The 72,089-nt window shown below is 37.7% G+C and overlaps 1 protein-coding gene across 9 annotated transcripts; it reads right to left on the minus strand.

Moving 5' to 3' along the window:
- Positions 1 to 4,725: 4,725 nt before the first annotated feature.
- On the minus strand, positions 4,726 to 41,693 carry LOC145997219 (uncharacterized). 9 transcript variants are annotated; one of them, XM_083133985.1, is made up of 3 exons: positions 41,620 to 41,693; positions 27,459 to 27,704; positions 4,726 to 11,024 (listed from the first exon to the last, which is right to left on the minus strand). In XM_083133985.1, the coding sequence occupies exons 2-3, from the start codon at positions 27,671 to 27,673 to the stop codon at positions 10,307 to 10,309; spliced, it is 933 nt and encodes a 310-aa protein (XP_082990111.1). In that variant the 5' UTR covers positions 27,674 to 27,704; positions 41,620 to 41,693; the 3' UTR covers positions 4,726 to 10,306. The 9 variants fall into 7 exon arrangements, with proteins under 9 accessions (XP_082990111.1, XP_082990114.1, XP_082990113.1 ...); XM_083133981.1 differs by lacking the exon at positions 4,726 to 11,024 and adding an exon at positions 21,262 to 23,117; XM_083133987.1 differs by lacking the exon at positions 41,620 to 41,693 and adding an exon at positions 41,324 to 41,373.
- Between the last annotated feature and the right edge of the window lie 30,396 nt (positions 41,694 to 72,089).

Below are 72,089 nucleotides of genomic sequence, written 5' to 3' on the forward strand. Positions count from 1 at the left end.
CACATAAATGTGAGACATTCCATTCCAGGATGAAACCTTTAACACAAATAACAAGATAGAAATGTTATACAAAAATTATACAATTGTTCTACAGTTACAGTTCTACAAATTAAAATAAAACATTACAATATATGCAGTGTTAAATAATTACAAAGTGTAAGACTAACAAGGGAGGTTATCTAAGTGTCCCCCTCCGATTTCCATGATACTTGGCAGGTGTATAGTGGGGCCCAATGGAAGAAATACGTGTTTTTTTTGTTTCAGCTAAAAATCAGTTTTAGGGGGCAAAACCCCCTCAAATGTCAAGATGAGGACAAATTGAAGTGAGGATCTGACCCCTGTCCCCCCCTCCGATTTCCATGACACTTGGCAGGTGTGTGCATAAATGGGCCCAAATGAAGAAATACGTGTTTTTTTGTTTCAGCTAAAAAACTGTTTTAGGGGGCAAAACCCCCTCAAATGTCAAGATGAGGACAAATTGAAGTAAGGATCTGACCCCTGTGTCCCTCCGATTTCCATAAAACTTGGCAGGTGTATAGTGGGGTCCAATGGAAGAAATACGTGTTTTTATGTTTCACCTAAAAAACGGTTTTAGGAAGCAAAACCCACTCAAATGTCAAGATGAGGACAAATTGAAGTGAGGATCGGACCCCTGTGTCCCACTCCGATTTCCATGATACTTGGCAGGTGTGTGTATAAACGGGCCCAAATGAAGAAATGCGTGTTTTTTTTTGTTTCGGCTAAAAACTGTTTTAGGGGGCAACCCTCCCCCTCAAATGTCAATATGAGGACAAATTTAAGTGGGCATTTGACTTATGTGTCCCCCTCCGATTTCCATGAAACTTGGCAGGTGTATAGTGGGGTCCAAAGGAAGAAATGCGTGTTTTTTTTTTGTTTCAGCTAAAAAACTGTTTTACAGGGCGAAACCCACTCAATTGTCAAGATGAGGACAAATTGAAGTGGGGATCTGACCCCTGTGTCCCCCTCCGATTTCCATGAAACTTGGAAGGTGTGTGTATAAACGGGCTCAAATGAAGAAATACGTGTTTTTTTTGTTTCGGCAAAAAGTTGTTCTAGGGGGCAACCTCCTCTCAAATGTCAATATGAGGACAAATTGAAGTGGGGATCTGACCCCTGTGTTCCCCTCCGATTTCCATGAAACGTGGCAGGTGTATAGTAGGGATGGCCAGATCTGGTTCCTAGCGGATCCGAAATCCAGATCCAGAAATTTTTTATTTTAATTTGTAGAACTGTAACTGTAGAACAATTGTATAATTTTTGTATAACATTTCTATCTTGTTATATGTGTTAAAGGTTTCATCCTGGAATGGAATGTCTCACATTTATGTGTTTTCATTCCCCCCCCTCAAATGTCAAGATGAGAAGAAATTGAAGTGGGGATCTGACCCCGAAACCACGTAAATATGGCATAGGAAGAAACAAGGGGCATACGGCCTCTCTATACACCTATCAAATTTCATGAGAATCGGAGGGGGACACAGGGGTCAGATGATCCTCACGTCAATTTGTCCTCATCGTGACATTTGAGGCGGGTTTTGCCCCCTAAAACAGTTTTTTAGCCGAAACAAAAAAAACACGTATTTCTTCCTTTGGGCCCCTCTATACACCTGCCAAGTTTCATGAAAATCGGAGGGGGACACAGGGGTCAGATCCTTACTTCAATTTGTCTTCATCTTGACATTTAAGGGGATTTTGCCCCCTAAAACAGTTTTTAGCTGAAACAAAAAAACACGTAATTCTTCCTTTGGGCCCTTCTATACACATTTGAGAGGAGGTTGCCCTCTAGAACAAATTTTTTGCCGAAACAAGAAAATACGTATTTCTTCATTTGGGCCCTGCAAGTTTCATGGAAATCGGAGGGGAACACAGGGGTCAGATCCCCACTTCAATTTGTCCTCATTTTGACATTTGAGAGGAGGTTGCCCCCTAGAACATTTTTTTTGCCAAAACAAGAAAACACGTATTCTTCATTTGGGCCCTGCAAGTTTCATGGAAATCGGAGGGGAACACAGGGGTCAGATCCCCACTTCAATTTGTCCTCATCTTGACATTTGAGAGGTGGTTGCCCCCTAGAACAAATTTTTTGCCGAAACAAGAAAACACGTATTTCTTCATTTGGGCCCTGCAAGTTTCATGGAAATCGGAGGGGGAGACTTAGACCTCCCTTGTAAGTGTATTAATTAATTACAAATCGCGCACGCGCGCACACACACTATATATATATGTGTGTATGTATATTACATATATATGTATATTAGCAGATAACAATATGTTATAAGCACATTCTTACTTTCCAAAGAAGCGCATGTGGGATGGCAAAACGGATCAGGATCCGAAAATTCCGGATCAGGATCCAAAAGTTCTGGATCCGGATCCGAAATTTCTGGATCTGGATCCAGATCCGGATCTGAAAATTCCGGATCCACGGATCCGGATCTGAAAATTCCGGATCCACGGATCTGGATCCGAAAAATTTTAGGATCCGGAACCAACCGGATCCAGATTTCGGATCCACCAGGATCTGGATCTGGCCATCCCAAGTGTACACTTGAGCTAAAAAAACAAAGGTTTCCTTCAGCGCACTTCGAAATTTCATATTCACAACGCAGATTCAACAACCAGTCAAGGTCCTCACGGAAAACTTTTATTTTGACATCGGATACTGATAAACAAGCTTCCTTAGAATGCAGTTAACAGGATGGAGTGAAAAGCATTGCTTTAGAACAACAAAGCCGGTCTTCCTTTGTCGGCAAAAATTTGACCTTGAAAAGAGACGCAAATGAGAATTCTCTTTTCCCGCATATTCCCCTCCATTTTCATGAAGACAAAAAAAATGCAAAAAAACATTTCTGTAAAATACATGTGTTAGGAACAATATAAAAAAAATCAAAATTCTAGCCAAAAATAGAAAAGTTATAACGTAAAAACTACGACCTTGACACAGCGTCTCGATCGAGATACTTGGTACTGGGAGGGTTACATTTGGGTATCTCGATCAAGATGCTTGGGTCCCAAAAGGTTGAAGTAGTTCTTCCATCTATTTAGAATATCGCTTGGGTCAGCTAGAAAATCACCGTCTTTATCTTTTATCAAGTTTACTTTAGGTTGCCACCCCTTTCTAAATTCATTTACATTTATTTTTGCTGTTTGTTTCAATTTCGTTAATTTTGATTTTCAAGTAATCTCTTTTTTTACTTCTAAACATGCGGTTAACTTCTCGCTTTATTCTATTATAATTGTTTAGATTTGTATCATCAGAGTTATTTAACCACCTAAGTCTAGCCTCATTCCTTATTTCTATTAGGTTATGACATTCATTATCAAACCATGGCTTACTTTTTCTTGGTTTATGGTATCCTATACTTTCTTTAGCTGCTGATTGTGCTCCCAATTCTTATTTACGTCTGTCTCCTTTATATTTTCATCATCATTTAAATCCTGCAAAACATCAAATCTATTTGACAGTTTAATTTGGTAATCTTTCTTAATTCTTTCATCAGTAAACTTTCCTGTATCAAATTTTATAACTTTTAGATTTTGTTGCTTATGATTTATCACTGAGAGTCTTTCTCTTAATTTAGCAATTACTAAATAATGGTCACTTGCACAGTCAGCACCTCTATGTGTACGAACGTCAATTATACTAGTGTGCCTTCTCTTATCAATGAGAATATGATCTATCTGATTATGAGTTTTACCATCTGGAGAAGACCAGGTATATTTATGGATATCTTTATGTTTAAAAGTGGTACTTTTCACAATTAAATTCTTTGAGGTTGCAAAAGTAATCAATCTTATACCATTATCATTACTTAATTCATGAAGACTTTCTTTACCAATCGTGGGTTTAAATGTCTTTTGTTTGCCAATCTGTATATTACAGTGACCTAACAGAATATTCATATCATACTGAGAAAATTTATCAAAGACCTGTTCTAACTCTGTATAAAAATCATCTTTAGTATTATCATCTTTATCTTCAGTTGGTGCATGTATGTTTATTAAAATAATTTTACACCACCTACCCTGTAAAACTGCATATGATATCCTATCATTAATAAATTCTACTGTTTTAAGAGCCGAGATAATTCTATTATTTATGAAAAAGCCTGTTCCAAAATTATGATTTTCAGTACCTCCATAGAAAAAAGTATAAATTTTTAGTTTTACAATTCCCTTCTCCTGGCCACCTAACTTCCTGGACAGCTACATCTAATTTATACTTAACTATCTCATTAATTGTACACTGAAATGCCCCAGGCCGGTAAAGGCTCAGAACATTCCAGGTGCCTAATTTAATATCCTTATTCCTAATATAGATTTTATCCTTAGTCCAGGGACCTCCCAAAGTAGTCCCCACCCGGAGATCCGAACGGGGGACTATTTTACCTCCGGAATATTTTACCTTGGGAACATCCATGGCCTTATATTTGCAACGTCCCCCCGGTTGTACACCAGTCGTCACAAAGTTAGTCCGCTGCTACTTTTGTCGGGAACATGAGACGCTTTTATCACTCATCAGGGCTTGCTGGGTACAAAAGAAAACACAACATTATTTTCAAAGTAAAACACAGTTTTATAATCACTTATATTTCCTAATCACTTACCAAAAAAACACTAGAACATTCAATACTAACATTGGGCAATTCACTCACATATAACAAAAGTCAAATTACATAATTAATTGTTTACTTTCAACTTATCGGCAAGAAGAAAACTCGAAAAACCCAAAATCTATACTTCAATTCTCTCCGTTTCCAAGTTCTTATTATTCTTCACCTTCACCTGTTTTTCAAACTCAGTCTGTCGTCAGGTGAGGAACATTCAGGTGGGTTCACTTCCTCGGCTGAGATGAAAAAGTGACGTCAACACGAACAGATTTTGACATATTTATAAACATACATAAAAGTTCCAACTACAACTGTATCAGTCTAACTATAATTGTATGTGACAACTTGCACATTATTTGAAGTAACAAACATTTTTAAAATCTTAACTTCTTAGAAATATAAAATCTTAAACTCTCAGGTTCGTTACAATTGCCCCTCGTCTGGGGAAAATTTTTGAAAAAATTGTAATTTACAAGTTCGGAAAAAATTTTGAGTATACAGTGAAACTTTAAATACAGAAATTATCTTGACACTAAGTCAACTTCTCCAACCAATGCTTCTCTTCATTCGACAACAACTCAGAAGGAACGTAGTTTGTGGTATCCAAAACAGAATACAATCCAGGATAGTTATCAGCCAATAAACAATGATTTATTCCATGATGGTTTAATAGAACAGCAGGCTTCCATATATCTAGTTTCTTCTCCAGAAAGACTTTGTAGAAAACGGTATAGGGTTCGATAAGTGGTGAACTGAATCAGTACTTTCCTATAGCACCTCAAACTCAACACTCTTCATGCTTCTGTGCTTGTAGAATAATGCCTTTAAATTCCACACCAGCAATATAATAACTCCTGCTTATAGGAATCAATCCAAATATTCACTATATGGACCTTCTCTGAGAGGTCTACGGATTTATACATCCCGATTCTATCCTCATTCTGGACCTTTCGGATGTACCGCACTAAATATATATATGGAAAATCCTCCTTCATTTGATCAGGAGTGGTAACAAACAACACATCAAACTGCATTCTTCTTAATACTTATTTCTGTCTGGTGCAGTTTTTAGAAAAAGCATACGCCAGAGGAAGTCAGAACCAAAACCTTCTTAAATGAATACTTCGGTGCTAAAATTCAGACCACCGATTTCCAGTTCTACTTGTCTACCATCTAACACTCTCTTCTTGAGTCTTCCGGAAAATACACCAGTTTTACATTTGGAATTTGTTTGCACTTGACTGCCTGAAGATACATTTTAGGTCACCAAAAATAATTTACATATTATCCTTGTATTTTACGTCCCGTTGAGTTCACTTGCCTAAACAAAGAGGAAGCACTTAGAATAGGCCGAGGTGTGTTTGACATGATTGGGATTGCTGGTTGTGCAGAAACACTCTAGTAGTCTCCACTGCTTCTTCCCGCTCTGAGGCAACGTCATGTCTTGGTGAGAAGGAACCACAATTGTCACCTCTACGTGGTGGAGAGTACCGTCTGGGCGATGTAGGATTACGTCGTTCTTGGTAACGCCATCTGTCTGGAGAATTCCGCTCTTGTTCTGAACGAAGCCTATAGAAATTTCTCTGTCTTTGGTTTTGATCTTGGTTGAAACCTCTCCTGCCTAATCCTCTGTTGAATCTTCGAGGTCGTGAGAAATTTCTTCCTCGACTCTCTGAATCCGTCTGGATATTCCGGAACTTAAAACTTTTATTGCCTGCAGCCTCTTTATTCTTAGGGTCTTCTTTATTCTTCCAGGCATCAGGGTCATCATAAATATCGAAGTCCTTTAAGAAATGTGTCAATTCATCCACACTTCGTGGAGCATGCGCCAGACAAAGATTTCGAATGCGATACGGCCACTGTCCAATGATCAAATTAAGTACTTCACTCTCATTAAAATTGTCAGCTAGGTTTCTATACGCTGCGTAGACACTCCAGGCAAAACTTTCTAAGTTGTCGTGGACCAGGCGAGAATACCTTCGGTTCCTCACAGCCGCTAGTTGTCTTTGTTTTGCCTTTTCTGATGCAAATTCATCCTTAAAGCGTGCGCAGAAATCAGCATAATTCACAAAGTTGTCCATATTACCAGCTAACCAAGTCAAAACTGACATTTAATTCACGCAGATATCGTTCGGCAGATTGAGCTTCGATATCACCTTTAAACTTCAGAATATTCGCGATATCAGCCATTCTGGGCATCTTAAACTCTCTTCTGCGTCGAGGAGAAAAACCGTCATTACTATCATTTTCTCTAGGCCTCTTGCATCTATCAGAAGTTGTGGTATTACTGGGGAAGAATGGGTTTGGAAGTACAACAGGAGGTTCATAGGCAGTAGCTTCTGGGTTCAGTCCTCGGATTGGATCAGGCACTATATCGGAAGAGGTTTCTGGTCGAATTTGTAAATTATGGATCTTTTCCTGCAGTTCACCAACCCTACTTATAATTGTAACTGTCTGTTCCTGAATTTCTTGGCGAAGAGATACTTCCATCTTTTTAGCCTTTCTCATGGAGAAAATTAACCTTTTCTCCAGCTTCCTTTATTTCAACTTTCTGTTCTTGCACTATACTTTCTATGAGTTCTGTTCGTTCACCAAAGGTTTTTAGTGCTACATTAATAGACTCTACAGAACTCTTTAATTCTTGAACTCTCTGTGGAGGGTCACATTTAATTTCTCTTCCAGACTGGACAATTTCAAGACAGGTTTCCATATTCTTCTTCAATTGCTCATGTTCCTTCTCTATCCATCCTTGCCGAACTGTTAAGAACTCTAGCTGTTCTTCCACAATTTCCTTTACCCTTTCGTCCACCTTTTCAGTGACTTTAATACTAAGCTTTTCTATCTCTCCTCTGATGCCCTCTACCTGTTCCAGTTTATGTTGAGAGAATAGAGCCTGTAACTCTGACCTTAGTTTTATATATTCCTGTATCCTCCTTTCTTCCTGGTATTCAATCAATACATGGAAAATATCTAAGTCTTCTTTTCTCTTTCTCTCTTCCTCCTCTTTCTCTTTCCTTCTCTTTTCTTCTTCCTCTTCTTTTTCCTTATTTCTCCTTTCCTCTTCCTCCTCTTTCTCTTTCCTTCGCTTTTCTTCTATAGACTCAACTATGAGTTTAAACTCCATCATCTCCTTCTTTCGAACTTTCTCTATCTAAGCCATTTCTTTCTTACGCTGTTTCTCCTCCTCTATCCTTTCCTTCTGTTCTTTTACACTTGCATATTATTTGAAGTAACAAACATTTTAAAAATCTTAACTTCTTAGAAATAGAAAATCTTAAACTCTCAGGTTCGTTACATATTGCTGTTTCTTGACATGTCTTTTTACAGTGCAGAGTTGTCAGCTCTACGCCTAACCCCCAATATGAATGGAGGAGGAACTACTACACAAGACAAACACAAACACATTAGACAGCACAATTACTACACAAGACAAACACAAACACATTAGACAGCACAATTACTACACAAGACGAACACAAACACATTAGACAGCACAACTACTACACAAGACACACACAAACATAACGGAGAGTTCTAAATCTCTTTTCTTGAAAAATTCCAATATTCTTTTAAATATATGACTATTTGCCAGAGAAAATATGATAATAACAGTAAACCTTTTCCAATGCTATTAATGCTGAGAGTGCTTTTAACTATAGTATAATTTGAATAGTATAATTCAAACACTATGTAATGCAACTTAAATATCAGCAGTATAATTGACAATACCTAAATTTCAACTATCACAAGGGAACGAGTACAGGTTGTAAGTTTGTACAGCTCTGGAGAAAGCCAAATCTGTAAAACCAAAATGTAGGCAAACCAGAAACAGTAGTACTTAGAGCACTGAGGAAGGACCAGTCTTTAAAGATTCTCTCAGCTGATAAAGAAAATTGAACAGTATCAATGGACTGAAACACAAACTAGAAATACCCTTTCATCAGAATTGCTCCCAAACAGATGAGCTTACCAAACATGTACTGTACTACAATACTCTCTCAGGCAACAGTAGCTCTTACATCAAAAACTCTAAACACTTCATATCACTAACTCAACAAATGGAAATAGATGAAAATGACATGCTACTCAGTTTTGATGTATAAAGCCTGTTCACAAACGTCCCTGCAGATGAAGCATTAATAGTGTCGAAATAGACTCCAGAAAGGTAACACACTACAGAACCAAAAAACTCTCATAGGTGAAACCATCATAGAGTTACCATCCCTCTTCAACATACAGGGAGGGCCAAAAAGATGTTACCACTTACATGGCAATTTGGAGAGGATGAGTCATATGTTTATATGCTTTGCAAGTGATTATTGGAGATATTTTATATGGAAACTATAGTTGATATGTAACTGACATGTGTTATTTGTCCATTCCTGTCTCTATGTGTCACCAAGTTCTGGAGAGACACATTCAATGGATGCATGTGTACATCGAGAATTGTGGTGTCCAGGTGGAAGGTGTTTACTGAATGAACTGAACTGCATCTTTGAGATACACTTTGTACCATTCACATACCTACATACATACACATATGTAAATTACAGTAAAAATAAATAAATAAAAATATACTAACCGTAACCTCGACATATACATTTCAGTTGTAACATCTTTTTGGTCCCCCCCTGTACTTCCAAATAGACACCAGCTTTATGTTGTTATGCCTTTGTTTAACACTTCATTTCTCCCCAATTATCTGTGTACCAATAGTGTACATCATAATTATTTGAAGCCTAAGACTAGGGTAGTTTTCCAAAAGGGTCATAAACATGAACTTCTTTAAAAAATATTCAGGGTTCATCTCTCTTGTAAGCAGATGTTTAAAAATCTAAAATTTATACACAGTAGAGTACTCTATGATAGGTAACTTGAGTTAAAATTTAGAGTGTGAGATTCAAATGGTTTAAGAGAAACAGTCATGCAAAACTCATGAGAAACTTTGACCTTAAAATTTATTATGAATTTTTAGGATATTGTACACAAATATAATTGTAGCATATAATGTGCTTAACATCACAGATTTCATCTCATTGTCCAAAGTTGAGATACGGAAGTTACAGCTGGCATTTCAAATGGAAAAAAAATTGTGTGTGTCATGATAATTAAAATGTCTGCCACCATGAAATCAGTGAAAATGAAAATAAAATAACAGTTGTTCTGAACTCTCAACATATAAGGTTCACACCATACACAATATAAATGTATATAATTTAATGGTAAAGCAACTGTTTTTGCCACTTGATATGGATTGACTCGGATACAATGAAACTCAATGCACATCTGCCAGTCATAACTAAGAGAGGCATCAACAGCCAAGTAGACAAACATCAAGATAAAAAGACTAACTCAAAAAGTTAAAGGCACTACATAGTGGATAATGTCTCATTAATGACATCGTATGCCTCAACATCCATGCCTTTATCATTGTATTCTGAATAATTGATGAAATGGTGGAACAGATGGAAAGGCAACATTAAAAAGAAACTTGTTAGTCATCTGTTCAGTGGCAATGATGTTCTTGTAATCAAGGGATCTCTGGTTCAATTGCTGGTGGGTGAACATTTCAGAAGAATCCAATCCCAATTAGCCTAACTCAACACAAATTGATCTGCACTAAATTTCCCTTGTTGGCTATCCAGTCTCACAAATTATCTTGATTTAATTTACAATCAACTAATTTTGTGATTGTGTCTAAAATGTTTAATTAAATATCTTTTCTGGACAAAGGTTTGATGGCAATGACTGCATGTAAAAGAATGTATCTCCTCATGAAGAGGAATATGCCTAATCAAATTATGTCTAAGCTTAAATGCTTTGTTACAGTAGTTACATTTGAATGGACGTAATCCATCATGAATTCTAAGATGGCGTTCCAAACTTCCTTTTTCGAAGAATGTCCTTTCACAATGGCTACACTTAAATGGCCGTATTCCTTCATGAAAATTAACATGTCTATCTAAGTGCATTTTCTGTATAAATTTCTTGTTACAATATTTGCATTTGAATTCTCGAATATTCTGATGAATTTTAAGATGTCTCCGCAAAGATGTTGCATCGGCAAAAGATTTTTTGCAAGTCTTACATACGAAAGGACGGATGCCCTCATGAGATATTGAATGGGCTAGCAAATGTGATTTCCTTGTAAATGCTTTGTTGCATTTGTCACATTTGAAAGGACGAATTCCTTTGTGGCTTTTTAGATGTCTTTCCAAGCTTGTATTCAATGTATATACTTTCTCACATTGGATACATTTGTGTGTACCACATAATTCACTATCCTTCTCACATGCGGTCCTAGGCATCTTCTTGGAATGGCTTTTCAGGTCAAAGTTCCAACTTTGTTTATGTTGCGTAACTTTATCTAGGAATGGATCTATTCTGCACTTCCTGAAAAAAAGAAAAGAAAAACTTTATCTTGTGTGTAATACATCACCTAGCCTTCAAAGAGGGTGCAACAATGTTCAATTTCTATTGTAAAAAGTCATAAAAATGGGAAAAGTTAAAAATATGTAAAAGAAATGTGAAATCCGAAACTCAAATAATAAAGAAACATCATTTTATTAACCTTTAACCCTTAACCAGGCAACTAGTGTATATTGGGCACTGTAGCTGATATTGTTTTCACATACTCCAAACAATACTTCCTGCATACATATTTGTTTTTCCTTTTTGGCTCTCTCTTTATTTGTCTTTCACAATACTTGAGTTGATTTCAGTAAGAAGGTTGGGTGTTAAACATTATTTCCCATTGCACTGTCTGTCTGGACACAATGTACAATTTATATGTATAAATGTGTTTCTGACATTTTGTTTATTGTTTTCTTTTTTGTATATTAAAATTTGCTTTATTGTTTCAAAGCAGACACCAAGCTCCCCTGCTTCTAATTCTACTGGTTCATATGAAAAAAGATGTCACTTGTGCCCTTATGGGAAACGTACACAGAAACAGTTTTGCAGCAAATGCAATCTTCCCGTGTGCAATGAACATAGTGAAGTGTAAAAGTGTAAAACAGTATAACGTACCATATGTAAACACACCAAGTGTTATTTTTAATACTCGTAATAATTTGAATATTTATTAACAAATAACAATAAAAAATAAAGCATTTAACAGTGGTTCCCAAACTTTTTTTGTTTCGTGGTGCTGTTAGTGTTTCAAGATTTTTCCTCGGCACACAAGTCAGAATGTTGGCCTATCTATTACTTGCAAGGTTCAGTTAGTGTTGCTTGCATTAAGTTAAAAAATAAACACATATTTCATATTCAATAACATTTTATATATAAAAAGTACTAAAACCATGCATAGACTAACAGACAAGTGTTATTTCAGTGAAAATATTGGAACATTTTTCAGCACTCCTGTAAGCCAGGAATCACTGATTTAACAAGACACTGCTAAAAAAATACTAAAATACGAAGAACTTTGAAAGAATATATCTTCCATTACAGTACAGAAAACAAAGGCAAAAAATGGGGGCTTGTTGAAAATAATTAGGGGAAAGCTGAATTTTGGTGTATTGTTAGACCATCATAAGAGATGTATTTTCCCCAGTCCCCACCACTCCCCCACAGCTTCCTCCCAAAAACCCCACTGAACATTTAATATGCACGGTTTTAGGAATATATCTGAAACTATTGGACATATCAGGACAATATTTTTTTTAATTACAGTGCCAACATTACTCTCTCTAAATTTGGTCCTCTTCATGTTTTAAATATTTCCAATGGTTTTAGAGTAATTTTAAGACAAAATGAAAAAAAAAGAAGAAAAACAACCCTGTAAATTTTCATACTTGCCTCTTTTCATTTTGGCACTCTATTTTCGTTACGAATGATAATATTGGAAAATTTTCCAAACAAAAGTTGTAGAGTATAAAATTATCTTTAATTTGATACCAATAATGACAAGCTTGCTACTAAAATGTAGCCTGTAGTGAGTAAAGTTTGAACGCATGCACATGCTTTCACTCGTTGTGTCTGCTCCTCTACTCTCACTGCGTACACACATTTTGATGTTTTTTGTTCATATGTGCTACATTTGAACAATATTTTTAATATTTTGTAACAATTTATACCAGCCCATGAGCTGTACATGGATAGAATATACAATTTTAATTGTCTTATTTTGAAAATAATAAAATGACGTGCATGCAAATATTTGCATTAGTTACTACAGAAAAATATCATTCTTGTCTGTAATTCTCATATTGTTGAACTCTTACACATCATTGTTTCAAGTACTTTTTTGTAGCCTAGTTACACTCTGTACTGGGAATCTGTGGAGCAGTACCACACACAATGGCAGAGAAGGGGAGAAAGCGAGTGGACGGAACTTAGCAGTGAACGCTGCTGCAGCTTTGTTTCCTATCCACACACTCATTGGTCAAACCCTCTAGAGTCCTATTTGCATAAAAAAACTTGTTTTTGTTTCCTTGCTCCAGAGTTTCCTAGGACAGAGTGTAACATATCTAGTACTCTTTGAAAATATTCTTCATTTTATGTACACATATGTATACTATTTAGATGGGTCTATGATATTCTACAACTAATGTTGAAAATGTAGTTAATTTTCTTGAGCAAACACTAGAGAATTGTGGCAAGAAAGTCTGTTGCAGTGCTCGCACAAAGTAGTGTAGCCATATCCTGATCTCCGCCAACCACGGAATTCTCGACAAACTGTCCTTCTCACAGATGAAATTAGACAAAGAACGTCATCAGCAGAACAGATTGGGTGGTTGTCATTGGTTTCAAACCTTTGGCTATGTTTTATCCATCCCCAGTTAGTATGTTGAATACGTTTTTAAAGCATGTCTTGATTTGTAAGTGAGCCCTGAAAATATGTTGACATGCTGCTGAGGCACTGGGAGGGAGCTCATCCAAATCAGAATGAGCTTTTAACATGATTTGCCTGTTTGAATTATGAAGCTGTAGTTACAAACTTCATCTAGACGTTTGTATTTATTCAATCCAAACAAGACAAGAATAAACTTTTTTCCCCCCTTTTGTAATCAATTGTCCTTGGCTGAAGATGGCAGCCTGATTTTTTGCATCAGATGATAACAAGTTCTAGTGCTTTTGTCTTCCCGCCCCACTCTCCTAAAAAAAGCCCTTTAATGGGCATGAGGAAACATATCTATGATCATCTCGGTGAATGCATTTTTGGATACTGTAAAAGACGGGACTTCGGGGTCAATGCAACTGTAGGACCAGCAAATCTACATCTGATCCAACTATTATAACTATTGACTAATCATCAACTTTTGTATACCCACCTTAATTATGTCAACATCAGCAATTGCTTCTTCAAGAACTACCCCTAAAAGAAATTTCTGAGCAACTGCATTAGCTAGTCTCTTGTTGGATCCATTAGTGTGGTTGTTCTTTCAAACCTCTTAGTCATTTAAAAAAAAAAAAGTGATGACACAATTGATGTTGTTTCTGAATGATCCCTGAGGCAGTGTTCGAAGTGAGGGCAGATAAGGATGAGATATTATTCCACAGCTAGCAACATTTTAGCAAATAATCCTCCCCGCTGTCTAATTGTTACCATGTTAAATCATTGGAGCACCCCCACCCACCAGCTAACCCGATGGTGCCTCCAAACATCCCCTCCCCAGATAACATTTTTTACTTTAAGCACTGCCCTGAAGATCTCTATAGTCCTTGATTCATTCACTTTTAAGTCCTGCTTTCTTTGATTCTGTTTAACAACTGGAATATGACAGAACATCAATAAGGTACTTACTTTGTATGTGTTTGGTTTTAAGGCCATTTTTATACACAAAAAGGCTACTCGGGACTGAACTTACAGTTTCAAGTAGGATCTGATCCACTATGTGCCTCCACTAGGTATCATACCCTAGACCTCTCAGTAATAATTCGACAACGTTACCACTATGCCCAGAAGTGCAACCACGAATTTTTGTCTGGGGGTGGGGAAAGTACTAGAACGTACCAATGATAATAATAATAATGCTAATAATAATAATATTATTATTGGTATTATTGATTTGCTTTATTTTACTTCGCTTCTTGTGCCACTTTTGGCTAATTTGCGAAGATGGGGATATTAGGATCTAATTTTACAAGCAATAGTTGTTTGTCTCAAACAATTAGAAACTGGCTCGTTCTCACGATGTAGTCTTATCTAATTTGCTCCTCTAATTGGAGTTTTTCTACCGACCCAGTGAATTCCTCGTGAAGTTTAGTCTTTAAAATGTCACAAGTCCTATTTTGATTTTCCTGTACTTGAGACCAAACTTCACGCCATCTTAAAGCTGGTCCACTCAACAAAGCTGGTAACATTTCTAATTTCTTTGCGTTGTCCCAGCCACTTAAAATGGCTAGGCTCTCAAATTTATCAAAAAATTTAGAAATATCTTCAACTGCTACACCCTGAAATTGCATACTTTCTAGCTTCATAGGGTGAACAAAGTGTGAAAGAGCCACTTTCCTAATTGGGTTTGGGGATAAATTACGATCTAATTGTGTCAGGGCTGATCCCGGGAGATGCAATTGGGGGTCAGTTATCTTTGTTATTGTAAAATTGCTGTTCTAAGAGCTTGGTGCGTTGTCTGGTATTTATTGGGCTGTGTTTACTTATGGGCGTGGAGCTTGCACTAGGACGGCTTTGATCTAAATTAAAATTTACAGTTCTTTCAGCCAATCTAATTATTTGTAGAGAGTTTCATTCAGTTCATCCTCTGAGCTAGTACTCGACATTTATCATAGCAAGAATAATTTTCCCTGACCTTTACCATTACAAATAAAAAAAGCGCCTTATGAATTCTCTATTTTAAATGCGTATGTAAACAGTTAATGATTTAAGATTTTCATCATGAGTTTCATCCGTTCTTGTCCTGATTAAGCGTAACTGAGCAAGCGTAAATAAATAAAAAAAAAAATATATGGCTGAAATCCTGGTTCTAGATTCTTAATTTTCATTTATTTCAAATTGAAATGAATGAAAATTCCAGCACATCCATCCATGTAATGAACTGTGAGGTTCGTGGGATCTTACCAAGAACCTTAACCATTATGCTTGGGTGATATAGCTTTGTCATTCATTCATTCATCCTCAGCTGGTGAGCACTCGCCCTTGGCAGGTAACTTGATGGTTATGGGCAAACGGTTACTTTTCACACATGAAATGGCACAACAATAAGATTTGGGTTTATGTCCTCTAGTTTAGATCAACATGGTTAGAGAAGGATATTACCTGTCTATTCGATGATGATTAGTTCCTCGGAGAAGACTTTTAGAATTGCGGTATGCAGGCTCGCTCAAGCTCCCCGATGTTTCTCGTTCCTCGATCCAAAGCAAAATACCCCACATCACCCGTTACACTCTCACTTATCCTTTTTTCCACCACCTGGTTATTGCTCCCTAATACCAGTTGATCAGCAACTTAATTCAAATCAATCAGGAGGATTGATTTAATACTGACCTAGCATTCTTTGAATGCTTGAGAGAGTAACGGCCGACGAAGGAGGTTATTGCTTCTGGCTTGCTACTTTTCTCTAATCAGGGGAACCTGTTACGATATGCTATTCAGAGTGCTCATGGTTTGGAGAAAACCGTTGAACTACTCAACCGATTGCTATTTTTGCATTACAAAAAATTCTGGAATATCTGCGAAGACTAGACATATCATGAAACCCTCACAGTACAGCACTTCCCATTTTTGAATGAAGCTGAGATGGCAGCAAGGGGATCACTCCAAGGAGTTGTAAAGAATTTCCTTGGAAATCACAAGGCAGATAACTACAAAGTACTTCTTAGGCAGCTTCTTCATAACTACAGAAACTGAGATGTAATATGTTTTAGACAGCTTCTTCATAACTACAGAAACTGAGATGTAATATGTTCTTCATAACTACAGAAACTGAGATATAATATGTTCCTAAAAATCCATTTGTTGGTCTAACATTTGGACTTATCCCCCTCCAACAAGGGTAGTGTAAGTGACGAACATGCAGAATGCATTCATCAGGAAATATACACTATGGTAAATCATTCCCAAAGTAAATGGAACAAACAAATTTGGTCGACTACTCCTGGACTATCAAGAGAAATGTCCCTGAAGCTAAATACAGGAAAACCTCGTTAATACAAAGTTCACGGGACCAAAAAATGTCAACTTCGAATTAAATGACTTTGAGTTATCCAAACTTTTCAAGATGGCAACTGTTTTTCAGGTGTAAATAAAGTAGAGTATAAATTACCACAGAATGGCTGATTTATACTTGGTGGTAGCTGCTCAGAAAATAAGCTATATATGTACTACATACTAATATTGTACATCTTAAAGAAAGTGTAAAAAATGTTACACAAAATGACAACACGGAGCTTACGCGGACACAAAGATTCCAAGGAGATGTAACACCATTTATCCTGCCTAGTTATACAACCGGTTGTGCATGGGATGCATGTTGTGGCAAAAAGTCTTTTAAAAAATGGTATTTTCTTTCAATTCTGCAAAGTCGTTGCTCTTCCACAAAAGTTTTACAATTTTAGTTCATAAGAAACCCGTTTGTACAGAGACCTACGGAAAAGAAAACAATCTCATTTATTGCAAGAAGTGAAACTCGGAAGAATCTTGACAGTAGTCACACTGGGGCGAGCAAGAGATGGAAGATAATCTGACAGAATAAATATTGGATTTTATGTGCGTTCACTAGTACATTGTCCGTTACAGGATTAACTGGTAAGAAAAGAAAAAAACACTGGGGCTGTAAATTTCGTATCTGGTTCGGCTGTCTAAAACACATCGTAAAAAAGTCATGTTTTCTTTGCTTCAGTTACCTTCATATTCACCCCCTCCCCCTTTGCAGCGATCAGTCCAAACTTTTCCTCAACTTGCATTGTAATTCACCCTGAAAAAGCAAATACACAACTTGTGATCTGTTTGCACCGAATGTGTATCCTAGGACACATTAAACAGTGCAGCACTCAATAATCACTCGGGTTTGGATCCCACTTTTAAACTGTATATTTAGTCCTGCTCAGCTCATCAGCATAAAATGAACTCATAACAAGCTTTACGAAACTTGCGTATTTTCAGATTAATCGAGAATTTATTGTTGGATTCAGGAGCATTCTGGAGGTCAAACACTCTCTCTGCCAAAACTATTCCTCTCGTATTCCTACATTAAGCTGCTTCTTTTTTCTTTTTATATATATATATATATATATATATATATATATATATATATACATACAGCAGCACGCTAATGTTTCTGAAGAAAAGCGGTGATTATACGAACTTTATGTGCATCGTGAAGTTGTTTTAACTCTTGTTTTTCTTTCTGGAGATCAAATTTCATTATTGTCAAATCAAAACAGCTTTGCAAGATTCAAAATAATGACCCTTTTTCCTTCGCCCTGGATGAGCCCTTGTGTCAAAGATTATTTGAAAAACATTATTGTGGTTATACATTTGAAAAACCACAATAATTACTCTTTTTTTGTTTGATCCTCAAGTGCCAGGAGGTTCACAAAATATATTTAACTTGTAGGTTTTAATTAATCTATAAATTTTGGATAGGGAAAATGATTCCCTTTGCCCCCACCAGGTTACGCCTATGCTTACCTTCACACATAGTGAACAGACATTTTGAATATTATACCTCAAAACATATTGCACTTCAGACTTTGTGCTAATACATAAGCATTTTTAATAAGATTAACTTTTAATGCAAATGATTTTTTTATCACCCTGTCTCTGAACTGCCCATCCCAATTTTTCCATCAAGCATTAGTACCCACTCTCAGCTACCTGTATATAAAATTTGGGTGAAATTGAACGGGGGGGATTGCACGAAATTCGCTCTTGAAGTTAGTCATTTATTCTTCTAAAAAAAATACAGGAAACTATACATAAAATACATGATTATTAATACACTGATCAGAAACCTTATTTAAATGAAAGCTTACACTATCCTGAGCACAAGAAATCAAACTTGAAGTTTCTACGGTGAACCTGAGAGAAGATACTATAATTTATAACCTAATGCGTGTCATTCAAAGTAATCATTCATTCATGTAATTGTGCTTGTATCTAGATGTGAAGATGGAATGTTGGTCATATTTTACTTCCTGTGAAACCCTTAGCCATTATATATATATATATAATGGATAAAAGCAAGGAGGGCCAAAAGGGCTAAGTAAAAATCAAAGAAGGTAAAAGGAAACACTCAGCGGACAGTAGAAAAATTCAAAATTTTCGCTAATTTCATAGCATCATCGGTGTGAGGAGAAATAGGAGAAGTTCCGGTTCCATCTATTTCTCCTCACACCGATGATGCTATGAAATTAGCGAAAATTTTGAATTTTTCTACTGTCCGCTGAGTGTTTCCTTTTACCTTCTTTGATTTATATATATATATATATATATATATATATATATATATATATATATATATATATATATACAGGGTGTCATTTTAATGGTGCCCACGGACCACAGAAACATATAGAGGACATCAAAACAAACAACTTTTCTCAGTAATATTTTTCCCGTTGGTGCGTCGATTCGACGCTACAGCCGTTCAAAAAAGACCGTTTTGCCGCCTGAATGCTGGCAACCACACACAACATTAGATTGCATTTGTGATGTCATATCCCGTGGTGAAGCGATGCGTTCCAGGATTGCCAGGAACACACATATTCTGTGAAAAATGACATAGCTACAATCAGCCACATTATGTACCGTAAAACAAAACTAGAAAACACGTTCTGTAACCTAACAGGAAGTAAACAAATGATACGAAAAATGGTAGAAAGAAAATAGAATTGAAGTGGAAGTGGTCATATCAAATTTTGTCTCAGCTAACATGTCAAATATTTGCAAATCTAGTTACCAAGTTGGCATCTACAATTTAGTCTATCCACTACGTTCTTCTGATACTAGTTGTCTGTGACACACTGAACAGATGACAAAATAGAATGAAAGAACTCAAAATTCCAAAGGTAAGCAACACATAATTAGTATATTCAGGGCATTACGAGGCAAGGGACAAAAATGGTTGAAAATACAGGGATATAGGTAGTAGTAAAACAAACTCTCCGATGACTGTGTTTATCTACTCACCGAATACACATGTAATAGTTTGCAAATGTGAGGAGGGCAGTCAGTATATTCGCTACTGATTCATTATTAGATTGTTACTGTGGTTGTACGTGTTTTAGCCACAATGTAACAACGTGAACCTCGAATACTTCCGTTATCAGCACAAAAGTACCACAAGCCATCTGGACTCAAACCTGTAGATATCAACCTTGCAACGAGATTTGCGAATATAATTGGCATGTAGCTGGGCGTAAACAGCCATATGTAAGATGTAAGTCCAATAAAATTTATTGTTGTTGATATTTGACATGTAGGCTGGGACAAAATCTGATATTGACACTTCATTTTGAATACGTTTTTTACCATTCTCCTATCGTTGGTTCAGTTCCCCTTCCCCTGAGATGACTGCTGATCTTCTGGCTGGTAGGCTATGATGTTCGGTCTACTGGACGCATTTCTCGCTTCGTCTTACAGCTAATTATGTGATTGGTAGTTTGTCATTTTTCTCAAAATTTGTGTGTTCCTTGCAACACTGCCGTGCGCTGTTTCGCTGCAGGAAATGACGTCACAGATACGATCAAATGTTGTGTTGGGTTGCCAGCATCCAGGCGGCAAAACGATCTTTTTTGAACGGCTGTAGCGTCGAATCGACGCACCAACGGGAAAAATGTTACTGAGAAAAGTTGTTTGTTTTAATGTCCCCTATACGAATCTGTGGTCCGTGGGCGCCATTAAAATGACACCCTGTATATATATATGAGAGAGAGAGGGGGGGGGGGAGGAGAAACTTCAACTCTCTATGGCAAATAGTTCTCATTCTACAATTTAAAAAACTAAAAAAACGTCCAAGCATTTGAAACGTCTGTGCTATAATCTTTAGCTGATGGCTGGTTTCAGCACCACATGGCAGTAAATAACATGTCTCATTTCTTGACAACTATAGATGATAATTCAGTTATGTCTTTCTTGTGCATTTATATACATATGGAAGTATCACATGCTTGAATGACAAAACAATATCTCTTATTTCATACTACTCATAAGTCGTCATAATTAGTAAAAACTAGCACAAAAGCAACATAAAATAAACTAATTCATCAATCAAAACACTATTTTTCAGAAATGCATTTTGAAAATGTTCATCGCCTCCCCGCCCAAAAAAAAATAAGTGATGTCACATGAATAGGGTATATTTTCAGCCACTGTTTTTTGTTAATATGTTTTACTTTCACATGTAAGGTAAAGTTCACCGTGCCATGAAGGCACACTTAGGGGACGTGCTCCAGACATTCTCGATCTCAATCACTTTTGAGGTGATGTGATCAGCATCATCACGCTCTGGCTGTTTTTACCACACTGGGTTGCCCCAGGTAACCATTGATTTGAGGCTGGGTGAGCCCCGGAGCCACTTTATGTGGGGACAAGGCCAGAAAAATTCCAACATTAGATCACTCGCCCCCGTAAACAAACCTGGGTCTTCCACATGACAGTCAGATGACCTACTGACTGGACCACGTAATAATAAAAAATGGATACATGTACTGGGTGGTCCATTTATAATGATAGTATGGAATATCACATGCAGAATGCATCCAATCGAAAAATTGCACAGAAAAAAGTTGGATACTATTGAGGGGGTAAGTCAATGCCCTTAGGGGGGTGGGGGGTAAATGTGAAATTTCAAATGGAACACCCCCATTTGTTTTACATATTTGAATTATGTGTTGAAAAAGAAGTATTTTTTGTTCGAAAAATTTTGTAAAAATATTGCAACCTTCGAACATTTATAAACATTTGGTAGTTTCAGTTTCATTCCATTCCCCTTATGTAATAACAGTTTTGGATTCCATTGAGAACATTGCAAAAACGAATTTTATTAAAAAAATGTGTGCAAAGAATTCAGCAAAAGAAAATTGTTTGCAATTTATGTTTTTGTGTAACAATAAATAATATTAATTTGTTCCAACTCTTTGGTTTCAAGGAACAATTTCATATGAACAACAAAATTAAGTATGTTACTACAAATTAGTTATCATTTGAGGTACATAAATGTTTAAAGGAGCAAATGTTCAAAATGATGACCGTTCTCTTTAATGCCTTTCAAAACACGGTGTCTGAAGCTCCACACTGTTTGTCCCAAAATGTCAGGAGTGATAGAAGCACAAGTATCAATAATTCGATGCCGCATGTTTTCTGGCATTGTTGGAACTTCGTGGTAGCACTTTTCTTCAAGTAATCAGGCGACGTGAGATCGGTTGAACGAGCTGGCCAAGAAACGGGTCCTCCACATCCTATCCATTGACCAGGAAACTTTGTGTCCAACATGGCTCGAGCCTGAATGGAGTAGTGAGCTGGACAACCATCATGTTGATACATGTTGCAGAGCTGGTGCATTGACAATTCTTCTAATAGCCCTGGCAGAATAATTACCAAAACCACTGTGTAATTTTGTCCATTTAATGCGCCTTCAATGAAATATGGTCCAATCAATCGGCTTCCAATTATTCCGCACCAAACATTTACACTCCAAGGTCTTTGGTGTTCAACTTCTCGAATCCAATGCGGATTTTCAACAGACCAATAATGCATAATGTGGCTGTTGATATGACCATGGTTGGTGAATGACAATTTGTCAGAGAATAACACCAACGAAAATAATCGTTCATTCATTTGCATCTGTTGCAGTGCCCAATTGCACAAATATAAACGATTTTGAAAGTCTTCGCCATGAAGTTCCTGGTGCAAAGACTTACGGTACGGATGGAACTTGAAACTTCTCAGAATTCGCAGAGTACTGGTTTTAGAAATTCCAGAACCTAGGGATATTTGCATTATGCTGATGTGGGGATTGTAAGCAACAGCACCTAAAAAATTAATTGCAGCCTCTTCATTTGTAACAGTTTTCCTCCTGGTCTTAGATTTTGGATGAATAGTGGCAGTTTCCGTGAATTGTTTTACTATGCGGTAGAAGGTTGCAATGCCTGGAGTATCTCGGTCCTCGAATCTATTGCTGTACAAAGTTCTTGTAGCTTCCACATTTTGATGTGCTTCACCGTAAAGCAGAATGATATCAACTTTTGCTTGTATTGACAGATGCACCATTTTACAAACGTACTTCTCAATTCGACAAACGTGATACTACTAAATCATTGGTACCCTGCCAAGATACAGGAGAGACATTTACATTATTTCAGTCCAACACAAATATGGTACGGGTAATCACAACTCAAATCCTTCGTAGATTTAATAAAACACAAAGTCACATTTTCACTAACATAACGGAAGCATGGTGTTGAACGTCTTTGAAATGTTCAAAGCCTTATCCCTTCAAATCCATAGGTAATTCGAAATAAATAACCGCACATGACAATTCACGATCCCCACTATTTCAATCTTCATGCCCGAACCTCCTGAAAAGAAAAAAACACCATCGTAATTTCCCTGGTAACCGAACATACAAGAAATGTACATAAAGGTTAGTCTCTATCTTGACATTATTGGTGATTGGACTGAACATTAAAGAAATCTACGTACATCGCAGAGACCAAGATTAATAACAATAAGAATTGAAACAAATGGAAAGGTCATTAAGAAAAGAAAACAGTCGAATTTGTTCAAAGGGGAACGACGTGTCATACACATCATTACTTACTTCACAATTGGCAGTTTTTTCGACTTTCTGGTTCACCTTGACAGCCCACAGAACCATGCACACAGCCACAACCTCAATGCAACTTGCACGAAAGCTTACGCACAAATTATGTATGCCAAGCAAACTGGAATGCTGCCTGCATATCTTTCCGCAGCAGAACAGAATGAACTTGGGTGTGTCTACAAAACCCTGTCTTCAAACAATTGTTCCAACAATGCCAGAAAACATGCTGCAACGAATTATTGATGCTTGTGCTTCTATCACTCCTGACATTTTGGGATGAACAGCGTCGAGCTTCAGACACCATGTTTTGAAATGCATTGAAGAGAATGGTCATCATTTTGAACATTTGCTCCTTTAAACATTTATGTACCTCAAATGATAACTAATTTGTAGTAACATACTTAATTTTGTTGTTCATATGAAATTGTTCCTTGAAACCAAAGAGTTGGAACAAATTAATATTATTTATTGTTACACAAAAACATAAATTGCAAACAATTTTCTTTTGCTGAATTCTTTGCACACATTTTTTTAAAATAAAATTCATTTTTGCAATGTTCTCAACGGAAACCAAAACTGTTATTACATAAGGGGAACAAAATGAAACTGAAACTACCAAATGTTTATAAATGTTCGAAAGTTGCAATTTTTTTACAAAAGTTTTCGAACAAAAAATACTTCTTTTTCAACATGGAATCCAAATATGTAAAACAAATGGGGGTGTTCCATTTGAAATTTCACATTTATCCCCTGGTGGGGGCGATGAAATTTTTGTGGCATTGACTTACCCCCCTGAATAGTATCAAACTTTTCTTCTGTGCAATTTTTCGATTGGATGCATTCTGCATGTGATGTTCCATACTATCATTATAAATGGACCACCCGGTATATTGTTCACAACATGCAACAATTTGGGACTAAGCAGGAGACCTCCAATTTTCAAAATTGGCCAAAAATTAATATTTCTGAAATTAGATTTTTTCTTTTCAGGATTGTGAAATATCCTTGAACATCATGTTTCCCTGCAAACTTGATCCCTCCAGTATCCATATGGCTGATACTAGAACTGATTTACCAGAAAATTTATTCTGTAAGATGGCAACACTGTTTTTCCAGTATCTACCTATTTCCAATGCAACTCTGAAAGGTTGTGAAATATGCCACTGTTACACACTACATTTTTGTTCATGTTGGTCTACTGTGATGGCCAAAAGGGGATGTGAAATGCAGATTGTTGCATGAAATTCCATTTTTCTTCATCTTCCTATTTTGATTATTCAGAGGTAAAATGCATAAATTTAAACTCCGCTAAGAATCCTGCAGTAAGTTTGAAAATCGAGTGCCTGAAAAGTTCCTGTCCAGGGAGACCAACAGGTAGGAAATGCTCCAGTCTGCTGGAAGGTAAAGTTTCTATTGATGATGAAAAAAAAAAAAAAACCTTTTGGCAATAATTAAATGCATGCATTGTATTGCAATTTCAGTGTGTCAACCTTCATATGCATATAAATGAACAGAAAAGACACAATGAAAATATCATCTGCTTTGCAGAAAGGACAAGTTAATTGCTGCCTTCAATTGATTGATTGATTGATTTGCTTTATTTCGCTTTTTGTGCCACTTTTGTCTAATTTGGGAAGATGGGGATGAGTGATGATATGATGAAATTGATGAATGAACACTCACAAACATTCATGACCAGGCCAGGATTCGAACCCGGGACCCCTAGTGTTTGCTGCCTTGAAGCACATGCACATACGTAGATATATGTGTAGCAGCCATATGCCAAAGGCTGATGCACCAAAAAGAATTTACCTGGGGTTGAAATTGGAAATTCAAAATATTTAAGCAGCTCTGAAAAGTCAACCTACTGCAATACAGATGCTGGCAGCAAGGAAGAGTGGAATAAATATTTTATCATTTGGGGAAGTTATAAACCACATTGGATGGTGAAATTATCTTAAAATTATTACATTAGCACACTAGCTAACTATTGATAAATCTAATTACATTTTAATGGAATTTGGTTTTCATATACCTTCTCCAATTCTAAATTAGTTCCTACAGGAGGCAATAGGGTGGACAGATAATTGTAACCCTCTGCAGCCCAGATGAAGGTAAAATATGAGGTTGACTTTAAAAAGAAGCCATTGAAAGACCTTTATCTTCATATCTCTCCTTCATAAAATTCGTGGACAAACCACTGAAAATTAACTTGTGATGATATCATAGTATTGAGAGAACCTTCACATTCTTTGCCTGCCACCTGAGACAAGTCTCCTGCAACAAGAAAATATTAGTACTAAAAGTAACACTTGCAATCTTCTGGAATCCTATAACTTTAGTAAAAACTACAAATTTTATGAATATGTGACCAGCATGGTACTTTTTTTTTTAAGAAATCAAATAGAGGGTAACTTCATTTGAAGCATAACATCCCACATGGGATAAAGATGAAAAACCAAAGAAGGGTATGCAGTAAATAGGCAGTGCAACACCTTGTGTGCAACTGATTTCTATTTATATTTTGAATATATTTTTTAATTATGTTCAGCAAATATTATCTTGCTGGAAGAGAAAAACATTGCATTATGGAAGAGTTGTACACAGGAATGTAAAGTTTCTTGACATAATTGTGTACAATGACGCACAGTGTTTTCCAGTGAAAAGGTGACTCATTGTTCGCCAGCTTCCTAAAGTACCAGCTCTGTATCAACATATGAGTTACGTAAACACATAGTTTACCTATCCACCATAGACATTTCATGGTGCTGGCATGTTCAGGTCATGAGTTATGACATGAAATTTAACAGTGTGTTTCGTACCTGTGTAAAAATATCATACTGGAAATTTTTTTCATTAAATTAGGTACACACAGGTGATGTATTACGTAGATATTTCAGTGGAAAATGCAGGCTCGACCAGGACTCAAACCCGGGTCTCTGGGATACTGTGCCATTGCTCTACCATTGAGCTACCTAGCCAGCCTGGCTTCGCCTGATTTTTCACTGAAATATGTACGTAGTACATCTGTGTGTGCCTAATTTAATGGACTGACATCTCTACGCTGGAACAAGCAAGGTCGGCCTCTACAGTGTTTGAAAGGCAACAGATCCAGTTGCAGTTGTTTTAGCACTAGCAGAGACGATTCCATGCAGGTAAAACAATGACAGTGAAAAACCTGGCAAAGCCGGGCTGGCTCAGTGGCAGTGCAATAGCATGGTATACCAGAGAACCAGGTTCGGGTTCCGGGCGAGCCTGCATTTTTCCCTGAAATATCGACGTGGAATAAATTGGGTTTTAAATCTGAAAGACCGAAACGTTTGACATGAATCAAACTGGTAGTGAAGCTATGAGTTTCAAGAACATTTGCAAGTGGTATGCAAGATTTTGTGATGGCAGGGAGAGCACTGAGGATGATCCAGTACCGGGATCGTCAAGAACAACTGGAAATGAAGACAACGTGTGAAAGGTTGCTGAAATTCACCTAACCAAATTCTGTGTCTGTTAGACTCGTTGACATACCCAAAACTACTCTCCCTCGGAATTTAATGGTAGATTTCAAAATGCGGAAAGTGTGCGCATACTGTCCTCCCTCACTTGTTATCTGAACAAAAAGATGCCAGCATGTCGAGAATTTTGGGCCAAAAAGGGTTGTTGTGCTTGACCATTATTTGGCTCCTGCAAACTTCTGACTGATTCCAAAATATAAGCTGGTCATGAAAAGAGAATGAATGTCATGGTTCAATTGTGGACATCCAAAAGCTTGCGACACAGCTTCTGAAGAGGATTCCAGGACTAATTAAAAAATTTAAAATTGTTTCTTGCGATATATTGATTCAAATGGCGACTACTTTGAACAAACAATAATAAAAACACAACATAACTCCTTGTTTTATATCATGTCAGTCATATTTTCACTGGAACACACTGAGTCTCTTAGAATATGTGAAATATAACCATGGGAATGAGAAGTGTTTTGGAATTACATCAATAGATCAAAGGGTATCAAATTGTTTGAAAACACACTCATGTATTTCATTTCACCCTTCTTGACTATTCTCATGTTTCACATTCCTCGTTTATTGATGATGCGTACCTAGTACATGATATTTCATCATTTTCATGATTACTGATTACAGCAGGATCCAAGTTCTCTTCTTTGATGTCAATTTCTTCCATCTTTATCATGGAAGGGCAAACTTCTATGAGTATTTCTCCCTCTGGTAAAATTAATGGCTTGCCATCTTCAATTTTGTATGGGTAGTCATGATTCTCAATCATGTATTTGGCTTCAATGTCTAATTCCGACATTTTCAGGAATCAATTGAACCAATTATAAAGTCTGCAAGGAAACAGGAAGAAGTATAAATGACTGTATTGCTGTATTGCTAGTGCTGGTGTCAAGAATTTGGTGCTCACCAAAAATTGTATTACTTATTTCAAGAGGGGGAGATTTTAGTTCCTTTTGTAACACATATGTTGAGAGAAACACATAATCATTCATTATTTGGGGAGATTTTAGTTCCTTTTGTAACACATATGTTGAGAGAAACACATAATCATTCATTATTTCAGTATATTAACCAGTAGTAGCTACTAGCTCAATAGTGTTACTGTAGGGCAACCACTGACTTGAGATTATTTTTCATTCTTGAAGAATATTATTCCAACCTAAAATTAGAATAACTAATATTTAATTCAAAGTCAGTGTGATAAAGAGAGATGAAACATATTTCTAATATCATATATTTAAAATAATGAAGAATTTAAAATAAAATAAATGCCTATTTACATGGTAACACTTTTCAAATCTTAATACTCAATATATCATGATTTAACTTGGTTTCATATGAAGATTACAAAATTGAGAAGTTGTTCCTGTAATGACTTTTTTATTTTACTTACTAAGTCACAATATTCCATCTACATGGTGAAAATTTTGCTATTACGCAATACGACATGGTTTCTAGTATACCATGCACTCTGAATCTGGACTTAATTGAGTGTGTTATTTTATGTCACCTTGATAAGCATACCATAGAGCCACAGTGGCTCAGTCGTTAGGGCATCTGACTACCATGTGAGGGACCCGGGTTAGATTCCCAGCGGAACCAGGCTTTTATCCACCTGTTCAAGTGGCTCCGGCATCCACCTAGCATCATAAAAAAGGGGTACCTGGAGGAAACTCTGAGGGATAAAAACAGCCAGGGGCGTGGTGCTGATCACATCACCCCTACCTTCGGCCATGATCAAGGAAGTGTGGGGCCATAACTCGACACCCCTTTATACACCTTCATGGCATGGTGTAAAGCACAGTGGAGCACTCTTCTTTTTTTCTTCTTTTAATCATACCAAACTGTTCGTTTCCATGTCATGTGACTTGGGAAAATGTGTAGTGGATCATCTCCAGATCTCATACTTTTTTTCAGGATCCCATCAGAGGCAATAACAACTTGTAATTTAGCTAACTACCAGTAACAATGGCCTTATTCCTCCATCAGTTCCTGAATCTCTTGAGGTACATGTGACTAACAATTGTTTATTTTATCAGAAACGATTAGGCATGTGTTTTAAGCTTCTTCCCTCTTTGTCTGAATACAGATGACCACAGTCTCTTCCTTGCCCCTTCGTGTCTGGGCTTAGTAGGCTGTTTGTATATCTGAGATACAGAGCGACCGATTTGTTTGGGTTAATAGTAGCACAGTCTGCTGAAGAATGGACTGTTAGGATCCGAAAGAACACGGAATTCATACGTTCCATGCTCTGCAGCAATAATAGTGAGTGCAATGAATAAGGCATCATCAGTGATAAGGGTCTCTCAGCGATTGTGATGATGCAGAGGAAAGAGAAGGTAATTCAGGGCACCCAGTAGCCATGGTGCTTGAAAATTTTCACAGGCACCTGAATTTAAATGTTATTTTTATAGTATATGTTTTTTTTCTGCCATTATAAATTTTTGCACTGTTCCTAGCTGACTTTCAAAATCTGCAGTGGCATTTTTAATTCACACAAATATTAGAATGCATTGCATGGTTATTTGTACCAGCATGATAGTAATTCACAAAATGTACCTGGTGCATAGAACAGTTAATTAATGAATAAATGTTTATAAAATTTCATCGTGGCCTCCCAAATTTTTTTTTAATACAATAATATAATTTCCATTTGCACTGTTATTGCTCAGCCTATTTTAGTATTAACCTAGCACTAAATGTATGGTAAAGCTCCCTGTTCATATAATACAGTGCCATAAAGGCACATAAGGAATAATGAGTGCCATGAGGGATGTGAAAGTAGGGCCCCACACATTCTCGATCTCGGCCATTTTGGAGGTGATGTGATCAGCAAAGTGCTCCAGCAAACTTTACCTACCCATTGATTTGAGTCTGGGTGAGCAACGGAGTCACTTTATGCAGGGACCAAGTAAGAAAATTTTTGACCTTAATCACCCACTCTGGGAATCAAACCCAGGTCTCAAACATGGCAGTCAGATGCCCTACCAACTAGACCACAGTGCCTCCATAACCTTCCACTAAAGCTATATATTATTAGTTGCATAAGATTGTTAATACTGAATAATCCAATGTTCGCTATTTGGTGAAGGAGCAGGTTGTAAAAAAGTAAAGTGCTCCCCTGTGCTTAGCACCATGCCATGAAGGCGTATAGGGGGTGTGGGGGTAACGCCCCACACTTTCTTGATCCGGTCGTGAGTGGGGGTGATGTGATCAGCATCCCGCCTTTACCCCCCAGGTACCCATGTCATTCGACTGAATTTTAACTAACCTAACCTTACATGAATGGTTCGTGGGGCAAGTATGTTTTCCACATTTGCTGAAGATGCCATATTGTCACATGTAAAGCAATGCTCCATGGAACGGATAGCGAACTTCACTTGTTCACATCATCAAACATGGCGACCATATTAATGTATCGACAATCATAGCAGTAATGTATGCATGGTATTTCGCATTTTCTAAATGTGACCGCCAATTTTTAACTGCAGATTCGTGATTTCGAGGTCAAAATTAGTGAGTATACCAAATTTGAGAGCAATCTGAGAAACTTCCGGTATTCTGTAATTAGACCGAAATTTTAATATGGTTTCATTTTGATTTACGTCTGTTAGCACATACTACGGACTTTTAGCGATGACTTATAAGGTAACACTTCCGTATGCTCCCAACGGATTTCTTCATTTTTACAGAAGAAACTACTTATGTGAATGAGATTCTGTAGCATTTTGAAAGTTCGTGTAGGTATTTTCTTTCGTCGTGCAATGTATTTGACCGGGAATTCATGTGTTTTTCAAGAACCAAAATATCTCTCCGACGCACAATTGCTGTTGCTTTTATTTGCTTCCGTGAACTGGATGTTGCGATGACGTAACCCCCTGTCAGTGTTTCGAAGCACACCGTTGTTTTGCAAAAAGATCAAGAAATTAAATATACATTCCTGATATGGTAAAAGTTTACTATCCACAAACACATTTCTTCATTACGGAAATTAGTTCCTCTAGCATTGTTGAACATCTGGAAGGTGTTTTCTGTCATGTGGGAATGTGTCATAGTGGAAATTCATTATTTTTGTTGAAAATTAATTCTCCGACGCACAATAGTCTTTGCCGCGCACACCTTCGTAGGTCATGACGAGTTGTGATTGTGTTTTGTCGATGTTCATTGGGTATGCAGTTTTTCCAACCTTCTGTGTTTCAAACCAAAAATACAAAAAATAATTAAAATCCGTTGAACCATTCACGATAGCCCCAAGAAACATTACGTAAGGTTAGGTTAGGCAAACAAAATTAAACGAATTTTAACTAAGTGTGCCTATCCTAACTAGTTACATGAATTTTAACTATGTTTGCCTAACCTAACCTTATGTAATGTGTCTTGGAGCTATCGTCAATGGTTCAACGCATTTTAACTAAGTTTGTATTATTTCGGTTAAGAAAATTGAAAGCACTGCATATCCAATGAAAATCGACAAAACACAAGCACGACGCGCGATGATCTACGAAGGTGTACGCGCCATATTGTGTCTTACAGAAGTGCAAAAACGAAAAGAAAGAAGTACTCGTAATGTGAAAAATTGAAATTACTTTGATCAAAAAAATGTGAATACACATTACATAATGTTCCGTGAAGCAGATACGTATGTGCGAATGTTAAAAGTGATGAAAGAAAGAAGTTACACGTGTTTGTGGATAGTAAATGTTACTGATATTACAAGGACCCAAAATTTTAACTATGTTTGCCTAACATAACTTTACCGTGAATGGTTCTTGGGGCTATGCGTGAAATGGTTTGTGGGGCATTTTTCGGTTTTGAAGGTTGGAAACACTGCATACCCACTGATGATCCACTATGCTAGTCAAGCTGCACTCACCATATTGTGTGTTGCGGAAGCGAAAAAAGGAAGAACAATAATTACTCGTAATGTGAAAAATTGAAATTATTTTCGTGAAAGAAGCCAAATCCCACCTTCAAGAATCTTTCGCAATGCAGAATATGCAAGTATGAATGTTAAAAATTACGAAATCAACGACTGAGAGGTGTTGGGACCATACAGAAGTAGTAATATAACTTTTTTCGAAATCCAAACCGTGCTCATTACTTGAAGGAAGATTCAAATTTCGTGTGACAATGACTGCCAACATTCTACGATAATTGGCCTTCCTGCTAGTAGAATTTGAAAAAAAAATCATAAAACAATTGGAACTGTTACCATAAAGTAAAATAAATAAATTCAATGAATAAACTACTTTCATTCTATTTTTGTCAAAGTACGAACCAAAGTCCACTACTACTTCCATGAAGCTCCAACAAGTGAAGGTGGTCAGAAAGCAAGTGGTATATCTCATACTCAGATTGCTTTTGTGTCAAGTGAAATTGTCCTAAGATTCCATTGGCTGTTGGGAGTTTCTTCCAAATTTTGTTCACGAAACAAAAACATTTACGATTATCAATATTGGTTGTATGTAGGCATCAGACGATAGCAGAGATGATATAATTTATGATATGATATGTTGTTTTAAGTCCACTTTATGAACAGTAAGGTTAATCGGGACTGGACCTACAGTTTAAAGTGGCATCCAAACCACTTGTGCCTCCACCGGCTATCGATATAATTCCATCCTAAATTAATTACAGCCAAAATATCACAATTTATTTACAATTTGGGATAGAACATTTACATTTTCAATAGATGATATGTCACCCTTAGACTACAAATTTTAAGAATGCAAATTGATCTTTTTACGACACTGTCAAATTTTGGTCACGGTTGAGTTTGGTAAAAAAAAAAGTGGTAACACTTTACTATACCGGAGACGGATTTCTTCAAATTTACAGGAGAAAGTACTTACGCAAATCATTTTCTGTAGCATTGTTGATGTTCGGGAATGTAGTTTTGATCCATTTTAATGCGAATGCATGTGGTTTTCTACGAAAATCTATTTCTGATGCGCTATTGCTGCTGCCGCCATTTGCTTTCTGCACGAGAGCACAATACGTGCTATTGCTGCTGCTACAACATGATGTGTCGAGGATGCGTCGTGAAGTTGTTGCCGGGTGTGGAAGATGCCGTGGAATTTGTAATTCCGATGTTGTCCGTATATGCTAAATTGAGTGAAAGGAGTGCTAATGGAACCTAACCTAACAGGCCTAACCTAACCTAGTAGGCATACCTCGTCACCGTGATGGTTCGTGGGGCTATCGTATGTAAGAAATAGACATTATTTTTGTTAGAAATCCATTATTTCACCTAAAGAAATTTTCTGCAACGCAGAATAGTACGTTATTAATGTAAAAAATTGCGAAATAAATCATTGATAGGTGTCTCCGGTATAGTAAAGTAGTACCGAAAATGAGTTAGAAAATGAAATCTGTGATGAAATATTATTGTAAGGAAATAAAGCAACAGGCCAAGAATTAGGTAATGCACGTCTTGTACTCTCATGTAATGTCAAAGAAACCTGTGACATTACACAATGCAGCCCGTAGTAGTTTCAAGTAGTAGGAAATTATGCTTGCACGCTTTTCAGGTTATGTTTCACATGACATAATGCAAACAACAATAAATTTATTTTGCATTGAAAATGATGCTCAACAGAAACATTTGCTTTTTATTCAATATTATGAATCACAGTGCATGCAACCTACTTCGTTATTCTCTGTTGTTTGCAACTTTAGTTCAATATTGGCACAAGTACATGATAAAATCCTTTTGTTGCCTTATTTTGTGGTAAGAGAAACTGGTACCTCATTTTCTAATATGATAATATGAACAACATGCTTCGAAGGTAACTTCCAAGGTATTCATTCATTCATTCCTTTATTTAGAACCTAACAGCTTTTATGCAGTCTTTTTGTCCATAACAATACACATATAAAAAGTACACAATTGTTTTACATTTAGGGTTATCAGATCGCTGTAAGGGAAATGTAGGACACGCTGTTCCAAAATGTAGGACACAAAACATTCTCAATAAATAATACATATTTCTATAGAACATGTTAGAAAGTAATTGAAAAATGACACTTTTTGATTTTAAAAAAAAATGAATTCTTAATGAATTTTTAAATGCAAAATTTCAAAACTTATAATCATACTAATCAATGCACCTCTTACTACATTATTTAAGTGGTACTTCTCAGAGGAGACAATTTTTATCAAAATTTCAGGTTTAGTCAAACTATATTTATGTTAGAGTGGACAGTCAAACTCTTTGAAATTATAGGGACCAGTATCAAACAAACATTTTACAGACTTTATGAAAAAATAATTTCTCTCCTGAGTCTGTTGTGTTGATGGTAATGAAAGTACTTTATCAACATTTGAATTATGACTTGTAATGGCAAACAAATATTCAGCAATTACCACAATTTAAAATGGTTCGAGAAGTTTCATCTTGGGTAGTTTTTAGTTCAATAACAGGGTGACTACCAAAATAACACATTCAGAATTCTTGACTTTTTCTGGACTTTTCAAGACCTTTTCTCAGTATTTCTTAACGTTTATTTGGAACGAGTTTACAATACCGGACCACTCTCCAATTTCTATGAAATTTCGCCTACTCACTAACTGTGCACTCCTAATCACGAATCTGCATGTAATAATTGGCGGTCAAGTATGGAAATCGAGAAAAAAATGAAATAAACTATGTTTTCTTAACGTAACGTAACCCTACCATAAGAACAATAGCTCCACGGAAGATGCCATTTTCCCAACGAAGAAATCAACAGGCAAGACAAGGTATAGTTAATTTTTCTTTGTAACCTAACCTCGTACGCATTCCTCGTCTGACGTCAGCAAGATTGTTGAGCGTAAAGGAAGACCATTAACAAATTGCGAAAGAAAGATGGTTCCGAATTGTTGTGTATGGACAATCACCCTGGTAAATCGCAAGGATATTTTACAAGTTCTACACGTAAATGTACAATTTTAACAAGTGACCGCCAAATATGAACCACAGATACGTCATCAGGACACCGAAATTAGTAAGTAGGCGAAAATTTATAGAAATTGGAGAGTGGTCCGGTATTGTAAACTCATGCCGTTTATTTATTCGACTCCTACTTAGGTAAGGTTGGAAATTAGTAATTAAGAAAATAAATATTTATTTAATGAAAACCCCTACAAAAGGACCAGTTAAGATGAAAACTGAAGCTGAATTTAAGAAGAGAATTAGATCTGCTTTCTCGTATTAATGCATACTGAACTGTGTTTGGCAGACAAGAGAGGCTTTGGCATCTGGACTCACAGCCAGTATAATCTTATGTGGGGCTTGTGTCGGTTGTCCTTATACCGAGTGTCCCACAAAGGGGTTTACACTATTTGAATGTTAAAACAACATTAAGCCTTGTTTCCACGATATGAAAAACTCAATATGCTGACCAAGGCAGTAATTTATTTTATTATAAAACATAAACTAAACGTAACGTTTCAAGAAGGTTGAAACATTATGTTTAGTTTATGTTTTATAATAAAATAAATTACTGCCTTGGTCAGCATATTGAGCTGTTTTTTTTTTTTTAATGTTAACAGAGAAAGTATTACAGATAACCTGATGGAAGTTTTTGTATCTGGATCTGTCATGATTAGTGTATGTTGTCATTTATTTGTTTTTTTTTTAATTTCAGTTCAGTTGCCAGTAGTGACAAGTAATTGACAAGATGGCTGGGAACCTTTCCGTTGAGCAACGGAAGTGGATTTTAAAGTGTTTCTGGAAATGTGAGAACATGAAAGAAGTGCAGAGACGATGACGGGCAGAATTTGATACTGCGCCACTGTCACGTGTCACAATTGCGTGGCAAGTTTGAGAGGGAAGAAACTGTGTGTGATCTGGGACGGTGTGGGAGGAAGAAATCAGTATCGGACGTAAGAGGGATGGAAGCAGTGATCCAGATACAAAAAGTTCCATCAGGTTATCTGTAATACTTTCTCTGTTATTAACATTCAAATAGTGTAAACCCCTTTGTGGGACACTCAGTATGTTTGTGACTGCCCCTTCATCCATCCTTCCTTACCATCATTCATTCTCATCTTCCCGATTAGCCAAAGGGACAGAAAAAAGTGAAGTAAAATAAACTAAATCAACCAATCAATCATTATGATAGCAAAATTCTTGACCATGACTTTCTTGACTGGCAGACATCCTGCTTTACAATCAAATTATATTGAATATTGAATAAGAATGGGCAATACTTTGTTCCATCAATATAAACCCTAAGGCAAGAAATTCTGCTCAGGCATTGAACAGTGACGTTATCAGAAAGTGGTCCCAAAACTTTGTTCATTAACTGCTTCCATTTTCCTGTTTGTTTAATAGCAGGACAAACTTTTCTTCTTTCAGGACAATGACGGAATCAAAATAAATTTCACTATTGTGTTTGGAAGCGCAGTCCATAGACTTGCAACTTGCATGATTCTTTTCTGTTACCTATTTTCCTAATTAATATTATGTGACGCTCAAAATGTAGGACATTCATGGTATTTTTCAAATTCCTCCCGGATGCCGGACATAGGGCTAAAATGTAGGACATGTCCGGAAAAACCGGATGTCTGGTAATCTTATTTACATTAAAATTATCAGTCCTTCCCCCCTATTTTACAGATATTAGATATTTTTTTAAAAAAATAACGCTTTACCTCTTACAATTGTATGTTACACTTCCTTAAAAAAAAATAAACTATGAAAATCTGCACATCTGGATTAACAACTAAAGTAAACAAATTTGTTGGAACTGAACCTTCAGATTATTTAAAGTTTTATGCAAGATATTTCTCTCTCTATTATATTTTGAGCATTCCAGTATTATATGTTGTGAATCTGCACTTTCCCAGCCACATTCACATTTCTTACTGTTCGTTATTCCAATTTTGGATAAATGTTGCCTTGTACACAAATGGCCCATTCTCAGTCTATTAATTAATACAATTACATTTCTTGTAGCACTTACATGATGAAACCATGGTTTGTGTGTTTTGAATTCAGCAATTGGTCTGTATGATTCTCCAACTGTCGTAAATTCATTTCGACACCAATCAAACCATTCATTCAGAATTTTCTTCTTTACTCTAGGGAGAAGATCCATATAGTATAATGATAAGTTCGTAATGTTTGGAAGACACACTGCTTTCTTTGCACATTCATCTACATGAGAATTACCTGTAATATTACTATGAGCTTTAACCCAAGAAAACTCAATGTTTTTTCCAGATTTTTGTATTGTTTGAACTAATTGTATACAATTTATAATATAAGGGAATAATTTGTAAAGACTCTTGCAAGAAGATTTAAGCACCTGTAATACACTTTGCGAGTCAGTAAGTATTAAGAACTTTCGTAAATGTAATTTTTGGACATATTGCGTAAGATTCTGCTGTAAATATTGAACAGTCTTGTGGAAGCCGAAATAATAGATCTGTTTTACGTTGTGGATTGTACACTGCACATCCAACTCCTGACTCGCTTTTAGATCCATCTGCGTATATGAAATAAAAACTTGGCCATTGAGTAAAATATTCCGATATGTGCGAAAAACGAGGGAAATTAATATTATCCAGAGACTGTTGAGGATAACCCAATGAAAAAACAGGCCGTGAGCGCATCTGTAGAACATCCTGGTATTCTTGACAAAACGAATTATACAATTCTATCCACATAGCAGCTTTTCTGTTTGTTATTTTTCCTGTTTCATGTAAGTGTATCATATTTATTAGTACATTGTTGAAAGGATGCTCACAATATGATTTCACTTTGAAGAGCATATTTGCTGCTAACATCTTCTGTCTACATGAAATGGAACATTCACCCGCTTCCATGTATACTACTACCTTTGGAGTGCTGTTCATAATGCCTAAACATCTTCTCAAGAATTTCCTTTGTATGACATCAATGGAATTCAATTTTCCTTCTGACAAGTTACACATTGCCAATAGAGAATAATCTATCATAGGCTGAAAATAATTCTTGTAAAATAAAAGCATAACTCGAGGATGACATCCCCACTGAGGAGTATTTGCTATTGCTTTGAACAAATGAAACACTTTTTCTGATTTGACCTGCATTGCTTTAATTTGGTCCTTCCAAGTTAGTTTTGCATCCAAGATGACACCTAAATATTTTACTCTGTATGTAATTGGAATTCTTGTTTTTCGAGACATTGAGTGAACTATTGGAGGTGTTCCTTTTTTACTAAAAATTGTAATATTAGATTTGGAGCGATTTTACAATACCGGACCCTTCTCCAATTTCGTTCATATTTCGCATACTCACTAATTTAGGGCTCCTAATCACGAATCTGACGTTAAAATTTGGCGCTCATGTGTGGAACTTGCAAAATAAGGGGGTCAGTGATCGCAACCGACAATGCACAATTGCTCATTATTTATTTATACTTAAAGAACGAAATAAATGGTACCAGTTTCATAGATCGGAGACACATTAAAATCGGACATTTTGTGTTTCGCATGGTTTGTACTTAACAATTGTATATTGCGGAACATAGCTCAAGGTGCCATTATGCTTTTTACACGAAAACAAACACTTTTTCGGTAAATGTCTGTTATATCGGAGACACATTTCTTCATTTTTACAGAAGAAACTACTTACGGAAATGAGTTTCTGTAGCATTTTGAAAGTTCGTGGAGGTATTTTCTCAACTTAGAGTGCTGCACAACAAGAAATAAGCACTTTTGATATAATATACTTGCTTTTGTGCAAAGCGACAACATTATGCCGTTCTTTCCATTATGTACCTGCAGATTGCGGGAGCGTCGAAAGTCACGTGGCCTCGCCAGTGTTTCCAAATTTTTACGAGAATTTTTTTTTAACTATGCTTACCTAACCTAACCTTGCCGGAAATGGTCCGTGATGCTATTGTGAATGGTTTTTGGGGCTATCCGTCAATGGTTTGTGATGACATAATAAACACGAAATTAGGCATTTTTCGGTTGAGAAGGTTGAAACACTGCATACTCACTCCAAATCGACAAAACACAAGCACGATGCGTGATGATCCACAGCTGTGCGTGCCATATTGTATATTCCACAACAGCAGAAAGGACCCAAAAGAATTACTCGTAATGTGAAAAATCAAAGTTATTTTCGTGTAAAAGGCACTATGTTACGCAATACACAATTGGTAAGTACGAACCATTTGAAACTGAAAATATCCGATAGAAATGTGTCTCCGATATAACAGACATTTACCCACCTTTTCTACTAAGATAACACATTTTTCTAAGTACTGCCGAACGCATGTAACGGTGTGATATCGCTTACTTTGCGAATGATATCGCTTCTTTTGTTTTTGAATATCAGTGTTTCCAACCTTCTTCACTGAAAAATACCTACTATCGTGTTCCTCACGTGTGCAAATTGTACATTATGCAAGGTTAGCTAACGGATAGCCCCACGAACCATTCTGATAAGGTTAGGTTAGGTTTGGTCAGGTTAGGCAAGCATAGTTAAAAAAAAAGGGGGTTGGAAACACTGACAGGGAGTTACGTCATCCAACGTATGGAGCATCCGTATCACGTAAAAAAGCAATGGCAATTGTGCGTCGGTGAGATATTTCTATTGAAAAATACATGATTTCCTGGTCAAATAGATTCCACGATGCAAGAAAATACCTAGACTAACGTTGGAAACCTTAAAGAAACTCATTTCCGTCTTAGTTTCGGAGCGATTTTACAATACCGGGAATTTCTCCATTTTGTTTGAAATTCGGCATACTCACTAATTTTGGCCCCCTAATCACGAATCTGTAGTTACAATTTGGCGCTCACATGTGGAAATAGCAAAATAATCAAATTGAGTTCTTATTTCTACACCTTCGATTTCCAAATTTCCCAACGAATCCGGGCTCCGCCCCTGGGGTAATTGACCTACAGCCCCAAACGCTGATGCAACCCCGCCTCCGCTCCGGCTTTCTCTATAGAGTCCCTGTTAAAGGCATGTTAGAAATTGGCCGGATTAACCTGCCCCCAAATAAGCGCCAAATTTTGATAAAATTTAAGTATCCCCAAAACGCATTTCTTCAAATTTACAGGAGAAATTACTTACCGAATGCAGTTTCTTTAGAATTGTGGAAGTTCGGGGAAGTGTTTTCTCGCATCGTTCATTCAATTTTGCCGGTAAATCATCTATTTTTCGATATAAATGTGTGACCGATGCACGAAAGCTCTTGCATCCATTTATTTCCAGGTGGATGTAGCCTGTGTGTGATGACGTAATCCCAGTCAATCCCGGTCAGTGTTTCCAAACACGTGTTTTTGTAACTGAAGAAGGTACCTTTCCGCAAATGGTTTGTGGGGCTATGTGTCAATGCTTCGTGGGGCTATGCGAGAATGGTGTGTGGGGCTACGCATATTTTTTTCGAAACCAATTTTTAACTATTGTAACCTATACGTGACCCTAAATAACCTAACCTTACTGGAAATGGTTTGTGGGGCTACGTAAGTATTTTTTGGTGGAGTGGGGTGAAAACACTGCATGCCGACTACGGTAGTGAAAATGTGACCGCCATTTAGCGTGTTACTGAAGGGAAAAAGAGACGAACAAAACTTAATTCATACGTCGAAAATATAGATTATTTCCGTGAAAAAACGAAATGGCACATAACATTATAGTATAAGGGAAACGGATTTCTTCAAATTTACAGGAGAAAGTACTTACGGAAATCATTTACTGTAGCGTTGTGGAAGTTCGTGAATCTTTTTTTGATCCATTTTAATGCGAAAACATGTCGTTTTCTGCAAAAATCTCTGTCAGACATGCTGTTTCTGCTGCCGCCATTTGCTTTCTGCACGAGAGTACAATGATCCATGTGTTAAGATGATGCAACCCCATAGTCAGTGTTTCAGCCTCGCCGTGTTTTCACTAGAACATGACGTGTCGAGTATTTTTTTTTTTTTTAACTATGCTTGCCTAACCTACCTAACTTAACCTAACCTTACGGAAAATGTTTTTTGGGGCTAACGTGAATGGTTTTTGGGGCTAATGTCAATGCTTCTTGGGGCTAACGTCAATGGTTTGTGGGGCTAACGTCAATGGTTTGTGAGGCTAACGTTAATGGTTTGTGAGGCTAATGTCAATGGTTTGTGACGTATTAGCATAATTTCAAATACGGGCACGAAAGTAGGTATTTTCCTGTGAACGAGGTTGCAGCACTGCATAAATCGACAAAACGCGCCCTGAACCAGTACGCTATCGCCCGCCATAATGTGTTACAGAATCGAAATAACAAGTAACAGTAAGTACTCGTAAATGTAAGAAATAGACATTATCTTAGTTAGAAATGCATTATTTCACTTTAGGAAATGTTCCGCATTCCAAAATAGTACGTTAGCAATGTAAAAAAGTGCGAAATATATGATTTATAGGTGTTTCCCTTATACTTTAATAGTACCTTTGGCACCTTCAAGAATCCTTAGGAATGCAGAATACGTAAGTACCAATGTGAAAAAGAAGAAAATAAAGGAATTTCAGGCGTTTCGGGGATACTTAACAGTTAATTTATTTTGCAATTTCTAGATCCTGATACTACCACGACACGAAATTTTAACTATGTTTGCCTAACCTAACCGAAACTAACCTAACCACACGTCAATGGTTCGCATTTATTTTGCAATTTCTAGACGTTTCCGACAAATTTTAACTTCAGATTCGTCATTAGCAGGCCTCAATTAGTAAGTATGCCAAATATGAAGAAAATCGGAGAGGAAATGGCTTTTTCCAAAGTAAAACTTACGGAAAAATGGACATTTCTTCCTTGCTTCAAAACACACCATCTTCCGGTCATGTAGAGTAGAGATGTGTCGTTCGTGAACGACCCGTTCGAAATGAACGAATCAGTCGCGTGAACGAAAAGATCCGGTTCAGTGTTTTCAAGCGAAGTCGTTCACGGATCCCAAGCGGGTCACTCCAAACACAAAGCCAGCCACAACCCTGCCTCCACTACTCTGGCGTTGAACATTGGTCGAAGTAGCCTTGGGTGAAATTAAAAGAAAGCAGACGGGAGCGTTTTTGGAGGGAAGTTGAAAGCCAGCAGAAGGTCGGAAAGGGGGGGGGGGTGGGTGAAAGGGAAAAGAAGCTAAATATCACAAGACCACTCTCTCGAGTCTGGACCTCGACCTTTAATTCCGCGCATCAACCAAACTCATTCACTGCGCAGTGCAGATCTTTCGTTCACGGATCCCAGATGTCTGGCAGACCCGTTTTCTTTCACGGCTAACTCGTTCAAAGCGACCGGGAGAAAATCTTGGGATCCGGATCCTTGGGTCTCGGCGTCGGCTCGCCCACCCTCCTTGTGGCATGCAGAAATCGGACAAAATAGCATGCAGCCAAAAGAAAGGAAGTTGACCACTAGCACGTAGTGACAGGCTGCCTGGCGTTGGAATGGTGGCGGTGCATTATGTGGAGACGCCCCGCTAGGCTAGCCTCAACTATCTCACAGATTTATTTTTGTTTCTTTGAAGTCCACTTTATGCACATTAAGACTAATCGGGATTGGACCTACCGTTAAACGTGGGATCCGAACCACTATATGCGTCCACCAGGTATCGAACCCGGGACCCCTTTATTACAAGGCGACGACGCTACCCCTGACATTTATTTATTTTATTCTTGCTGCAGATATATATGTAATATATATATTCACTTTGGAATTCTAATTTTGGAACGAAAATATTGATAGGTACATATCACAGGAATACATTAAATCTGAGCAAAATGAAGTTTTACTTAATTTACGTCAGTTTCCTGCCTGTTTAAGCAGCATTATTAACTGGACACAACATTAAAAACTGGATGGAACAGCATTTCAAGACAATATATGAATTTGATTGTTGCCGATTGTTATGCAATAACAATTTGTACATTCCTGCATTTTGTCCCAAATTCTGTAAATACAACTAGGGACCTTAATTTTTTGCTTTTCAAAATTTGTATTTTCAAAGAAATTCGTACTTAACATTAAAAACAAAACTTTGCAATTGATAGCTTATTTTTATTCTAAGTTTTTGCACTCGCCACAGAACGTGAGCAGCAAAATTCACCAATTAATAAAATATAATGGAATACTCAATGATGTTATGCACTTGTGAATATTGTCGTATGACTTATAAAATTATTATTTTCTTATAAAGAAAAGAGCACCATAATAAAATGTCAAATTACTCACCCAAGATGTCAATGTGTGTGAACTTCTCAACGTGTTCCTGTACAGTACAAAAGTTCTGCGAGTTTTTTCAAGCACTGCACTAAGATATATACATAGACACACGCATACACACATACACACAACTGTTCGTGTAGTAAAAGTTATATTTACATTATTGTTTTTATGTCCTCATAATGTCCTGAAGCACCTACTTTAAATTTGAATTGAGAAACAAAATCTGTGATACTTTAGCAGGCGCTAACCTACTTCTTCTGTCACACAGAACTTGTCCTGCCTTTGAGAATATTCTTTCACAAGGAACAGATGTAGCGACAATGCACAGTCTCTTCTTCACCACTTCAAATATTCGCGGATAGAGAAATTTTCTTTCATTCCACCACAATAGGGGGTCCTGTCGTCTATTTATTAGTGGTTCTTGCATGTATTTGTCCAATTCAATGATTCCTGCTGCGGTGGGATTGGTGTCTTTCCTTGTCTGCTTCACCTTCGTGTCGAACTCTTCCCATAAAGATGAAGAGGGAATTGCATCTTCAGTGGAATCATCCACCACACGCTGAATTGCAGAGCTTTCGCTTGTTGGGCGGGAAGCGCAAACTTTCTTACTTAGCACTGCGCTTGCAGCCTTGCATTTCCCCTCATCCGCAAATCCCTGTGTTTTGAATCGGGGATCCAGAAGAGTTGCTTGAGCAATTAGCTCACTCTCTTCTAGATCCCGAAACCATTTAAACAATTCAGCTTTCAATTACTCAACCATTTTCACAACTTGGGCCTGCAAGTTTGTATCATTTTGAAACCTCTGCATTTTAATTCCCATTGCCTTGGAAAACAGGATGATTTTTGAAAGTGAAACAGACTGCTCTGAACTGATTTCCCTTGTCACTTCATAGAATATTTCAAGCACAGCAGTAGTGTTATTTGTGATATTATAAACCCGATAAATGATGAGCCCCCCTCAGGCAGATTTGGCTACACTTAAAACTAGCTCAAGATGTGCATATGAGCTTATTGCTCAAGTGTGGTACTCTGTCTAACCCAAGATTTTTGTAAAAATGCCCTCGGGAATTTCCCGTGAAATGATGAGCCCCCTCAGATTGATTTGCCTACACTTACAAAAGCTACATCTGTGAGATTGTTGTCCATAAGCTTGTCAAAAATAAGCCCCTCTTGATATTGCTATGGCTACACTTAAAACTAAGCCAAAAATGCTCATAAGAGCCACCCACACTCACCCACACCCACACACACCCACACATATTTACTTCTGGTCCACTTCCGGTTTACTTCCGGTCCACTTCCGGCCCACTTGTGACCTACTTCTGGTTTATTTCTATTGCATCTTGTTATGCAACAAATTATTATCCAATATTATGCAATAAATTATTAGGCATGTGTTGTTTTCTGATTGGCTGGTTATGACATAATGTGATGATGTGCTATATTCTGATTGGCTTATTGTTTCAGATGTTTTCAATGCGGTCCGTGCTTAGGCTATATAAAGAGATTTTGCATTACATATCAGCTAGTATTGTGAGAGTGGCTGAGGAGTAAGGGTATGTTGTTCCAGTGCTCCTCATATTTTTTAAAAAACACAAAAATATAGCAGATTTGTATAAATTGAATTATAGGTTTGTTTGATTTAATATACAGAATTTTTTTTATTATTCATATCAAACATATTTCTAATATATTGAACAAAGGGTTTATATCTGCCCCAGTTTGTTATACATGACACATGGTATTAGGTCATGGCCTTTCTAGGACTTACCTGTGTAGACATTTATTTGTGGTGGCTTAGTGCTTCTGTAGATTAATACTTATTCTACCTTTGTGCATGTAGGCTATCAGCTTTATACAACCTGTCATAGTTTTATTAAGTATAGAGTTTTGATTTGAACCCCAAGAAATTTTATATAATAAACCAACAACAAAAATACCAAAGCCAAAAATATTAACACACACACACACACATATACACACACTAGGTATACAAAGCACACTGCTGAACCCAACTGATATTTTTTATTAAGTATAGAATTTTGATTTGAACCCCAATAAATTTTATATAATAAACCAACAACAAAAATGCCAAATCAAAAATATTGTAATCAATGCAATAAGAATATATCCAGCCCCAATTGGGCTAGGCACCAAATGAATTGTGATCCAGAAAAATGCAGAACTCCCACAAAAATATGCCCAAAATGCCATAGAAAATATAGCATGGAATACTTCACATATAAACATATGGGTACTTGTTCTGCACAGTCATCAACATTGCCCCCACAACCATCTACATCTGGTCTGAAAAGGAACCTTGAAACACCTGTTAATGCTAGAGCAGCAAAGCAACCACGCTATGAACCCATCCATAGCAGTTCTGCTGGCCAACTTAGGGATCACCGTTTTGTATCAGAGCCAAGATGTGACATTAAGAATTTTTTGAACAGTATAAATCCTGATGTGCAGGCAATTCTAAATGCACAAAATAGCTCTTATAAGCTGTCCCTCAAATTGTTTACACAATATAAGAAACCAAATGGCAAAAAATTTACACAGCCCCACATAACAGAAACTGTAGCTATATATTCAAATACAAATTTAGACAAAATAATAAGCAGTTTGATAGATCAATTGAATATTAAACACTCTGAATTTGCTGCAAAAAAATCAGGATGGAGCCTATGTGGATCTCCACACAAGTTATATATTAATATTTCTGAATTCAGCCCATTACAAGGATCTGCCATTACCTGCCAATATTAAAAACAAAAGAGCCGTGGTTAACATAGAAAATAATGATGAGAAATGCTTTTTGTGGTGTATTTTAGCTGCTTTGTTTCCAGTTTTAAGGCATCCTGAGAGAATAAGTTATTATAAACAGCATGAACATGATTTTGATGATGCTATGGAGGGCTTAGAATATCCAATGTCTGTTCAGAATATTGATAAATTTGAAAAAAAAGGCCAGAGATATCAATGGTAAACAATTATCTATTAATGTATTTATTTGTTCTACTGGCCGTGGCAATTGCTTGATAGAACCTCTCAGAATCAGTACACTTGATGATGATTCTGCTGTTCCGATTGATCTGCTCTTAATTGAAGTGGATGACACATATCATTACACTCTGATACACAGTCTTGAAGCTTTAGTCAGAAAACAACAAGGCAAATCCAATACAATATTCAAGTTGTGTAGAAGATGTTTGACTGTATTTGATGGTAGAAAAATGGTGAATGGTGTTTATGAACAAAATGCAGAAATTGCTAAAAACAAGTTAATTGAACATTTAAAATACTGTGGCAACCATAAACCTGTTCATATGGTGATGCCTAGTCCAAGTGAAAATGCCAAATTCGAAAAATTTGAAGCCTTGTTGGAACACCCAGCATATATAGTCTGTGATTTTGAATCAAACCTCAAACCCCTTGCATTATGCAGCCCAGATCCTGATGAACCTTCAATTACATCATACCAGTTACATGAACCTTCTAGTTTTTGTTATGTGGTTGTACAGGATGGTGTTGTTAGTGAAGAATATTTATACATGGGGCCAGATGCCATCAAAGAATTTGCACATAGAATAGAAAATAAGTGCCATGACATAGCATCTAATGTCTTATTAAAATCAAAACCTATGTTGCCTTTAACAGAGGATCAGATTGAAGATTTCAACAATGCAGAAAAATGCCCGGTATGTGATTCTGAATTTTCAGATACAAATATCAAGGTGAAACACAATTCTCATACAGATGGTAAATTCAAAATGGCCCTGTGTAATAGCTGTAATATTAAGATCCAGAGACCAAAATTTGTCCCAATATTTTGCCATGGTGCATCCAATTATGATTTTCATCATCTGATCAGGTACGAGGGGTTTGACAAGCAGAATTTAAATATTTTAGCAGAAAATTATGAGAAATATATTGCTATTAGCAAGATAATTAAAGTTAATGGTGCTCCCATTCACTTAAGATTTCTTGATTCCTACAGAATTCTGTCCGCTAGCCTGGCTACCCTAACTAACTAACTCTCTAGCCTTCTTAAACCCGAAGGTTCATGGCTGCAGCAACACAGGCCTTCCATGTTTCCCTATCTTGAGCAAGTTCTATATACTCTTTTCCATCCCTGCCGATTTCCCTTAGGTCCATCTCAACGTTGTCCCTCCATCTTCGTCTTGGCCTTCCTACAGGTCTCTTACCATCAGGTTTCCCAACAAGAATCCTGTAAACTCCTCTCTCCTCTCCCATTCGTGCCACATGGCCTGCCCACCTAAGTCTTCTTGATTTAATTATTCTAATAATATCTGGACATGAATACAAATTATGTAGTTCTAAATTATGTAACCTTCTCCACTCACCTGTCTCCTCATCCCTTTTAGGTCCAAAGATTTTCCTAAGGATCTTACTTTCAAATACTCTCAATTTATGTTCCTCTTTCAATGTAAGGGACCAAGTGTCACATCCATATAATACTACAGGCAAAATTACGGTTTTGTATATTTTAACTTTTAGTTTCTTAGATATTAAACGAGAAGACAAAAGTTTATGAAGAGAGAAGTAACATGCATTTCCTGAATTAAGCCTACTTTTTATTTCCTCTTTAATATAATTTTCATTTGTTAATATTACTCCTAAGTATTTGAATTTGGAAACTGGTTCAAACGAGTTGTTATCAATAATTAGATTTTGATTATTACCTAACACTTGGTTTCGGCCTGTAAGCATATATTTAGTTTTCTCTTTGTTAACTTCCAAACCTATCTCTTTAGCAGTTTTGAAAAATATTTTAGCATTATTCTTAATTGTATTCACATCATCCCCCAGTAAGTCTACATCATCTGCATATGCTAACAACTGAGTCACACCATTTAATTTTAGTCCTTCTTTAGTTTCTTTTACCTTCCTAACAGCATATTCTAAGGCAAAATTAAAGAGCAATGGAGATAATGCATCTCCTTGTTTTAACCATCATGAATTGTAAATTTGTCAGACATATTAATACCCACACGAATTTTACTTTCTGTTTCACTGGTGCATACTTTTATCATACTAACAAGCTTCTTAGGTATTCCAAACTCTACTAATATATTATATAGTTTATCTCTTTTGACTGAATCATATGCTTTTTTGAAATCAATGAATAGCTGATGGACATTTTGATTATATTCCCACTTTTTTTCAAGTGTCTGTCTGATGTGAAAAATTTGATCTGTAGTTGATCTGTTACGTTTAAATCCACATTGATAATCACCTATAATTTCATTAGCATATGGGGTTAGTCTTGTTAAAAGAATGTTAGATAATATTTTATATGTTGTTGAGAGTAGAGAAATTCCACGGTAATTATTGCAGTTCATTTTATCACCTTTTTTAAACACAGGAACAATTATGGATTCTTTCCACTGTTGAGGGATTTCTTCTTTATTCCATATTAAACAAATTAATTTATGAATTTGACATATTAATGAATTTCCACCATATGTAATTAACTCAGCTGGTATTAAATCAATGCCAGGTGCTTTGTTATTCTTTAGCCTTTTAATAGCATCTTTAACTTCAGTCAAGTTAGGTTCTGGAACTAAAGGTTCTGCTGTGTGTACTTCATTCACTTCTGATTTATCTCCTACATGGACATTTAAAAGGTCATTAAAGTAGTTCTTCCATCTATTTAGAATATCGCTTGGGTCAGCTAGAAAATCACCGTCTTTATCTTTTATCAAGTTTACTTTAGGTTGCCACCCCTTTCTAAACTCATTTACACCTTTATATAAATCTCTGATATTTTTATTTTTGCTGTTTGTTTCAATTTCGTTAATTTTGCTTTTCAAGTAATCTCTTTTTTTACTTCTAAACGTGCGGTTAACTTCTCGCTTTATTCTATTATAATTGTTTAGATTTGTATCATCAGAGTTATTTAACCACCTAAGTCTAGCCTGATTTCTTATTTCTATTAGATTATGACATTCATTATCAAACCATGGCTTACTTTTTCTCGGTTTATGGTATCCTATACTTTCTTTAGCTGCTGATTTTATTGCATTACGTATGTGCTCCCAATTCTTATTTACGTCTGTTTCATTTATATTTTGATCATCATTTAAATCCTGCAAAACATCAAATCTATTTGACAGTTTAATTTGGTAATCTTTCTTAATTCTTTCATCAGTAAACTTTCCTGTATCAAATTTTAGAACTTTTAGATTTTGTTGCTTATGATTTATCACTGAGAGTCTTTCTCTTAATTTAGCAATTACTAAATAATGGTCACTGGCACAGTCAGCACCTCTATGTGTACGAACGTCAATTATACTAGTATGCCTTCTCTTATCAATGAGAATATGATCTATCTGATTATGATCGGGCTTCCCTGGCCAGTCAATTATCTGATGATCAATTCAAAATCACATGTGCTTTGTTTCCAAATCAGGACCTGAAATTAATTAGGCGGAAGGGTGTATATCCATATGACTATGTTACAGATTTTTCTAAATTTGATGAGTGTGCTCTGCCACCACAACAAGCATTCTACAGTAAACTCAGGGCATCTGGAATTACTGATGATGATTATCACCATGCCCAGTTGATGTGGAACAATTTAAAATGCCAGACATTTGGTGATTATCATAAGGCATATTTAAAACTTGATGTGACTCTTAGCTGATATACTTCAGGCATTTAGAAAATCATCGATGGAAAATTATAAGCTGGATCCAATGTATTTCTACAGTGCTCCAGGCCTAGCATGGTCTGCAATGTTTTTAAACACTAAAATGCAATTGGATCTGATCCAAGATCAAGATATGTATCTGTTTATGGAACAATGTATAAGAGGAGGCATGGTGCAATGTTCTCAGAGATATGTCAGAGCAAATAACAAGTATATTCCCAATTATGATCAAGCACTGCCATTAAATTATATACTGTATGTAGATGCCAACAGCCTGTATGGTTATGCTATGATGGATAAATTGCCATATGCAGGGCTTGAGTGGGTTGAAGATTTCAATATTGAAGATCTTCAGGATTTTGATGACAGTAACTATGGCCTGTTCTTAGAAGTTGATCTGACAATTCTTGATGATTTACACAACACATTTTCTGATCTGCCCCCAATTCCTGAGGTTAAGTGTTCACCTGGCTCTAAACAGAAGAAGCTCATGATGACTCTAGAGGCAAAACAGGATTATGTCATATATTACAAAAACCTCCAGTTCCTGATAAATCATGGTGTTCAAGTGACCAAAGTTGGCAAAGTCTTAAGGTTCAGGCACTCAAGATGGTTGAAGCCATATATTGATACAAACACAGAGCTTCGAACATCTGCAGTAAGCAAATTTGATAAGACCATGTTTAAATTGATGGTCAATTCAGTGTATGGCAAAACCATAGAAAATGTCAGAAAACATACTGATGTTAAATTAATTACTGACCCAGCCGGAGCAAAAAATTGATTGCAAAGCCTAATTTCAATTATAGAAGAATTTATGATGGCAATATGGCACTTTTCAACATGAAAAAAACAAAGATTAAGTTTGATAAGCCTATTTATGTAGGGGCTGTGATATTGGAATTGGCCAAATTACACATGCTAGAGCTCTATTATGATGTGCTGAAGCCTATTTATGGTGATTGTGTAAAACTGATGTACATGGACACAGATAGCTTTATTCTTGATATTCAGACAGAAGATGTTTATCAAGATATGTCACAGCCTGCATTGCTTGAATATTTTGATACCAGTGAACATACAAAGATTCAACCCCACAACAAAAAGGTGCCTGGCAAGTTAAAAGATGAGACACTTGGTGATGTTATTGTGGCATTTGCTGGGTTAAGGGCCAAGATGTACAGCTTTGAAACATGTAGTGGTGTTGTTACCAAAAAGGCCAAAAGCATTGGCAGAGTAACTGTGGACAAAGAGCTCGAATTTGAAGATTACAAAAATTGTCTCAAAACCCAGAGTTTAATAAGAACATCAGAATGCAGAATTCAGAGTGTGGATCACTTGTTGACTACAAATGTTGTAAGAAAAGTGGCTCTGGACTCACATGATGATAAGAGATGTATTTTGTCATGTGGCATACATACTCTACCATGGGGTCATTGTGATTTGAAAAGTGGGAATCAATGCCCAAACACAGAACATGATTTGAAATAAATAAACATGCCTATGAACTTATTTGGGTTCAAAAAACAGGCTATTATGGACCTGCCAACACCAGCACCCTCTTCTGATATACAATCTATGATATCTAAACTAAGTGGTTTGTTAATTATTCATCTGAACAGCATACTTACAGATGTTGATGATAAAAAAGGTAAAACATTGTACATATTTAACAATCATTTAAATCATTACCTGTTACCTGTAGGTGGTCAATTACAATTTATTACAACTCCCGAGGGTGATGTCAAGGTTTCAATAGGGAGAAATATTTATAGAATTAAGCACTCAAACATGGTTTCTGGCACTGTATATACTGTTTCTGCTGGTGATTGTTTATATATTGAGGTCCCTGGATCCTATGACAAGCTTACACCTTTTTTTATAGAATTAAGAATTAGATATTTTTTAATAAATAACCACTAAAACAAAATGACTAATGATATATTTGGCCATACAAGGCATGAAGATCACAGTGATGAGATTCTGATGCTTGATGTCAGATTCAAAAAATTAAGAAGTGATTTACAAGCTTTACAAACCACACTCAATGCCAGTCTTCAACTAGAAATTACAAATTTACAATCACAATGCATGGACCCTCTTCTTAAAATTGATCCAGAACTCAAATTGCTGTTTCAAAAATATACTGACTTGGCTACATTAGATAATTTTCAAAATTTAGAGGAAGCTGTAGCAGCTCTTCAAGCCAAATTTAAGACTCAGGCCACCAACTCTGAGCAATTGAAACAACAATTAGAAGAACAGATTAATAATGTCGAGACACAGCTCCAAACAATTGTCAAAAGCATAAAATCACAAGAAGATTTTGATCTAGTAATTCCCACTCTAAAGGAACAGATTCAATCACTCCAGATACCTAATCTGGACCCCTTGAACAATGCCATAGCTGAGGTTAAAGAAAAAATTGAGACACTTGAAAATTTTATGAACAACTTGCCATCTTCTGATGCTCTGAGTGCTATAACTCGTAGTGTTGCCAACATCAAGCTGCAACTTGAAACATATGAAGATTTTGGAAAACTTCAGAGTACGAGAGCCCATCTTGAGGGTACAATAGCAGCAGTGCAAAGTGATCTGACAAATGTACAAGAAACTCTAGAATCTCGCCTGCCTGGTATTGTAGATACCCTTGTCAGTGTCCAGCAACAGATCACAAAACTTGAAAACCTCAACACTGAATCTGAGCTATCTCATTTTCATCACTTGATCGATGATATCCAAACAAAGCTTGAAATTTTACAACAATCAACACCTATTCAGGCAGACATAGCCCTGCTTCAAGATGCTATACAAAGTGTGGCTGATGCTTCTGAATTAAATGATGTGAAATTGGCACTTGAATCTTTGCAAAATACTGTATCAAATCTGCCTACATCACAGGAATATATATATATATATATATTTTTAATATTAAGAGAGCTGTGAATCGCATATTGAAATCAGAAGATATCAAGAATATCCAGACAGAGATCAAACAACTTACTCAGACAGTGGCCACTCTACCAACTAATCAACATATTAATGAACTGCATGCCCTGTTTGAGGATATCAGAAGACAAGTCCATGATCTTACAGCTTGAAATTCAAAATTGGCAGTTGTTGAAAATCTACAGCAAATTGTAGCCAACATCAAGCAACAGCTAGGGTCCATGGAATCCAACCAAGCAAATGCTCTGTCTGCTTTTGCCACCCAGCTTCAAGAGATTGTGCAACAATACAAAAAACTTGTTGTGGACATAAAAATCAAGCCAGGCCATGATGATGTTGTTAGGACTATCAATGAGCACCTTGAATCTGTAACAAGTAGATTGCTTACAGCAGAAAAAGAAATAACTGGCCTAATCGAGAATCCTAAGCATACAATAATCCTTGAATTGTACAGTATCCCCAACAAAGAATATGATTCACCATTTACACCAGGTGGCAAAATATATATGCTGTCCCCTGCACAATTTTATTACCAGTTTTTTGTTGGGGCACACTTACACCAATCAAGATTAAATATTGGTTACAACCACAGGCCCACCACTACCCTACCTTATCAATAACTAATGCTGACAACAAACCAAAGGTCACCAGTGTAGAGTTAGAGGATTTTACAGACCCCAATACATTAGAAACATCTTATGCTGAAGATGATGGTTCTCTTGAATTTAATATACAAATAGGAGACAAATTATATTTAGAAAATCCTGTAGTATCAGCTGCTGAACACCCCATAGTTGCAATATTCTTGTTTACATACTATGTCTAGACAAATGATTGTTGATGAATTACACAGACAAGCCAGACATAATTATAAGAGACTGCCAGTGGTTACAAAAGGCATAGATGATTTATGGCAGTGTGACTTGGTTGAGATGGCAAGTGGACAGCTGAAAAACTTAGACAAAATCAACAAGGGCTAGAAGTATCTACTCACTGTTATAGACACATTTTCAAAATATGCCTGGGCTGTGCCACTCAAATGCAAGACTGGAGCATGTGTTACAGAAGCCTTCAGGACAATCATCAATCAGAGTGGAAGATCACCGCGCTATCTACAAACAGATAATGGCAAAGAATTCTATAATTCGGTGTTCCAACAATTTATTAAAAGCCAGTCAATACAACATTACTCGAGTTACAGTGATCTCAAGGCCTCTATTGTAGAAAGATTCAACAAAACCCTAAAAAATCATATGTATAAACAATTCACCCTTCAAGGTAATTATAAATGGCTCAGTATCCTACCAGAACCTTTAGATAGATATAACAACTCGGTCCATTCCACAATCAACATGAAACCCTCTGAGGTAACTTCATCTGATGAGCAAAAATTGATCAGTACTGTTTATTATCCTAGATACCAGCCAACAACAAGAAAAGCTAAATACAAGGTTGGTGATCAAGTAAGAATCAGCAAATATAAGCACTTATTCAAAAGAGGCTTTACCAGAAACTGGAGTTTCAGTGGTTCAAGTTAAACCTGGGATCCGATACACATATATAATAAAAGATCACCAAGGAGAAATTCTCAAAGGCAGGTTTTATGAAGAAGAACTCAGCAAAACTAAGCAGCCTGACACATATCTCATAGAGAAAATCATCCGCAGAAAAGGCAACAAGATACTTGTCAAATGGCTAGGTCTCCCAGAACACAGCTGGATCGAGGCAGATAAAGTGATACTATGAACACCTGGGATGTTATAAAAAGACTGCCAGAGCCTGAACAGCAGATTAAGAGAAATGGCAAGCTGCTGCCTGATAATATTAGATGTCTTATTGTTGGGCCATCGGCTTGTGGTAAAACTACACTAATGATTGATAATTTTTTATTGGCACCCAACTGGTTAGACTGGAAAAACAGGCACTTGTATGTCTTCTCTAAGAGCTTGGAACAATTAAAATATCAGCAGCTGATGAGGCTATATGATGGACTGGATATAGCCACTTTTGAATCAGATGTTAAGCCACTCCATGAATGTCTCGATAATTCTGTTGTTGTGTTTGATGACATTATACTGGATAATCAAAACAAGGTTAGAATTTTTTTTACACAAGGCTGACACAAAAATATAGATTGCTTCTACCTGGCACAGACTTTTTCTAAAATTCCAAAGCAGCTGATCCGAGACAACAGCAATTTTATATGGAATCAGGACAGCTATGGGTTTGTCACAATTGATATGACAAGGAAACCCAATAGTGGTAAATACAAAAATAAAATCAACAATTTTCTAGACATTGAAACAACCATGAAAAGGCCAATCATTGATGATCTTAAATTAAGAGATTATCTTGTAAAAAGATTTAAGGGATGGAAATCAGAGAACCGAGGAATCTATGAACAACACAAGCAAACTGAACAACCTATTATTGATGCTATTAGTGAATTAGGTAAAAATATCAAAACTGTTACAGAGCAAAATCAAAATTTGATCACAGAGCTTGTACCTGTAGCTGCTAGGAACATATTAGATTATCCAATCACCCCACTTTCTAGTATTCATACACCTAGTCCTGTTGCTCCTCGAAGAATTGAAGCTACTCTGGATCCTATTGAATTGGGTCTTCTTGCTCAAAAATATTTAAGCACACCTAAAGACAACAAAGATGAGGTTTTTGGCTTATATGCTGACACAGAGCGTGATGGTAGCATCATACATAGAATTGGCAATTTTAGAGTAACATTTATGGGAGATGATCTAATTGTATATTCAGAATCTCATCTTGGAGAAAGAGGTGGTTTTGTTAAGTATCCTGGCACACCTGGACTGTGGGAACTGATGACTAGGAAGAGACCTGGCAGCTATACAGATCAAGATTATGAGCATTACAAAGAAATATTAATAAAATCAGATGCTCTATACCAGAACAATGATCCCACACAAAAAAGAGTCAAGTCTAGCAGTGGAGCAAAATACAACAACTTAATCAAGCCCATATGGTCACAGATCAAGACTGGTAGTGGAATCAAACAATACAACACCCTGCCTAAAGAATTTGTGTGGGTTGATGATGTCAGAAAACTTGTAGATAGGTTGCTGGTGATAGCTGGGGAGGAAAATGCTGGCAACCACAATTTTTACAACGAAAAGGTTGGAATTATGGACATGATAAGCACCAAATTGTCTAATTTTATAGTGAATGACACTAAGGGCATTGGATATCTTATAAAAATTATTAATACTCTACCACCTAAATTTTGGAATATCTCTGAGGGTCGGGGGCTGGTTAATGACATCATAAACAAGCTGCCATTTGAACTACACATTCCAGGTTATCAGTATTGTGGTCCCGGTACAAAATTGGATCAGAGACTAAACAGAGGTGACCCTGGTGTTAATCCTCTAGATGCTGCTTGTAGAGACCATGACATAGCATACAACACACATACTGATCTTGATAGGCGACATGTTGCAGACAAGAAATTAGAAGAGGCTGCATTTGGTAGATTTGTAAGCAAAAATGCTTCTTTAAGTGAAAGAATAGCAGCATTGGGGACCACCATAGCTATGAACACCAAACAAAAACTGGGGTGGGGGTTGTGATAAATTAAATAAATTTAAGCCACTTAATTAAGCTATGTAAACCCAGAATATATATATAATAAACCTACAATGAAGGCCAAGGTTGTTATGTATCAGATACCTTATGCAGGTCTTAAATCTCTTAAAACTATTGATAGCCTTTTAACCAAAAAGCAGCGCAAGAAAAAAAGCTCTTGTCTTGCCAAGGGCCATGGTATGAAATTATTACTTAGTACCCCCAATTAAAAAAATTACAGCATTCCAGGAAAAAAGCACATGTAGGTGGCTTTATATTTAGTATCCCGGCCATCTTAGCAGCTTTGGGGGCTGTTGGCAGCTTGGCTGGGGGATCAGTTGCTATAGCAAAAACAGAAATAGATCCCAAGAAGAATAAGGCAGAATTAGATGAATTGAAGCGCCATAATCTGGCCATAGAGAAACAAGGCAAAGGTGTTAAGAGAGCCATGAATAAGTTTAAAAAAAACAAGAGCCGTTTACAAACCAAGATATTGAAGCTTTAATCAAACCACTGGGCATCAAAAATTTTAGAGGTGTGTACATGTCTGATTCTTTACCAGAACAACCACTCAACAAAGAGTGTGGCATAGTTAATTTGGATAAGTACAAAAATCAGGGCACTCACTGGATTTGTTATCTTAAATATTTAAAAGATGAGGCATTTGTTTTTGATTCATTTGGAGGTGTTCCACCTGAAAATTTAGTAAAATATCTAAAATCAACTAATCTTTATTACAATAATGCCCGTGTTCAAAATTTCAAAGATGTTAATTGTGGACATCTGTGTTTATCTGTTCTTAGATATCTGTCTCAAATAAATAAACCATCAATTGAAGATTTTCAAAAGGCCCTGTGGTATCTGAAGCATCATGGGAGTATTCCATCTCACCAGCCAAAATTCAATATTGAAACTTAGATTACATGATGATAGAGTATATCCCAAACCAATAGCTCTCATGTACTTGATCCCCAATATTACACACCACAACAACAAGATTGTAGTTGGTGATCAAAAAATTGTCATCACTCCAAGGCAATATAATCTATCTACTCTAAATGCTCAGTTACCCAGAGGTATAGTGTTAACTCAAAATTCTGTCACTCACAGAGTAGAGATTGTGTCTGCTACAGAAACAGTGGATCTGGGTACTATAGGAGAGCTGTTAGGTTTGAGAACAACACAAAACTTGAACTAGCCATTAAACACACTGCTATTAATATACCTAAATTCTTAGCCATAGAGACTCTAAATATTCACTGTAATGTGGCCGAGGGTATGATCACCAAATCAGATGGCATAGGCACTCACAAACAAACTGGCATCATTGCAACATTCAAACCTAACTCTGAATTTATGGAGCCCATCATCTACACTCCATCACCAACATTATATTTTCCTGTGTGCCATAATAGAATAGATTACATTGAGTTGATGGTCACTAATGAAAAAGAAGAATTAGTTGATTTTGCTGGAGCCACAACAACTGCTATCATAGAGATTAATATTTAAATAAAAATACATACCAAAAAAAATGGAAAATATTGAGAGTTATGAGCTACAATCATTCCCCCCAAACAGGAGGACTTTTGCAAATTTAAATCAACCCAACACAGAGATTGAGGTTGATCTTGATGTAGGAGATGGCTTTATACACCCCCACAGAGCAGACCTATACATCAAATTTGATGTTGTAAAGCTCGATGGTACAGATTATCCGGCAAATTCAAATATAAGATTGGTAGACAATTTTGTGCCACATCTGTTCTCTGAAATTGAGATAAGAAAACATGGTGTTGTTATAAACAGAGTAGATTACCCTGGTATTACATCTACAGCTTTGGCCAAACTAAAATTATCCAAAACCGAGGCTTCTTACTACAAAATAGGTGGATTTGAGGCTGGTGATAAAATTATATCTAAAAGCCACACAGTGCTGTTTCCTATGCGCCTGTTACCAGGATTCTTCTCAGATTACAAAGATATTATGTGGAAGGGTGTTTTAAGAATTACATTTAGAAGAGCTGCCAATGATAGTAATGCTTTGATGAGGTACAGTACATTAAACTCTACAGGGGAAGCTCTGCCTAATACCCTACCTGATGAAGGCAAGTGCCTTATTCAGACTAAGGAGCTAAGAATCCCGGTTGTTGAATATGAAGCCAGTTATGCTCTTTAATACAAAGCAGATATCCTAAAAAATCCACAGGTGCCTTTACAATTTTATACATATCAATGTGTGCAGAAGCCTGCCACTGGTAGCTATTATGAGTTTGATGCTACAAATTCATTCTCCAGTATACAATATGACATGCCAGATTTTGTGGTGGTACTGTTTCAGACTGGAAGAAACAATAATCAGGAAAAAAAATCAAGTAAATTTGATAACTGCAACATCAAGAACATATATCTTAAAAATGGCAGAAATGAGGTGTTCCCTAGAGAAAATTATAATTTAAACATGTCCAAGGATGATTTCCTTAAATTATATGAAGCATTTACAGCATACAAAAGGGTCACTACTGGCAATACTGACATGTATTACACACCAGATGAATTCAAAGCACAGAGACCCATGTTTGTCATCAACACCTCAAAAAGAAAACAAGTTGTGGTTAATGACAGGACAAACATTAAAATTATATGTGAATTCCATGATACACTCCCTGATGATACCATATGTAGTGTTATTCTTATAGGTGAAAAATCATATGTTTATGATGTAAGAAATGAGAGAGTCACAGAGCAATTCTAGAAAACCTCTGCATATTACATTGTCTTTGTACTAGATATGCAAGTTGGGCCTGGTGTTCAATTGAACTTAAACCGGAAGTGGGCCGGAAGTGGACCGGAAGTAAATATGTGTGGGTGGCTCTTATGAGCATTTTGGCTTAGTTTTAAGTGTAGCCATAGCAATATCAAGAAGAGCATATTTTTAACAATCTTATGGACAACAATCTGGCAGATGCAGCTTTTGTAAGTGTAGCCAAATCAATCTGAGGGGGCTCATCATTTCACGGGAAATTCCCGAGGGCATTTTTACAAAAATCTTGGGTTAGACAGAGGCCGTGTTCCAAAGGTGCAAGACCGTACTTGAAGCGAGCGTCCTCCGAGTATGGTCTTGGAGTACGGTCTTGAAGTCGTGGACTGGAAGTGAAAGTCTTTCGAATTGCACTTCGACTGCAGCGCCAAATACGATCAGTAGATAAAGCTGAGTACTCGTTGTTTTCCCCACGTTATAAACACTTGTTTTTCACCATAGAAATCACGTTGCATTTTCAAATGTTCGTACACATACATTTCCACACATTAGAAGCACTTTAACCAACAACTTGCTAACCCATAGCGTATATTTAACCTGTGTTGCTGACCTTCTACCTCCGCGATTTTAAACAAACGAACAACGAGTGCGGAAATCACGTGACCGAGTCAGCTTCAATCTGCACTGCGAGATATGCACTTGCGTACTCCTGTACTTGACGCTTTCGAACTGTACTAGGTGACGTCACTTCCGCCAAAACCATGCTTCAAGTACGTACTTCGTACCTTTCGGACAGAGCCAGAGTACCACACTTGAGCAATAAGCTCATATGCACATCTTGAGCTAGTTTTAAGTGTAGCCAAATCTGCCTGAGGGGGGCTCATCATTTATCGGATTTAATATATCACAAATAACACTACTCACAGCTGTTGCACTCTCAACTACCTCCCACTCTTGTGGAGACAAGACGTCCAAGTCGCTGCTTACCAGTGCAAGGGTTGATATCACAGGTTCTTTATTTTGTAACATCCTACGCAGCATATCGTAAGTGGAATTCCACCTAGTTGGCACATCTTGCTTTAGTTTTATTGGTTCGAACCCCATTTGTCGTTGTATCGAACTCAATTTAGCTTGAGAGTGTGAACTTCTTTTAAAGAATTCAACAATGGATTTAATTTTGCTGATGATCTCCCGAATTTCCTTGAGCCCTTCCTGTACTATTAAATTTACAATGTGAGCAAAGCACCCTAAATGTCTCCAATTATTAAGGCGAATTGCCTTCTTGATGTTTGGTGCGTTGTCACTAACTACAACAATTATTTTATTTTCCACCCCCCATTCCCTAGCCACGCCCATGAGAAGCGATGCTATATTTTCTGCTGTGTGCCTGGCAGAAAAAGATACACATCCCAATAAATATGACGCCAGCTGAGTTCTGTCATCAATAAAATGAGCTGTTACAGCTAAATAGCTGTCATTGTTTACAGATGTCCACCCATCCGTTGTTAGGCACACAGCAGACGCTTTGCTCACTTCCTCCTTCACAGTTTCAAGTGTAGCTTGGTATAACTGTGGCACCAAACTACACGAAATTGTCTTTCTACTAGGAAGAGTGTATCCTGGGCACAACATCGTTACGAATTTTTTAAATTGTCTGTCCTCCACGATGCTGAAAGGATGATATTCTTTCACAACCATGGCTGTTAATTGCCCATCCAATTCCTTCCTTTTTTTAACGGTACAGGTTTGTTTACATTAACATACTCGGACATGTCAGCCTGCAGAGGCCGTTTACGGCCAGTGTTCACAGTTACAGATGACCCCGGAGAACTTTCAATATCACTTTCTCTTCTCACTGCTGCGTTATCACTGGCGGCACTATCAGCGTGGCTTGTCGATTGCTGAAAGTTTTTGCTGGTTGACGGTACATCCATTGTTCTTTGGAGAGGCACGGTTGGATGTTTCAATTTCAAATGTCGGGTTAAATTCCCCGTGGATCCTCCACTAACACTTACAACTTGAGAACAGTACTTACATTTTATCTTGTTGCTCCCAGCCTCGACAAAATGGTTCCAAGCTTCGCTTCTTTTTCTGGAAGACATATTGCACTAAAGCAGAAGTATCCGCAGTACCCACTCTCTATATTACAGATTGTAATACAAAGGTAAACAACAATAAACCGAAATTGTCGCTAAGCCTCCTCAATTTCAACGCGCACACACACACCTCACACGCAATTTAGTAAAACTCAAAGGTAAGCACCGCAACTAAGCACCACCACTCCAGCAAGGCATCAAGGAGCAAACTAGAAACTTGCAAGAATGAGACGTTTCGCGCCCAGAAACACGATACTCCCCTAAAACTGAAGGAAGAAGAAAGGAAATACGAGAGCGGTGGTCATCTTGCAACTGAACGGAAGTTCACATTCCAGAGCACTCCACAGCTGGCAAAGCGTTTCGAGGAGCACGATTTTCTCTTTTGACGAGAGAGACCGAGAACGAGACATTCATTTATAAACTCGAGACGACACCGAGAACAGTTTAAAGTGGTATCCGAACCATTACGTGCGACCACCGGGTATCGAACCCGGAATGCCTTGATTACAAGGCAACGACGGTACCACAGCACCATCGAGGAGGCCCACAACTCGGGTCGAGACCAGAGGTGGTCACCCTCCGGAGGGCGACCCTCACGAGGGCAAACCTCATCCTCACCCTCACCCTCCGAAGACTTGTGAGGGCGAGGGCGTGTGAGGGTGAGGGCGAAGCCGAGCCGTGAGGGTGAGGGTGTGTGAGGGTGAGGGCAACTGGTGAGTCGTGAGGGTGAGGGCGTGTGAAGGTGAGGGCGAAGCCGAGCCGTGAGGGTGAGGGCGTGTGAGGGTGAGGGCTACCTGTAAGTCGTGAGGGTGAGGGCGTGTGAGGGTGAGGGCGAAAGGCGAGTCGTGAGGGTGAGGGCGTGTGAGGGTGAGGGCCATGTCAATCCGTGAGGGTGAGGGTGCGTGAGGGTGAGGGCGAAAGGCTAGTCGTGAGGGTGAGGGCGTGTGAGGGTGAGGGCGAAGTCGAGTCGTGAGGGTGAGGGCGTGTGAGGGTGAGGGCGACTGGTGAGTCGTGAGGGTGAGGGCGTGTGAGGGTGAGGACGACTGGTGAGTCGTGAGGGTGAGGGCATGTGAGGGTGAGGGCGACCTGTGAGCTGTGAGGGTGAGGGCGAAAGGCGAGTCGTGAGGGTGAGGGTTTGTGAGGGCGAAAGGCGAGTCGTGAGGGTGAGGGCGTGTGAGGGCGAAAGGCGAGTCGTGAGGGTGAGGGCGTGTGAGGGCGAAAGGCGAGTCGTGAGGGTGAGGGCGTGTGAGGGTCAGGGCGAGGGCAAGGAAAATCCGTGAGGGTGAGGGCGAGCCGTGAGGGTGAGGGCGAGGCATGAAGGTGAGGGAGATTGAACGAAAACGACCACCTCTTGTTTAAAGTTGGATCCGAACTACAGTGTGCCTCCTCCACCGGGTCTAGTAAGAAATAGGCTTTAATATTTTTAATTCGTTTCATGGTGTTTCTAGTCCAAAAACGCATTTTTATATTGCCTATAAATGCCTATTAGGTGAGTGCCTATTTTGCTTAATCGTCCCTAAAATGCCTATTCTGCAATTTTTGCTTACTTTATCTTTGTTATGCGCCTTTGACTTTCCCTATGTTGAATGTAAGCCTTCGTTGACGTTGAACAGACTGAAAGCCTTAATCGGGGTAAGCAAACTGGACAACCTTCATCATATATGTGGACGTAACGACGCCAGCTCTCCCCTTCTTGGTCTAAGTTGGTGTTCTAAGTCCACCTAATCGGGACTGGACCTACAGTTTAAAGTGGGATCCGAACCACTGTGCCATGTGCCTCCACCTGGTATCGAACCCGAGACCCCTTGATTACAAGGCGACGACGCTACCAATGCGCCATCGGGCAGGCCCCTCTCCCCTTCTTTTTCCCCCTGAAAGATTTGTGGGAATCAATCAGTACTCATTTGCTTTGTTGTGCCTGTGAAAAAATGTGGTTGTATGAGGAGGTATCATGTGTTTCAAAATGACAAGGATATGACAGCCAGAAATGTATTAATTAGTGGCGTGCCAAGAGGGGATCGGTGGGGGTCATAACCCCTCCCCTTTGCTCCAGTATTATTTTTAAAAAGTGAAAGGCAGTAAATGATAGAAATTACTGCGAAAATCCTGGACACGCCACTGGTATTAATTAACAATTCATCTTCGCAGGTAATTGTGAATTAAAGTAATTCTGATATAAAGAACTTGCACTAACCATTTGGCCAATTTGAACAAATATCCCAATTTCGGATGGCATCCCATTTCGCCTAACCGCCTAAACCGGTCGGAAGGGGGAATGAGGGAAATTTTGATCCAAGTAAACACCAAACAATTCCCAACATGTGCCCATGCCAAATAGTCAGGTGTTGCTCCGAAAAAGGAGCATTGTCACACAATCCAGCAGCCGGGGGTGTTTGTTATATTTTCTATAAGATAAAGGAAAATATGACTCCATGTCTTGGTCTATCTTTTAGTGGGCAGAAACAATCCTCCACTCGTCCCCCTTCAATCTCTGACTTTAGTCGGATTAGAAACTCTAAGCTGCTTCATTGACGCTTAATGTTCTGCTTGTTCTTGTTTTATCTAACCTAACAAGGTGTGCGACATCAAGGATAACTAAGAATGACTTTCATAACTTGCACCGGAGTTCGGGTATTTATTTTGGTTAGAATAGGCAGAAAAAAAACATTTATAATGTGGAAAATAGGCACCAAATTAAAAAAATAGGCACAATAAACAAAAATAAAGTGGGAAAGTTCACCGCGATTTAAAGAAAATTAACCCCGCTTCACTAAACGAAGATGCTACAAGAACCCCATGGAATTCAATAAACAGCTTCACTAATATTAACGATAAGCTTAACGAATTAAATAGTCTAATCTTACACCTTTTCGACAAACATGCTCCACTAAAGAAAAAACGCGTCACGCGGCCTGCTTCCCCCTGGATGACCGACAGCATTCTCGCACTTATGGCGGAGCGCGATTCGGCTCACCGCAGGTTTAAATCTGACAAGCGCCTCAAATCTCCAAATACTTTAAATAGTTTTAATAACTACCGCGTGTTGAGAAATCGATGTAATCAGGCCGTGCGCAACGCAAAGAGAAGGCTTTCTTACGAATTATTAAATATGCAAGGCAACCCCCGAATGTTGTGGAATAACTTAAGAAATCTAGGGCTAGGAGAGAAACGTAACGTAGATCCTACTCGTGTTTCGTCCCTTGATGAATTAAATACGCATTTCTCTCTCTCTAATTCAATGAATAACGATGCTAAAAATGTTACTATTAGAGCTATAGCAAACCACAAAACAGAAATGATAGAGTTTAATTTTAACCCAGTCTATGAGTTCCAAGTTGCAACTGCAATCGGTCGGATCAAATCTGGTTCTGAAGGAGCCGACAACCTCCCATTGCGACTAATAAAGCTGATTTTACCTCATGTATTGCCATACATCACTGACATTTTTAATCTTTCTCTGCGCTCTGGTATTTTTCCAGATAAGTGGAAAATAGCACACGTTGTTCCTCTCGCCAAGACTGACCCCGCCACTTCCATTGACAATTTCCGACCTATCAGTATTCTTCCCGCGCTATCGAAAGCTTTAGAATACATTGCTCACGACCAAATCAGCCTACATACAAATGAAGTTCTGGCTCCATTTCAGTCGGGATTTAGACCTAATCACAGCACTAACACCGCCATGACTCACATAACCGACGACGTCAGACAAGCTATGGACTGCAGACAGGCGACAGTTTTAGTTTTATTGGACTCCACGAAAGCTTTCCAGTCACTCGACCATGATATTCTCATTTCCAAGCTAAAATCATTTTTTAATTTTACCACCTCTGCAACCGACTGGGTCAAATCCTACTTAACTGGACGTAAACAAAGGGTGATTTATGATGGCAAGTGCTCGGCGCTATCTGAGATCACTTCTGGCGTTCCGCAAGGAAGTGTACTCGGCCCTTTATTATTTTCTTTATACATTAATGACCTGCCAAATATCTTGAAACACTGCCGTTATCACCTGTATGCCGATGACCTCCAGTTGTACTATTCTGCACCCCCAGTAATGTTAAGCGATGGTATTTCCAAGGTTAATGAAGATATAGAGAGGATTGTTAACTGGTCGCTAGACAATGGCATGTATATTAACCCTAATAAAACACAAGCAATTTTGATTGCTTCCGATAAACTGAAACGTTACGTAGATCTTAACATTCTGCCTTCCATTCTTGTAGATTCTACTCGCATTCCATTTAACCAAACTGTTAAAGATCTGGGAATTGTATTAGACGGAAATTTATCATGGTCACATCACACAAGTTCGGCGTGTAGAAAAGCTTTCGCATCTCTGTATTCTATAAGACGCATGGGCAAGTTTCTCCCCACCTCTATCAAGGCCAAACTATGTCAGTCCCTAGTTTTATGCCATTTAGATTATTGTGACGTAGCGTATTCCGGCTTAACAGGTGAGTCAGCTAGACGTCTGCAGAGTGTTCAAAATGCCTGCTTACGATACATTTTTAATTTAAAATATTGGGACCACCTATCACCTTATTTTCTCAAATTGGGGTGGCTACGTATGCAAGAAACACGAACGCTGCACACTCTGATTTTACTTTACAAAGTTCTCAACCTCAAGTCACCTTCCTATCTCCTCTCTCGCTTCCAATTTCTTCACGAATTTCACGATCGCGACACCAGATCACGGAGCTCCTCAGTTCTCTCCATCCCCGTCCACAGATCAAACTTCTTCTCCAACTCTTTCTCCGTATCGGCTGTAAGACTATGGAATCAGTTGCCAGAAAGCACTAGAGCAGTAAGCTCCGTCGCTTCCTTTAGCAGACGTGTTCGCCACTCTCTTCAGAGTAGTCGTTAGAGCTTCCCCTGTCAAGCAGACTAAAAAGCATGTGCAAGTGAACGAATTCTTAAAATACCTTGCAGTTACTTAAATACAATTTTAAATTTTGCATTCTTTCATTCCATATTTAGTTTTTTGTGTATTATATATTTTGTATTTTGTGTGTTATATTCAGGGCTTTAAGACTTGTGTGTATGAGTATAATGTGTGTGTGTGGACCTATGTGAAATGACTTAATGTACTTTGTGTATAATATAATAATGTAAAATTTTAAATGTATGGTTGAGTGGAAGAAAAGGCTTTGTACGGCCTTAACTCCGCCATTTAAAACAAGGCATTAATAAATAAATAAATAAATAAATAACATATTTACTTTCATTTCTTGCCTTGATTACACACAACCACTATTTTTTTTTTTTGAACATTCATTGCTAGCCGTCTGTCAGAAAGAATGATTTTCATAACGAGAAAATGATCTCATTTGACCTCTCATGAAATAGGCTATTGTAAGAACTGGATTCATATCTTGAATGAAACATTTTTTCTCGTTTAAGAATATCACAAATAGTTTTTACTCATTACACCTTTGCACTTTTCTGAAACTGCTAACTTTTTCTCCTGACACTTCAATTAGTAGCTGCACCGATTCCTCCAAGACTTTAATGGATAAGAGTTTCACCACTTTTTCCTAGCTTTGTAATTGTTTCTGGCAACTGGCAACATCGTAATGTGCTAATAAATAATGTTTTTGAAAGAAAACTAAGTTATGTACAATTTTTTAAAAACACATTCTAAAAATGTCATTGAAAATTTAAAAAAATACAGGCGTAAAAATTAAAGATATAGGCAGTAGGGTATAAAGTAGGTAAAACGAAAACGTTTCTAAAACATTATCACCAACATAAAAAATGTACAGGGGATGGACAAAAGTAGTGTAAGTTGATTGTTTCTACGCAGTACTTAGTAGGTATGCATTTGTAGCCTCTGTTTTTTAACAATCGAATATCAGTTTTTGACATATTTTGACAATTTTTTGTCGATGTTTTTGCGTTTAGCGATGTTTTAGTAAAATTTCCCTTTCTTCCCACTCGTACTTGGTAGGTATGCATTTGTAGCCTCTTCTTTTTATCAATTGAATATCAGTTTTTGACATATTTTGACAATTTTTTGTCGATGTTTTAGCGTTTAGCGATGTTTTAGTAAAATTTCCCTTTTTTCCCCCACTCACACTTGGTAGGTATATCACGATCTTACGTGATATAACTTAACCTATCCTTTTTTTATTACGTGCTAAACTACACGAGAGCCTCTACATGCTTTGACCTACTTTAGAGTAGTGGTTATGGACGGGTTGAGAAACATCAATTGGGGATCAAAAAAACCTCAAAAACTCACTTTCTCTCCACGTACCGCGCCTCATTTATTGCGCTGACGATGTTTTGCAGCGAAGAAAACAGCACCAAAACATCAAAAACTCACTTTACTCATTTGGGGTTCACCAAAAACCTCAAAAAAAAAAAAAAAAAAACTCACCTTCTCTCCACGTTCCGCGCCTCATTTATTGCGCAAACGATGTTTCACAGCGATGAAAACAGCATCAAAAAACTTAAAAAAAACAACTTATTTTCTTTCCACGTTCCGCGCCTCATTTATTGCGCTGACACAGCGTGATGAGTAAATGCACTGTTTCATCCTTGAAGGATGAATGCACCTTATCATAATTTTTTTCCAAGTCCGGGACCAATGGTTTATATATCGTGACCTTTTGTAAACCTCTCTGTCGCACACACGCACATATGCGCGCGTGCCTGTATTGTGATGCAAGCAAACAAACAAAAATAATAATTGTTTTTTTAGTAGACCCAAATGGAGAGAGTTCACCAACCGAAAGTGAGGCTCGTCGGTGAGGCTCGCCTTAATGTTTTTTTTTCTTGTAAGGCATAAGCCTCATTTTCTCGCAGTGTTGCCAACACCTCACTCGATCACGATCTTACGTGATATAACTTAACCTATCTTACGATTTTTTTTATGATCTTCAGTGATATAACTTAACCTATCATTTATTTTTTTTATTTGCACACCGAACTGTAGTAGACCCAAATGGAGAGAGAGAGTTCACCAACCGAAAGTGGGGCTCGACTTAATGGTTTGCTCTTGTAAGACACAAGCCTGATTTTCTCGCAATGTTGCCAACATCTTACTCGATCACGATCTTACGTGATATAACTTAACCTATCTTACGATTATTTTTTTTACGATCTTCAGTGATCTATCATTTTCTTTTATTTGCACACCGAACTAACTTACATTATATTTTATATAACCTTGTTGATTTTTTTTTAGTATGTGGCAATTTTTTTTATGAATTTTAAAACTGTTCCGTCACCCTCTCGTTCTTCACGTCGTACGCGAAGGACTTCTCTGCGATCAGGATGACGCTGCATAGAGTATCGGCAGGCAGCGCGTCGTGGAACTCGCAGACGATCTTGATGTTGGTGCGATCGTTGACCACCACCTGCTTCCGCTTCGTCGTGTTGATGACGGACATGGGTCTGTGGGTTTTGAATTCGCTGGGCGCGTAGTACATGTCCACGCTTCCCTCGGTCACGCGCTTGTAAGCGGTATAAGCTTCGTAAAGTTTGAGGTAATCGTCTTTGGTCATGTCGAGGTTGTAATTCTCGCGCGGGAACACTTCGTTCCTACCGTTCTTGAGATAAACGTTCTTGAGCTTGCAGTCGTCGAACTTGCTGGAATCTTTTTCCTGATTGTTATCGCGTCCGGTCTGAAAGAGCACTACGACGAAATCTGGCATGTCGAACTGTATGTTGTTGAACTGCGTCGTCACGTCGAATTCCATGTGACTTCCCAACGCCATCTTCTGCACGCACTGGTAACCGTGAAAGTGAATCGGTACCTGCGGACTTTTCAAGATCTCCGCTTTGTACTTGAGGGCGTAGTTCGTTTCGTATTCCACCACCGGCATTCTCAACTCCATGCTCCGGATGACGCATTTGGCTGCTTCGGGTAAAGTGTTGGCTATCGGCGTGCCGTCGGCGTTCAAGTTGGTGTATCGCATCAGTGCGTCGTTGTCGTTGGCCGCTCTTCGAAACGTGATCCTCAGTCCTCCCTTCCACATGATCTCCTTGTAGTCCGAGAAGAATCCCGGAAGCAGACGCATGGGAAAGAGCACCGTGTGACTTCTCGTTGATATTTTCGTCCCCGCTTCGAACCCTCCCGCCTGATAGTATGCCGCGTCCGTTTTGGATAATTTCAATGTTCCCACTGCCGTCGACGTGATGCCTGGATAATCGATTCTGTCGGTGACGGTACCGTGTTTCCTCACCTCCACCTGCGAGAACAGGTGAGGCACGAAGTTGTCCACGAGTATCAAATTTGCTGCTGCGGGAAACGCGTCTCCGTTTTCTTTCTTCACCACGTCGAATTGAAGGTAGAGGTCCGCTCTGTGAGGATGATCGTTCAAATTGGCGAACGTGCGACGGTTGGGAGGGAAAGATTGCAATTCGTAACTTTCGATTTGCTCCATTTTATTCACTATGTGTGTTATTTATTATACGTTGATCTCCACGATGGCAGTGGTCGTTGCACCTGCGAAATCCACCACGTCTCCTTTCTCGTTCGTCACCACCAACTCTATGTCGTCTATGCGGTTGCGACATACTGGAAAATAGATCGGCGAAGAGGGTGTGTAGATGATCGGTTCCATGAATTCGGAACTGGGTTTGAAAGTGGCTATGATTCCCGTCTGCTTGTGACTTCCCAGCAACCCCCCGTCCGAGGATTTCGTGATCATGCCTTCCGCCACGTTGCAGTGAACATTCAAAGTCTCGATGGCTAGAAATTTAGGAATGTTGGTTGCTACGTGCTTGATGCCAGCTTCGAGTTTTGTGTCGTTCTCGAAACCTAAAAGTTCTCCCATGGTGCCCAGGTCCACGGTCTCCGTCGCGGACACGATTTCCACTCTGTGCGTGACCGAATTTTGAGAAAGGTACGTGCCTTTGGGTAATTGAGCTTGCAAAGTAGAAAGATTGTATTGGCCTGGCGTGACGACGATATGTTCGCTTCCGACGCTAATTTTGTTGTTGTGCTGCGTGACGTTAGGTATGAGGTACATGCTGTAGAATGCACGCAGAGCTACGGATTTAGGATAGACGATGTCGTCGTGCAGCGTGAGTTTCAAGATCGAAGATTCGCTCGTGAGATGGAACACGCCCATCCTAGTAATGATGTTTCAGATTCCACAATGCTTTCTGGAAATCTTTGATCGTAGGCTTATTTATTTTAGAGAGAAACGCGAGCATGGAAAGACAGAGATGACCGCAGTTCTCGTCTCCGAAATTTTGAATGCGTTCGTCGTTGTAGTATATAGGATTGTTTGTTTTCAGATAGTGAACTAAATTTGTAGGTGGAACACCTCCGAATGAATCGAAAACAAATGCTTTGTTGTTGTCATTTTTGTGGTAACATATCCAATGCGTGCCTGGATTTTCTTGACCGTCCAAGTTGACTACTCCACATTCTCTTCTTTTAACGGTTGAAGGTAACGAGTCGGACATGAAAACTCCTCTGAAGTGTTTGATTTGTAATGGTTTGATCAGAGATTCAATGTCTCGGTTGGTGAGTGCTGCTGTTTCTTTTTTTTAAACTTTTTCATTACGCCCACCCCCTTGCCCCCTTTCTTCTCCATGGCCAGGTTGTGACGTTTCTGTTCTTCCAATTCCGCCTTGTTCTTCTTCGAGTCGATGACGGTTTTCGCGATGGCGGCGCTTCCGCCGGCCAAACTTCCAACGGCCCCCAATGCTGCCAGGATGGCCGGGATGCTGAATATGAAACCTCCGATCTTTTGCTGTTTCCGCGAACGCTGCAACCGTCTCAATTGTGGAGTGCTGAGAAGTAATTTCATTCCATGTCCTTTGGTCAAGCAAGAACGTTTCTTCTCGCGTTGTTTCTTGGTGAGTAACCCATCGAGGGCACCTAGATTTTTAAGATTTGAATATGGTATCTGGTACACGACACCCTTGGGCTTCATGTTGATGCTTTATATATTTTTTTTTCACGGTATGTTATTTATATATATAAATGTTCTGAGATTTTTTTTTGTTTCGTGTATTTTTTTTTCACGGTATGTTATTTATATATATAAATGTTCTGAGATTATTTTTTTGTTTCGTGTAATTTTTTTTTCACGGTATGTTATTTATATATAAATGTTCTGAGATTTTTTTTTTGTTTCGTGTATTTTTTTTTTCAAGGTATGTTATTTTATATATACTCCGCGCAGTCGTTACACAAATTCTATTACGTGCTTCGTTTTCTTACCAAGAAGTTCTTTTGTTCCCTTGTACACGATTCGAGTTTTGTTCTCGATTAAAATAGCTAGCTTCTCGTCGGATAACATGTTAGCGTATCGATCTGGTAAAAATAGACTGTATTGTCCATCGAGCAACAGACGCACCTTGGGACCATACTGGGTAGAAACAATTGAACCGGAAGTTATCGTGTAAGGTTTGCCGACTTCCAATTCCTGAATTTTTACATATTCGACTGACAAATTTAGCATTTGTTTTAATGCTTGGAGATCACTCAGTTTTTTTTCAGTCGTCATATCGAAGAGAAATTTCAGTGTGTTATAGAAATTTAATTTTTTCGCAATGTGTGTTATTTATATACCGAAGATTATTTTTTTCACGATGTGTGTTATTTATATATCAAGTTTTTTTTTTACTTGTACATTTTTTTGACATGTATATTATTATTATTATTATTATTATTTTCACGGAGGAAGAAAGTCCGTGCTTCCCACAACGCGATGATGTGCGTAATAATATCTTCAGTTTCCTGTTTAGACTTGCGCCAATCATCCGTGTATCGTCTTCTTCCCTGCCTCGCCTCGTGCAGTTCGTCCATTCTCTTGTTTAATTTTTCCCCTGCGGCCGAAAGAAGAGTATCGAGATCACCGCACCTCATGCCACTGATCTCCCGAAGACGGTCCTTGACAGCCATTTCACATGGGATTCGAAATGCCGGCGTTGTTTTAGCTATGATCAAAAGTTTCCCTATATCCTCACAATCTCCGTTTACTGCCTGTTTGAATAT

This window comes from Lepisma saccharinum, chromosome 13 (genome assembly GCF_977018435.1).
Source record: "Lepisma saccharinum chromosome 13, izLepSacc3.1, whole genome shotgun sequence".
NCBI classification, from domain to species: domain Eukaryota; kingdom Metazoa; phylum Arthropoda; class Insecta; order Zygentoma; family Lepismatidae; genus Lepisma; species Lepisma saccharinum.

Coding starts and splice junctions, on each gene's coding strand:
- LOC145997219 (XM_083133981.1), bottom strand. CDS start 22,809: ATGGTGCATCTGTCAATACAAGCAAAAGTTGATATCATTCTGCTTTAC.